Source organism: Panthera pardus, unplaced genomic scaffold (assembly GCF_024362965.1).
Source record: "Panthera pardus isolate Hobbes unplaced genomic scaffold, ASM2436296v1 HiC_scaffold_22, whole genome shotgun sequence".
Lineage (NCBI taxonomy): Eukaryota > Metazoa > Chordata > Mammalia > Carnivora > Felidae > Panthera > Panthera pardus.
In genome coordinates this window covers 2,401,756-2,454,419 of record NW_026526788.1, presented here as the reverse complement: position 1 = coordinate 2,454,419, position 52,664 = coordinate 2,401,756, and the positions used below count along the sequence as shown (strand labels likewise).

At 45.5% G+C, this 52,664-nt stretch overlaps 2 protein-coding genes across 3 annotated transcripts; one reads left to right on the top strand and one right to left on the bottom strand.

Moving 5' to 3' along the window:
• Positions 1-1,761: 1,761 nt before the first annotated feature.
• GNPAT (glyceronephosphate O-acyltransferase) lies at positions 1,762-34,839 on the bottom strand. Of its 2 annotated transcripts, none has more exons than XM_019419026.2 (16): positions 34,609-34,839; positions 26,307-26,489; positions 19,279-19,455; positions 16,525-16,654; positions 15,255-15,382; positions 14,719-14,794; positions 14,307-14,458; positions 14,039-14,169; positions 12,272-12,495; positions 8,549-8,791; positions 7,133-7,212; positions 5,934-6,074; positions 4,744-4,843; positions 4,571-4,664; positions 3,883-3,944; positions 1,762-2,074 (listed from the first exon to the last, which is right to left on the bottom strand). In XM_019419026.2, exons 1-16 carry the CDS (start codon positions 34,684-34,686, stop codon positions 2,031-2,033), a joined length of 2,043 nt encoding a protein of 680 aa, XP_019274571.1. In that variant the 5' UTR covers positions 34,687-34,839; the 3' UTR covers positions 1,762-2,030. The 2 variants fall into 2 exon arrangements, with proteins under 2 accessions (XP_019274571.1, XP_019274573.1); XM_019419028.2 differs by lacking the exon at positions 34,609-34,839 and adding an exon at positions 33,769-33,789.
• A 12-nt stretch (positions 34,840-34,851) lies between these two features.
• CUNH1orf131 (chromosome unknown C1orf131 homolog) lies at positions 34,852-51,081 on the top strand. Its single transcript, XM_019419029.2, has 7 exons — positions 34,852-35,048; positions 36,570-36,916; positions 47,444-47,500; positions 48,176-48,271; positions 48,419-48,505; positions 49,065-49,117; positions 50,230-51,081. The coding sequence occupies exons 1-7, from the start codon at positions 34,961-34,963 to the stop codon at positions 50,366-50,368; spliced, it is 867 nt and encodes a 288-aa protein (XP_019274574.1). The 5' UTR covers positions 34,852-34,960; the 3' UTR covers positions 50,369-51,081.
• Positions 51,082-52,664: the final 1,583 nt, after the last annotated feature.

Here is a 52,664-nt window from a genome sequence, read left to right as displayed (position 1 = left end):
CAGCTTCAGAATTTATAGATGGGATGGAGTGGAAGGGCGTAGGCACAGCAGTGTGGTCTGAAACCACGTGTGTGTAAAGGAGCATGCGTGGGGTAGGATAGCATGCTTTGAAAGTACGTTAGCATAGGGAGCACGCTATTCCCCAAAACTTTAGGTTTGCCTGGGTGACCCGAGGGGGTTTTAGGGGAGCAGAGCCTCTGCTGCAAAGCCTCATTTGGTTTTGGCCACCCCCGCCCCTCTTCCTGCCCCTCTCTTTATCTGCTTACTTGCTGGCTCGGATGTCAGAGCTGGCCAGGAGACAAGTCCGTAGCCACCTGTGCCCAGAACCCCAGGCTTTGCCCCCAGACCTGAAACGTGTTCAATGTAAATAAGTCGTCTTACTCAGTCTTCAACATTTATATGCATAGCACGACTGTCATGGAGAAAACCAAACCACCAAAATCGGCTGTATGGGGACTCTTTCGAAGGCACATCTACTCGGGAGGAATTGGCCAGGGTCCCAGGTTGCCAGCTGCTTTGAACTCACTTTCTCTCCCTGGATGGTCAGCTTTGTGTCCCCGTCTAGCTGGCATGCCATGAAATCCTTTGCCAGGAACACTGTTTAATTGACTTCTTGTTGTCAACACACATAAATCTCTGGCTTTCCATACAAGCAGAGCCACACAGAGGGCCCCTCTGCCACCAACGTGTGGACCAGCACAGCAGCTCTCCACAATCTGCACGTGCAGCAGAAACCGCCTGGCCTCTGCAAAACAAATGCACATTCCAGGAATCTGGATACAGCAAGTCCTGGCACCACATGCCGAAACCTTCCAACATTTTCCATGGCACTTACGTTCCAGTTCAAATGTCTTACGAGAGTCCCTCAGTCCCCATGTGTTAACCCTGCTGCTGTGGACTGAATCGTGAGCCCTGAATTCTGATGCTGAAGCCCAAACTCTCCCAAACGTGACTGTGGAGAGGGAGCCTTTGGGAAGTCATTGGGGCTACACAGAATAATGAGGGCAGGACCACCGTGTGCGCTCATAGCAACATGGTGGCCTCCGACAAGCCCAGAAGAGAGGCCTTGGAATGAAACCTACCTTGTTGGCACCTTGATCTTGGGACTTTCAGCCTCCAGAACTGTCAGAAAACGAATTTCTGCTGTTTAAACCACCCAATCTGGTATTTCGTTATGGCAGCCTAAGCAGACTAATACACCTGCCTTTCTTTTTAATTCCGCTGCCCTTGACTGTGGTTTCAGCCATGTCAGCCTTTCAGGTTCTCCAGAACTAACCCCAGAACACTGTGATCACCCTTCTCTCAGCACACTCTGCTCCTCTGTCCCCGCTCTGTCCCCCCATTCCCACACTTGGAGGGCTGGCACTCATCTTAATTCTTAGCTTAAATGCCACTCCCAGTGGTGGCTGGCTGTCAGTTTTTGGTGTCACCCATCTTATTTCGAACTCTTCTTCTCCTGGATTCTTAAGCCTATTTTTATGATCAATCACATAACGTCTCTTTGTTGCACGTACTTTCTCCAATGCAGCTTTATTGCTTAAGGCCCCCGGGCGGCAAGCTTTCATGTAAGCTGGCTGATTTATCACACACCTCCATCAAACTGGTACTTGTTTGACGCCATGTGAGGTGAAGGAAGCCACAGGAAATATAGGTGTGCCACTTCCGACAGCCACCGCCTTTTGCGCTGATGTCACACTGTAATTCAACAAGTCGGTGTAAATGTTTAATACATGTAACAAGTTAGTGAAATAGGAGCTGGGCTTTGTTTTTCCAAACATGTTTCCAAAAGACTGTTTTATTTTAAAACACACACAGAGTCGGACACAGATGCCTTTTTAACCGTCACGGTGGAGAGAGTTACACTGATTGCTTACGGCGGCTACCTCTTCCTCTCTGCTGAGCCCATGGCTCTCACGTCTCGTGAAGCACGAGCAGATGACTCTCTTCCTTCACACCACTGCTTGCTGGAATAAGAGTCCTCAGATGACAGCAATTATGTGACCACATTTCGCATAACTGTTTGGCAATTATTAAAGTTTTGCAGTTGCCGGCTTTCCTAGGGGTATCTTACAACCTAAGGAAAAAAAACCAGCTCATGAAATGACCTTGAGTTTGCCCATCCCCATACAGCTGTTTAAGCCTGACACCTGTGTGGTTTCACAGGCTGACAAAGCCCCGATGGAGACACCTGACTGTCCGCAGGGGAAGCAGCAGCCCCTCCCCCGCTCTACTCCCACCCCCGCCCCACTGGCCAGGCCCAGAGCCAGGATTAGAACCCAGTCTGCTTTCTGAACTTCCAGCCTCCTATGTTCTAGTACATCCACACCCACGTTACATTTGCCATCCATGATTAAGAAACCCATTCTGTCATCCTCACTGAATGAGGGTTTTATTTAGGGTTTGTTTTGGTTATACGCACCTCTTACCAAACTCAAAGGTTGCATGTTCTGAGACTGCAGACAGAATATGACAGAAGACTGGGATTTCATCGTTCATATTTTCTTCAGCAAGAAACTAGCATTTCCACCTTCGCTATTTATGTCAACCATTCCTTTGTCCGTCTACCCTTTCTCTTCAACCCTTCTCTGTCAGCCACACGCCCCGTCCTGGTTTTCCCTTCATCCTGGCAGACATCTGCCTAAAGCTCTTTCATGTAGGTTTGACAAATGTACTGAATTTCATGTAGGGGTACAAAACTGCTACTTGTAAGAATATCCACTCAACGATGTAGTGCTTATTCAATATAATCGGCAGACAAGTATTTTTTTTCAGATGCTAACACTCTCCCCTTCTAAAACTATCCCATCATTCCTATGAGAAAATGTTTGCTATCTCCTCTGACCTTTAGATCTCTTTGCTTATATCCATACTCTCAACTCTCTTTGCATACCATAAACAAATGACCCTGCCTTTCTGGACTGGATTATTTGTTGATAAGCCAATGGCATCTGGAGAAGAGTAAGGCTGGATTATTCTCCCAAGGAGGTGCTATCGGCCCCAATTCTGAGTTCAGAAAGTCTATATGCTGTGAACACTGACCCCAACCCTTTACTGGGGAAAGAAGGGATCCAAGAGTAGACAGGGAGAAAATGAATCCAAGGACTCAGATGAGAGGTATTTTCTCCATGTCCGATAAGATTGGATGTGAAGGGTCCAGATCTCAGACCCTGATTAATTATGCTAGAAGCTGATAATTTTTTTTTTTTAATGTGTATTTATTTTAGAGAGAGAGAGCATGAGCAGGGGAGGGACATAGAGAGGGAGACAGAAGATCCAAAGTAGGCTCTATGTTCACAGCAGCGAGCCCAATGTGGGGCTTGAACTCACGAACCAGGAGATAATGACCTGAGCTGAAGTTGGACGCTCAACCGAGTCACCCAGGTGTCCCTGAGGCCGATAATTTTTTAATTTAATGAAAAAAATTTTAAGTAGGCTCCATGTGGGGCTTGAACTCATGAGCCCTGAGATTAAGATCTGAGCTGAGATCAAGAGTCGGACAATTAACCGAGCCACTCAGCTGCCCCATATAATTTCTTTTTAAGGTTTTGTTTTCAAGTAATCTCTACACCTAGTGTGGGGCTCAAACTCAAACTCTGAGATCAAGAATTGCACGCTCCACCTACTGAGCGAGCCAGGCGTCCCTAGAAGCTGATAGTTGTTATGTTGTGAGGAGACTGCCCATTTTATGCTTGCTGTGTGTTCTCTGCACTTTGTCCTCACTTCCCTTTGGAAAAACCTAGATAATATAAATAGTTCTCTTTATATTAAAACTCTACTGTTGTTCATTTTGATGAAGTCTCTGGTGCCACAGTATACTTTCTTTTTTTACTGTATGGTGATAAATACAATGTGAAACCACATATGTCACTAAACTGTACTTACCAAGCATTTCTTCTAATTTTGTCGCGGCAGGTTCATTCACATTAAATACACTGTGACTATTTCTAGGGGAAGAAAATGCAAAAAACTCTTATCGCATAAACTTGGGTGGGGGGAAGTCAATGTTCATTATTTATACAGTAAGACTACTTTTCTTTTGTTTTCAAGTTTATTTTATTTTTTAGTAGTAATCTGTACACCCAGTTTGGGGCTCGAACTCACGACCCTGAGATCAAAAGTTGAATGTTCCACCGACTGAGCCAGCCAGCCGTCCCTAAGCTTGACCGCTCTTACCTTCATTCACTCAGAAGAGGAAACATCTAATGATCTGCACATACACGTATGTATTTAGGTATTGCACGTGGGCATATACAAGTGTATGCATGCACACACACACTCTACTGTGCTCCCCCAAAATCTTTCTTATAATTAATCTATAAATTTCAATATTCGGTCAAAGCCAAACTGCTGGCCTAAAACACTTTTTTTGCTTCAGTATCATTTTTCTTCATATCCACATAAAATTTGCACAGTAACTCATACTGACGTGACCCATCAGCAGATGGGTGAGGGAGGTACGGTATAATGTTTACAGATCATCTGTTTCTACGACTTTGTCTGGATTCGGGGCTCAATTGTCATTAGCCGTCGCCGCCCCTTCAGCACCCATGCGGTCCCACGCAGTACTTACACTTTCTTCTTCTCTACCACACCTAGCCTCACAAAAGCTGCTAAGGCATTTTTCTGTACATTGGAAGACAATACGTCGTAACACTGCGAGGCACCTGGGACAGAGAAAGAAGTGAGTGGACCACTTCTTGTTTTCAACCACAGGAAATCACCACCCACAGGGGTGTGACTGACCTTGATCAAGAAGCTCACTGGTGAATTTTCTAACTGCATCCAAGTACTGTTTCTCAGTGAAGTCTTCTTCTTCTTCGTGCAAGAGGTATTTGCAAATTATCTGGTTTTAACAGAAAGAGAAAAAGGCAGCCAAATACAATAGGACAGCCAGTAACGTGATAGTGCCCCTCGTCACAGAAAGATACTTTATGTAAGAGCAGAATAAATGCCCTCCAAGGTTTGGGCACAGAAAAGCCACAGAATTCTTGGGTCCCTCTTGAGCTCGTATCACTGCTTATAGTTAGAAAAAAGAGTTTGAAATAGTAGTGACATTTATTAAAATACAATTTCTCACTTTGATGGGTTGCAAATTAAGTGAATCACCATCAGCTTAACAGATCTTACACTGCTTAGGAAGAGAGGACCGAAAGTTTTGCAACTGTTTTTTCTCTAAAAACACCTAATAGGCCCCAAATGCTTGATGGCTTCTAGCACAGAAAGGTGCTTTGAGATAGAAGGAGCATTTATCATTTATCTACTAAGTGCCAGACTTTGTACAAGAACTATCTCATAGGCCACAGCGCCACTCTGCCAGGAGGTCAGTCCCGGGCGCCTCTAACCGGTGCACAGAGCTCAGAAACAGAGCCCTCTTCTTGCAAATATGTACAGTCCCTTGAGAGCTTCCACTGCAAACTCCCCTTCTCCCTTTGAATCCTGGCACAGTTCTTGCTGGGCATATAGACCCTCCCCCCTCTCGAAGCACTCCTAGAGCTCTGACACACTCTTTCTGATACTTGCACCCCAACCTTTCCTTTCCCTTCCAGCATCAGCCTTTAGTGATAGAAATAATTTCTGTATAGAAATTCTGATAGAAATGACTTTCTGCATCATTCAAATCTTGCATTTACTGCGCGCCTACGATGTATCAAACACCTTGCTACGTGCTACGAAAACAGCTGTTAAGATACAGCATGACAGTGCTTGGGTGTAAGTGTAGTTATGTGGCGTCATAAAGCTGCTACCCTCTGGGGTCTGAGAGGGTGAATCACCTGAGAGGTGAATCTTTCACCCTATTGATCAATCTCCCTACTGTTCCACCATTCACCTGGGGGAGACCCTTGCCCTTGGGACCAGAAGGAAGTACAGGCTGGGGGGATCTTAGTTGTACCGGATACGGGAGGATGAAGCAGAACTTCCCAAGAGTTACATACCTGATAAGATTCCACAAAAGGTTTAAAGAGGCCTATTAAAAATTCTAAGACAGGATTTCCTTTCGGGGTGACTAGGATGTCCCTTGTTGTCACTTGTATTGTCTCACTTTTACAGAGCAGGTAACAGCCTTCTTCAAAGTCCTGGTAAGGAAGAGGAGAAGACAGAGTGCGTCCACTAATTTAGGTCAACGGGGACACTGAGAGAACACCAGTTAATTCCACAACCCTTCCGGAAGGTTCCGGTCGTTAGCAGCCAGAGAAGCGTGTGTGCTAACACACAAAATGCGGAACCTCAAACAGCAAACACACAGAAGATTTATAACCCTTAGAAATCACGACCCGGGGGATGGATTTTCTCACTCTGCATGGCCACACTCCTTACATTCCAACAGGAAGGACATCCAGCAGGTCCTCAAAATATGTGGGGTTATGCTTATGCTCAAAATCTGCTGCCCTCATTTTCAACTGAGGAAAACCTGTGCTCCCTGGCACAGCATACAGAAACCTAACTACTTGCCATCCTGGTACACCGCCCGCCGCGGCAAACCAGCGGGCCAGCAAACTACCGGGAATCCGGGAGCCCGATTCCTCATGAGCTGTCTATACCACTGGGTAACACTACTGCTCGCCTATCTCAAAGCAAGAGGCCCGACACATTCCAACAAGTTGTTAACGGGAAAATGTGTGGCAGTCGGTAAATTTTAAGTTTATTTATTTTGAGAGAGAGAGCGAGCCAGAGAGCCAGACAGAGCGAGTGGGGGAGGGGCAGAGAGAAAGGAGACCTAGAATTCCAAGCAGGCTCCATGCTTGCCAGCACGGAGCCCAACATGGGGTTCAAACTCACGAAACCGCAAGATCATCACCTGAACCTAAACCAAGAGTTGGACGCTTAATGAACCAAACCACCCAGGTGCCCCTGCTGGTTGGTAAATTTTTAACAAAACGGTGTTGATTTATTTACAGTGGCTGCACTGAAGGTTGAAAGAAAGACTCTCTTCTCACCGAATAAGCCCTACATTACTGATTAAACTTGACCAAGAACCAAAACAGAGCTTGCTGAGCTGTGAGTGTCCAAGTGTCTCTTTAATTCTGCCAAATGAAGCCTTGGAGAAAGGGAGGTCACACTCGTGGATGCAAGCCTACCATTTCCAGAACTCACACTGCGAACACACTTGGGCTCTTCGGCTGTAAGGATTTACCTTGACTGTGTTTCCTGGAAGGAAGATGAACTCATCTGAAAAAACACTGACCAGGAAGCGAAAGCAACCGTAGACATCCTCTGGAAATAAATTAATTACATCAAATTACAACATTGCTTTTGAAGGGAGTACCAAGAGGTCCTTGACTTTCCAAAATGCACTGCTTCAAAGGCATGTTATTCAAAGCCAGGGACAAGAATTAGGGCCCCCAAAGGAAGCTATAACCAATCCAAATTTTACGTACAGAACAAACTATAGTTTAGCAGTTTCAATATTGAATCTTAATCACAACTAGGCCTCAAACCAGTCAGTTTGGTGACGAACAAGATGCCACATTTCTTGGACGCAAGGGTCCTTCACTTTCTCCTGCCCATGGTTCCTTAGTAGAGACGGAAAGCAATGACTTACTTCAGTCCCTTCTCTATTCATATTTCCTGCTGTCTTTACTGTATCTTTAGCACTAGAAGACACTAGCACACAGTAGAAAATGCGGATTCTCCAGACACGTAGGTCTACCTCGCCCATCAACCACAGAGCCTTCTTCATTTTTCTGACATATGCTATGAACTTCTCATTAGAAGAATATACAGACGCATGGACAGGAAATGTTGCCTCCAATTTCAGGGTGTCCCCAACACTCTAGAAGACCATGCATGTGATCCTTAGTTGTGAATGAATTTCAATGTAAGAAACCTCAGATCAAGATTTGAGTTTCCTGGGTCTTGAACTAAACTGTCTGACTTCTCTCCAGGGCCATTTCCCCATCCACAAAATGAGGGCATGGACACAGGACCTGTGAGGTTCATTCCAATGCAGGTCTATGGTTGGCACTGATAATTCTTTCTTTGGAGCTTTGAAAAACAAAAACAAGCACAGCAATGTGTGGGCCACAGTCCAGACCCACTGAATCAGAATGGGGCTCGCCCTTAGTAATTCCAGCATAGCCTGGGTAGAAAACCCCTGACCTCGACTACAGGTTCCGGTGGACAAAAACGGTTTTATTCATTGTTTACACTCCTCATCGCCACTGGGACGCTACTGGGTGTCTAGTAAGCACTCCTGCACTGCTGGATTGTTGTGCCCATGCTGACCGGGACAAGGACAGCCGTGCTCTAGTCCCAGAACCTTCCTTAGGTGATTAGGTACCTTTCCAGGCCTCACTTCCCTTACTTATAAATGGAGAGGTTTAGGTTAGATGATTTCTTAGGTCCCTTTCAACTCCCAAATGTTAAGTGGATGGCCATGTATTTAGGGAACAAGCCTAGCTTCTTCTGAGTACACAGGGCCCCTTCTTTGATGGTGTCTGGGACGCACACGTGTGGCTGAGCGTGATAAGGCTTCAAATGCTGCTCCCTGTATACGGAGCTGAACGGCCAGGTCTCTTCTAAAGTTCAAGACCACATTCCCGAAAGTTACCTTTCCGCAACCCGGGGGTCATGTGCAGTGCCATGGCTACTAAGGAAGGGCGGACAAAAATGTTGAGCAACTGGTTCCTGTAAGCTGAGCACATGAGGAGAGTGATATGCTGGAAGAGAAGCCCATGGACCACTTCTGAGTCTCCGGAGTCCACATTCAGAACCACCTGGTCTTTGACAAGGCTGGCGATGTTGGAATGCAGAAGAAGGTTGGACTGGATAACTTCTTCAGCAGCTTCATTATCTACACACAAAGACAATGCGTTCAGGCAGCAAAGAAATGGGATGGGTTCCCTGATGGGAGTCTTAGGCCAGTGTATGCATCAACGTTAGGGACCTGACAGATTTACTTTCAAGCGCCAGGTTCTGGTTTTAGGCTCTACCAACTGAAGTAGTGATACCCTACGTAAAAGATACCTATTTCTTTCTCTCTTTCTTTTTTAAGTAATCTCTATGCCCAACGTGGGGCTCAAACTCACAATCCTGAGATCAAGTGTCACATGCTGTTCCCACTGAGCCAGCCAGGTGCCCCTGTGAAGGGTATTTTCTAAAAGCAGTATAAACTCTGAGGACAGTTAATGCACTTTCTTATCTACCCCTAAATTGTCAGCCACTCTGAAATGCATACCAATTCCCAGTCTAAAAACCAACACTTCCTCAGGAACCAAGGGTATCCAGAGTTTTGTAATAGCAAGTTACAGGATAAGAAAATCACATGCATGTGAATTCACAAAATACTAAGAAGGCTCATGATGAAAACATACTTCACACACACACACACACACACACCCCTTGCTTAGACCAATTAATTCCAAGATGGCAAGAATATTGCTTTGCAACTTTGCTGGTGAACAAAGGGTAATCCCAGAGGCACTCCCCTAGCACCAGGCTTCCCTGGGCACAGGCAGACGCTGAGGAGGTTTTCTGGTTTTTTCACATCGGAGAAAACTAAAGAACTGAGCCCCTAACAGATGCTGGTAACTTACCACCTGACACTATGCTGGCCTAGAGAAGGCCAAGAAGTTAGTATTACAGAAGCATAAGGAAGAGATGGTGATATTTAACCAACATTCATGGCAAGGGAAATCATTTTACTGTTTCCCTGAGCCAAAGAGCTGGTTGCCGGGTATGTAGCCAGGCACACTGGTCAAGCTGGGCAAAGTCTGCTGATGCTTTGTGGAAGAGACAACTAAGGGGCGTGGGGTTTCCTTCTGGACTCGATCACGTCGCTCTAGATGCACATGTCTTGTCTCCGCTTGCTCAAAGTAATGACATATGGTAATGTTACATACATGATATGACATGGCATAATGATACATGTATCATGAAGACCTCTTGATAGGAGAATGCTTAGGAATACGTGGTAAGTGGAGTAAGGAAGAAAAAAGGAACTGAACGGATATACCACATTCTGAATCGGAAATCATATTTAATCACTCTGTTACTGTTACCTAGATACCAACAGACTCTCACTCTATAGTAACAAGTTATTTTAGTTGCTGAATAGATACTCTTAGCTACAGACTGGCCTACTTCTTCCATCTTGAGAAAACAAAAACGCTTGGAAAGACAGGTGCCTAGGTTTTCACATGCTCCTGGGCCAAGTAGGAGTCAGCACTTTACCTACGCTTTTCTCATGATTTTCTACCTGAAGCACACTCAGCGTGTCCTTTGCCGCCCACGGGAACATGTGTCTGACTCATCTTTGTTTCCCTGCTGGTGACCACTTCTGCTGGCAGTTCTGCCTAAACGCCTCATAGCCCCACCTCAGCTCTGCCATTGTCTCGTTCAGGCTCCTTCCCTTCCCATTCATGTGGCCCAGCTTGAAAACGGACACTGGTTGTTTTCTACAGTTGTTTGCAGTCATGTTCCCCTGCTTAAAATCCTCGACTGTGGGGTGCCTGGGTGGCTCAGTTGGTGAAGTGTCCAGCTCTTGATTTCAGCTCAGGTCGTGATCTCACTGTTCGTGGGTTCAAGCCCTACGTCGGGCTCTGTGCTGACAGCATGGAGTCTGCTTGGGATTCTCTCTCTCTCTCTCTCTCTCTCTCTCTCTCTCTCTCAAAAATAAATTAAGGGGCAACCAGGTAGCTTAGTCAGTTAAGTGTCCGATCTTGGCTCAGGTGATATCTCACGGTTCGTGAGCTTGAGCCCCGCATTCGGCTCTCTGCTGTCAGCACAGAGCTTGCTTCCGATCCTCTGTCTCCCTCTCTCTCTGCCCCTTTCCCACGCTCTCTCTCTCCAAAATAAATAAACATAAAAAAATAAATAAACTTAAAAAACAAATCTGCGATTGAGTCCCGTAAACTACAGCTTCCAGTCCAGATCCCCCAGGCAGCAGGCCCAGCTAATCCAGCCTGTGTCCACATCTTTACCTTCCATCATCCCTCTCCCAGAGCCAACACTGTAAGCTCACCCACCCACCTGCAGGCCAGCATTACCATGATGCGGTGCTGTTGCACCATTTCACATTTCCCAATCCCTACGTTAGCAATCCCTTGCCCGCTCGTCTTTCAGAATGGCTCCTGCTTTTCCATCAAGATAGGTTCAAAAGTCATTTCTATGAAACCTTCCCCGAGCGTGGCCCTTCCCTACACAGGGGTCTCAGCAACGCTCTGCGGTCCATTCAAAGTTCTTTGTGTGTGTTTCGCTGGCCCCGCTTCACTAGATGCCCCGCCCCTGCCTTCCACACGCCAGGAGGACGTCCCACACAGGGGTTGCGCCTTGTTCTCTCCGGCCTCTGGGTAGTTCCCACCACCCACCAGGCACTCAAGAGGTTTAATGAGTGACCAGTGGGGAGCTATGAACGGATTACATTTCCAACTGTGGTCTCTGCAATTTTGACTCAAAGAGATTGGAAACAGCTAAAGCTAACACTTGGCACACACGTCCCAAACTCCCGGCGAAGTATTTATAACGCCAATGAGGGCTTTATAAAGTTGTCATTTTCCGAGAATCGTATAAAGGTCCACGAGACTGGCCCTTTGGTCCTTTTGATGGGGTGAAGCGAATGGGCTGCAAATCTAATGTGGTTTAAAACGAGGTGGGTGTATTACACCGACGACGGTGAGCAGTGAGTAATGCGTAGAACTGTCCAATCAAGGCTGCACACCTGAAACAAAACACGTGACGCTAACTGTATTTTAGTAAAAAAAAACAAAAAAAACTTTGAAAAAATAAAAATAACAAGAAGTGGGTACGGAGGGAGGAATATGCGGAGGAAATAAGATTCATCCACTCTCCACCCTGCTAGGTGCCAAGGAGGCAGCATTTTAATTGACATACCCAGAGTCTCATAGGAAGAAGTGACACATAAGCAATTGTTCTCAAATAATCAACATACTGTATTCAGTGTCCCCCAGTGATAAAAACAAATGACGTTTTCTTTCTGTCTGGGGTGCCTGGGTGGCTCAGTCAGTTAAGCATCGACTCTTGATTCGGCTCAGGTCATGATCTCACAGTTTGTGAGTTCAAGTCCCTCATAGGGCTCTGTGCTGAGCCTGTGGAGCCGGCTTGAGATTCTCTCTCTCTCCCCCTCTCTGCCCCTCCCCTGCTTGCTCTCTCTCGCTCTCAAAATAAATAAATAAACTTAAAAAAAAAGTTTTCTTTCTCTCTGAGCAAAGCTTTGCTCGGTGTCCTGTGTAGGTGTTTCATGTCTAGGTGACAGCTTTTCCAAATTAAGAAACAAAAAGCAAGCACGCTCCTCACATACATCTCACATACGTACCGGGCCAGGTGAGAAACCCCCCGAAGGCCTGCGTTAAGCTTTTCAGCCATAAAGTCTTCTCCACCAGAGCATCAAAGTCCATGGAAGGCTGGTTCTGAAGCAGAACAGCAGCCATGAGGGCCCACGGGCTGAGAACCAGGTTTTGAATTTGCAGAAGCTGCATTTTATAGGCAACTTCAGTGACAAAGGCATGCATGTCCTCTGACTGTTTCTGAGGGATATACCTGTAAGGAAGAACAGGGAATAACAAATTACAGTTTTGCTACCCACACTGATGTGAATGGTGGGGGAGGGGAACGGGAGAAGGCAGACCCTTTAGAAGGGTTCTCATTCTTTCTGCCAACCGAATTCTCTCAGGTCACAGTGCAAGAATATACTTTCACTGTGGTGTAATCTGTCCCTCTGTCTCTACGGTATGCTCTTGAGAGGTGATAAAATACACTCAGGGGGACACAGTCCTATTCTTCCTGGTTCCAGGCAAAACAACTTCTGTTGTTTTACAACTAGGATGTATCACTTCCTCTGAAACCTGATGCTTCCCCCAGTGGACTGAACTACTCTGCCCTCTCAGAATTCGCTCGCTGCCCTTTGAACACCTCTCTCACAGAACACACCAGCTTACATGGTAACTGCTCATGCCTGCCCTGGATGGGCTACACAGCTTGCCTGACTGCTACGCTGCTCTGCTGAGAAGCTCACGATCCTCGCCTGACAGATTCTTCAGGCACGGATCACCAAACTTGGCATCAAATATCAGGAACCTATACAGGACAGGCTAAAGCAGGGACAGGCACAGGACCTGAGAGTGTCCACACCGTAAGGCGGCTTAATGGGAAAGCTAGAGCCAGTGAGGGCACCGCGTCCTACGTATCCGAGATCTACGGCGTGAAGCCTGTGGCAGCATAAGGCTACCATCTGCTTGATCGCCAGCGAGGCCGCTAGTGAGGCACTCCAGCTGCCGTGGAACCACTGGCGCTACGGATGAATTACGAATGATGATGTGGTCATGTGAAGCCTGTCTGAGCAGGTGGTTTCTGTCTCCCTTACTTCCCCATGTGTATTTCTCTAAATTAAGAAAATCCAAAGGTGTATCTGCACCTGCATCCTGAAAGAACCTAATACATTTCTGTGCCCATAAAACAATAACCTGTTTTTAAAAAATTACTTGAGAGAGAGAGAGAGAGAGAGAGAGAGAGAGGGAGGGAGAGCATGCGAGAGTGGGGGAGAGGGGCAGAGGGGAAGGGGGAAGGACAGAGAGAGAATGCCAAGCAGGCTCCACGCTCAGCGCAGAGCCCGACGGTGGGGCCTGATCCCACGGCCCAGGGACCACGATTTGGGCCAAAATCCAGAGTAGCGTGCTCTACCAACTGAGCCACATGGGCGCCCCAAAACTATAACCTTCTTGAGGACTGGGACTCACCGCCATTCATTCTGGCCACATAATCCTTTCTAGGATTAACCACACTTTGGCCGACCTACCAATAGTGCTCAACGATTCCCACACATGCAGTACGGGCAGCGCACTGCACACTGTGGTGTAGCGTAGGCGGTAGGGCACTGGCTCCCCTGAGAAAGAGCACTGACCTTGCCTATTTGACACACGTATCCTGCAAATGTAATTCTTTAATTGAAGCTTTCTGCTCCTCTGATACGTCATCTCGGATAACTAAGTTGCAGTCCTAGAAGGGGTCAACTCAAGAATCACAACTACCCTTCCAGATTTTCATCCTAATATCTATGTCGGTTATGAAAACACAGGTCTTGCACCTTGGAATCAAGTTATACGGGCTCCGACTCATCCTTCCAGCTGCCAGAGATCGAAGTGACACAGGGTCTCCGAAGTACACGTGGATATTTCCAAAATTTTCAGAGAGAATCTTCCTGGCTTTCAACAATCCCTAGTGGCGTCACGACAGGGGAAATGGGGATAAACAGGAGTAAGTTCAGAAAGGAGTTGGTGTATAAATGAGCATTTTCTCTGAATTCAAGTAAAATCAAATTCAAATAAAAGTTTGGTTGTCCTAAATTTACGCACAGTTGTGGACTCCTTTGGCTTAGGCACCCCCAGAAGCTCATACGCATAAAGAGTTTCTTCCAGTATCTTGTCGTAACTGATGCTAACTGGAACAAGGTACGTATCAAAAACTTCTCTTTTAAAAAATGGTTCCATCACAATATTCAGAAGACCTGTAAACAGGGAGAAAGGGTTTTCCAGATGTATTGAAAAGTGGAGTAAACAAGGGGACACAAACAGGAAGACCCTGAAGTGCACAATAGATACTAAGCCCATAAATAGAAACAGTTACAACTTAAACAGTTAGGCTTAAAAAAGAAAGAATATCTTGCCCAAAAGAAAAAAAAAAAAAAGTGCCAAGCTCTATCCAGTAGCTGTGACCACACCACATCTTCTGGATTTGTATTCTTCCTTCAATCTCTAAAGGACCTACCAAATTTTGGAGTCAGTGTCTTGGCAGAGCGACTTCTTGTCCCTTCGAGGAAAAATTCAACAGGAGCATAACCACTCTTTAAAGAGAAAACAGAAACAAAACAAAACACAAAACCCATTGCCTAGTCTCAGAGTGAGAAATGCTTTTTCCCCATACCCAAACCATTTATTTATATATTATATATATATGTAATATATATTTATTAAATATAATTTTAAAATATAATTATTAAACATAATTATTAAATGTAATTTATCATCAGATTGCCTCCATACAACCACCCAATGCTCATCCCAACAGGTGCCCTTCTTTTGATTCCTTCCCCCAGGCTCCCGACCCCCCACATCCAGCCTTTGGAACCAACACTGTGCACGTGCAGGGCGCAGGGGCAAAGCACGGGCGAGAGGGCCACAGGTCACACAGGCTGCGGAGGTCATGTGCGTTCCTGCAGCGGGACGAGTGGCTGAGTGTTCGGGAAGGAGGAATTTAAGCTCCTCCAGCAAGCTCGAAAGTACTCGGGAATTATCTGCATTTACCCGTAGCATGGTTTTCACGTATTCAGAGAACACGGCCCAGTAAAGTTTATTGCCACCAAAGGTGCGTCGCATGAAAAAGGCACCCGACATCCGCAGCAGCTCACTGACCATTTTCATTCCGAGGAAGTCTAGGAAATAAATACAGAAGGGGATCATCTTTTTTTGCAGGTCTTGGAACTTTCCATAAATACCTCAACTCACATTCTATGAAGAAAGATTTTGTGTGTGGAAAACACCACTATGATATTAATAATTACACTTCCCAGGGCGCCTGGGTGGCTCAGTCGGTTAAGCAACTGACTTCGGCTCAGGTCATGATCTCGCGGTTCATGAGTTCAAGCCCCGCATCGGGCTCTGTGCTGACAGCTCAGAGCCTGGAGCCTGCTTCAGATTCTGTGTCTCCCTCTTTCTCTGGCCCTTCCCCTCTTGAGCTCTGTCTCTCTCTTTCTCTCTCTCTCTCTCAAAAAATAAACATTAAAAAAACAATTAAAAAAAAAATAATTACACTTCCCTACATGAACATCCGTTAAGGACCTCTAACAGTCTGATGGGAGAGGAGGGGCCGTGTGGGCAGGCCAGCTGGGAGGCTACCTCAAGGGCCACCGGGCGCCTTGGCGTTTATGGCCAGACCCACCAGAGACCGTGGCCTCAGTGGGCAAGTGGCTAGCTCAATGATGTCATCATGCCGAGGTCTTCAGTTAGCACTGCTGCCGACCTGGACGACAGACCAGCACATGTGGTCCATGCTGGACAGCTGTCCAGAGCGACCTTCTTTTTCTTTTTGTTATCCACCTTTCTTTTTTTACCCGGCCTTCTCTGAGTGGCACAGAATAAATCCACCAAGTCCCGGATGAGAGGAAGAGTTCTATCATCAGTTTAAAAACCCTCCTTCTTTCCATTTTCCTTACTTTTCAAATAACTCCCTCACATGTCTGTACAGATGAAAATGCTTTTAAAGTACTTAAGTCCCTGGCTGTTTTTACCTTACTCTTTACTGCATTTATTAACCAAGGTGTATTCTTGAATCCCAACTTTCCTGGCTACCTCAAAAGGGAGGTGATAAACAATTATTTGCTTTAGCAATCCCACTTTTGGGAATCAGTCCTACAGAAGTAAAAACACTCATATAAAAATACGTAAAATTGAAATGGAAGAAGGGACAGGGTATTTTCACCATCATCTTCAAACACCTCAGTAACTATTAAAATCGCTTTGGTGAGAATTTTTTATTTTTGTAATTAAAATAAAAACCGGGGGAAACAATACGTACCCATTCCTGCCGCTATGACTGGTACAGGTAAATCATAGTTGTATAAGAGAAAAGACAACATCAGAAAGTCAATGTAACTTCGATGACTGGGCAGCAGAACAACCGGGTGCTCCTGGATAGCTCGCTGTAGCTTTAAAACAAATGTTCCCTTTTGAATCATTTCAGTTTTCATATTATTAAAAACACATGCCACATCAGAACAGGAAGAATGTGTATATTTCCAGAGGGAACACTAAGGATAACAAGGTCTTTCTGCCTCCCCTGCTACATACAGAATCCCCTACTACATTTCAGAGTTTTACAGAAATAAGCACACATGATGCAAGAACATTAAAAATGTAAATTGCATAGAAAATAATAATAGTGATAAACACTAACATATCAGCGGGGCACCACATTAAGCATTTCACATATGAAGCATTTTACACGCATTGTTTAATTCCACATATTTGTAAAGAAGGCCTAAGCATTAGGTTCCTCATTTGCGACGTGGTGATGCATCTGATTGATGGCCGGGCTGGGGATACAACTGAAATCAGTCTGAATTAAAAAGTCAGCTAGCTGTCAGGGCACCTGGGAGGCTCAGCTGGTTAAGTGTCTTGATTTTCAAGCTGAGCTTGATTTCAGCTCAGGTCATGAGCTCTCCTTTGGGGAGAATGAGCCCTGCCTTGGGCTCCGTGCTGACAGCGTAGAGCCTGCTTGGGATTCTCCCTCTGCCCCCCTCTCTGCTCCTACCCCACTCACACGGGTGCGCTCTCTCTCAAAAAATAAACTTAAAAAAAAAAAGGTCAGCTGTTACCCACTGTGCTAGACTGATTGTGTGTATAAGAGGGAACAAAGCTTCTCTCGGGTAGATTAATGAAAACAAATCTGAATTAGCAGGATAAATGAGAGGCACGGTATTTCTCTATACACTGGACTGGCTGCAGGAAGAATGGGAGCCCTGCAGTTAGAAGGAATTTGAGCCTCCAGATATATTTTGTAGGCTGTCAAGATACCTCAAATACATTCACCGTATCAGTGTGTTATCTGTTTTTTTCTTTTCTTTTTTAATCTAACTATAATTCGCCAAGGCAAGGTAATGTGTGATCAGTTAAGAAGACATGGCCAGGGGCGCCTGGGTGGCTCAGTCGGTTAAGCATCTGACTTTGGCTCAGGTCATGATCTCACGGTTTGTGAGTTCGAGCCCCACATCGGGCTCTGTGCTGACAGCTCAGCCTCGAGGCTGCTTCGGATTCTGTGTGTCTCCCTCTCTCTCTGCCCCTCTCCTGCTCACGTTCTGTCTCTCTCTGTCTCTCAAAAATAAATACATGTTAAAAAAATAAAAAAAAATAAAAAAATAAAAAAAAAAGAAGACATGGCCAGTCAACACCAGTCAAGATTCTCTGGATGGCTTTTTTTTTTTTTTTTTAAGGTTTATTTATTTTTGAGAGACAGAGAGAGACAGATCACGAGCAGGGGAGGGGCAAAAACTGAGGGAGACACAGAATCCAAAGCAGGCTCCAGGCTCCGAGCTGTCAGCACAGAGACTGCCTGACGCAGGGCTCGAACCCACAAACTGTGAGATCATGACCTGAACCGAAGTGGGTACTCAACCAACTGAGCCACCCAGGTGCCCCTCTCTGGATGGCTTTATCAAGCATTCTTTGACAGAGATCCAGAGAGTAAGTCAGCAATCTAGAAAATAGTCAGAGGAGGGAAAAAAGAAGAAATACTTGAAAGTAAATGACTGAATAAAACAAAACCTTAAAAGACATGTACAGGCAGGTCAATGAAGGTTAGAGCTTCTTGGTAAGAGGAAGAACGATATTAAAAAACATAAATGAATAAAAATAGGAAAAGCTCTTCCTTTCAGAGGAAAGCAGGCTGTTAACAGTGATGGAATTAGAAAAATCACCATTTGGCAATCATTAGAGTAATAACTGGTTCAGGCAAAAATCATCAGTCAATGTAAAAACTAAGGGAGGAAGTAAGGCGGACCCCTCTTGAAGCATCTCTCCACAAGACACTTACTCATTACAAAGGGAAATACCACCTTAACCAAATGCTCAAAGTGCACATCACTGTGTTCCTGACCTGCTGCACTGAGAAGGACACAATGTTTTCCCACTGAGAAAACATCACTGGAATCCAAATCAAGGCAAGCTATAAAACAACTGGTCTGGTTTTGTTTTTTGGGTTTTGTTTCCAAAACTAATATGAAACACAAACAAAGGCCGAGTTATTGTTCTAACTTAAAAGGGTCTACAGAGATAAGGAAGCTGAATGTGATGCGTGATAGAGGATTTTCTTTTGCTGTACAAGACATAACCGGGACGATTGGTGGACTACGAATGAGGGAGGTCTGTATTCTAGCGTTAAATGTCAGTTTGCTTATTTTGATAATTGCGCCAGATGGGAGTATCCTAACCCCTTATGGGAAAAACACACCGGAGAACTGAGGAAAAGGATGAAGGAAATGTTGGAGGGGAATCCAGGTGAACCGTGTACAGAAATTCTCGGCATTACTTCTGTAACTTTGTGGACATCTGACATTAGGTTAGCCTGTAAGTATTACCTGACTAAGTAACTTAATCTCAAGTCTGAAGATCTGAAAGTGACAAACATCACCCTCCAGAGAGGCAGAGCCTCTTCCGGCCAGCCTGGATGCCTGATGCCAAGGGCCCGCTCATTTGGTGCAGAGTGAGATGTCTCTGCGTTGATTGTATCATGAGGGGTAGAAGAAGAGGTTGTTTTTTAACCAGCAATACTCACTTTCTGAATACCTTCTTCATTTACACACACTTTTGAGAAAATTTGTTTAAATATTTTGCTCAGCGCAAAGGCAAAAAAACGGATGGCTCCCAGACGCAGTTTGTGGCTCATTTCATCCAAGATCTCACAAACTTCCTCTCGGAGGACATCAACGGATTGAAGGGATTCCTTGGAAAGCTAGAAGGAAAAGGAAAAGCAGGGAGACGTTTCTGAAGGAAAGAAGCCAGAACTGTATTCCCTCAAGCCAATATGACTAGTTCCAAATGGACCAATACTATATAGCTCAAAAATGCTACGCTCTCTTCTTCATTTAAATTGACATAATTTATTTTCCAATATAACCACAGTAGATAAATGATCCTATTTAGATAACCTCACAGACTAGAAATTCAAAGAGAATCGTCTTTCAAGGATAGTATTTTAGACTAAAGAAAACCTCTCACCTTTCATTTGATTTGTTAATAAGCTTACAACCAAATTCTCTAAAATAAGTTGTTGCCCATGTATTAGTGTCCTAGAATACATATTTAGCAATTTCTTTCCCTAGAATGTTGCAGCACTCCATCTGCTTGCTCAATGCTATTACAGGGTAATATACAAGGTAAAAATACCAGATTATATCACAATAACCGTTTAAACTATTCAGATATAGAGGTCACTGGGACAAAACTCTCCCAAGTATCAAAGGGTAACTAGTGAAATCAATGACCTCACAATGGAACTCTCTTTATTCATATGGCACACCACATCTTCTTGTAAAGAGAACAAATATGGGCGTGTGCTAGGCCTGGAGATGAACAAGTCCGTTTCTGTCCTTAAGGAATCCTAATCTGACTCTTTTTACTTCCCCCTAAACAAGCATGTTGGAAACAAGTGTGGAGTCTATGTGATAAATAATAATTATCCTTTGCAGAGGAGAATGTTCTGCTTTAGGATGAGGTCCAGAAGATCAGAGGGTAGAATGCTGGAGTCCCAGCTTCCTAAATTACATGTTTTTTTAAAAAACAATGAGGTGAAATTAATATAGCATAAAATGAGCCATTTCAAAATAAACAGTTCAGTGGCATTTGGTACCTTCACAAATGGATAATTATCCTCTACCTAGCTCCATATTTTATCTTTTTCAGGGAAACGGAGGAATCAGTGGATTAGTGGTAAGGATGGATTTCAGGAAACAAGCCTAGGAAAGGGAGTACATTTGAAGAACTATCAAAATAGTTGAGGCCAGAGACAGAAAAGGCCCAAACAAAGGTAATAAAAGGTGCTGAAGAGAAGGCGAAGGGCAGACAGACGCTCAGTTCTTTTGGGCAACAGAATGGATGGTGGGGCGGTCCTGAGATGGGGGAGACAGACCAAGGGTAGAAGGCAGTGTGGTGCAGGGGTTGAGAAGGCAGGGATACTGATTCTGAGGGGTTTGTGAGACATACAAATTAGATGACCTTCAGGGAACAGGACAGTCAGAGATAAAAGTGTGAACCCTGATAATCTAGGCAAGGCTAGAGATCCTGTCTGGACATCACCAGACTACAGGTGAAAATGGAAATGAAGACAATGGACAAAATGGATCAGGGAGGCTGCAGGGATAAAGGAGGCTGAGGGTTTGACCTTGAGAAACACTTGCCTGGTGGATGGAAGAACCTGTAAAGAGATTAACAAGGGAGATATTCAGAGAACTACACCGGGTTGCACCATAAACATCAAGAGAGGTCCTGCAGGAGACTGCCCAACAAAAACTGACACAGTTTAGATACAGCGAAGACTAAAACGGCCCCTGGGATCGGGTCCCTTGGAGATCCACAATGACCTTTACTGGATGAGGTGCATGGCCTGCTAAAAGTGGGGCGTGAATGGGGAAGGACAGACTATACCTTTGAGGAGCTGAGCCGAGAAGGGAAAGAGAGACAGCGCATCAGAAAGAATACGTGGCCGAGAGGGCCCTCCCCCAGCCAGGAAGCGCTTATGCCAGCCGGACCGGTAGAGAAGGCTGAAAAGTAGGAAGGACATGACCCCCGGGGTTCTGAAAGAATTACACACATGAGGCATTCAGGGGAGCAGACTGGTCGATTCAGAAGGAATGCCTTCTCCAAAACTGGACGAAAGCACGGAAGCAGAGAATGACCTGATCCCTTATTCTGTGCACCTGGGCTTCTCATTTGCTCAACAGGTATGTCTGTCCTTCCAGCACCCTCTTCCTGGAAACCTCAGATGAGATTAAAAGATGAGCAATAGCTCTGTAAGTCCTTGTCCGGGTGCTGTCCCTCTTCAGTCTGCTCTCCGCACCACAAACCTGAGTGGTCCCTTAGATGCAGCAGTAATCTCATCTTTCCTCGGCTAAAAGCCCTTTGATGGCAGCTCTTGCATTCCTGTGAGCCAAAGACAGCCTGAGTTGGAGAAGCGGCAGCAGAGACGGAAAGAAACAGACAGGAGCTATCAAGGGGAGCACAGCAGCCGCTCCTAGTGACTGACTAGGATGAAGGCAAAGCAGGAAGCTGAAGACGGCATCCAGATTTGCGGTTTGAGCAGCAGGCACATGGCAGGGTTGTTCTTGGAGTACAGAAAACAGGGGAAGGCGGGTGTGCGTGGTACAGCGGTAGGGGTGGGAGGGTAAGAGAGTTTGATTCAGAGATCCTGAATTTGAGAGGTTTTTGGATTTTCCAAGTAGGTATTCCAATAGACATCAAAATACGTGTCTCAAAAGAGATCTGGACTGAAGCAACAGATAGTAATTATTATTTATTACATACTGTTGTTTATAACATATTACTAACATAACAACGTAAGTATAAGGAAGACACTTATGATTCTGGCAATAAATAAAACTGCTCAGAGAGTGAGTTAGAAGAAGAAGTTGAAGAACAGCAGCATTTAAAGACACAAGCGAGGGGCGCCTGGGTGGCGCAGTCGGTTAAGCGTCCGGCTTCAGCCAGGTCACGATCTCGCGGTCCGTGAGTTCGAGCCCCGCGTCAGGCTCTGGGCTGATGGCTCGGAGCCTGGAGCCTGTTTCCGATTCTGTGTCTCCCTCTCTCTCTGCCCCTCCCCCGTTCATGCTCTGTCTCTCTCTGTCCCAAAAATAAATAAAAAACGTTAAAGACACAAGCGAAGGAAAAGAAGCACATCAACGGAGGAAATCAAGAAGATTTGGTGGGAGGGGGGATGCCTGGCTGACTCAGTTAGTGGTGCACGTGTTTTGTTTTGTTTTGTTTTAGTTTATTTATTTTTGAGAGAGTGAGTGAGCCAGGGTAAGTGGAGCAGCGAGAGAGGGGGAAAAGAATCCCAAGCAGGTTCTGCACCGTCAGCGCAGAGCCTGATGTGGGGCTCCATCTCACGAACCATGAGATCATGACCTGAGCCGAAATCAAGAGTTGAACGCCTAACTGACTGAGCCTCCCAGGCGCCCCGGATCACGGGATTCTTGATCTCGGGGCTGTGAGTTTGGGTCCCATGCTGGGTGTAGAGAGAACCTAAAAACTTCTAAAAAAAAAAAAAAAAGAGGGAGAGTGTGCCAAAGGCTACGAAGGATTTCAACAAGGTTGATTTTAGCCATAAGGAAGGAAGTCATTATTTGCAATCCTGGAGAGATGAATTACAGCGGGTTGGAAACCAGATTCCAGTGAGCTGGAGCTGCGTATACACAAAGGGTGAGAAAGTACAGAAAACAGCCAGCTGCTTCTAAGAGTAGAACACAACAGGGAAAGGAAGTGCTGAGTCATAAGGGGGAACAAATGTGCTCAAAGGCTGATTTAAGCTGGAAGACAATTAAGCATGTTCAGTGAGGATGTAAAGCAGTAAAGAACAGTAAGAAGTTAAAGACATTTGGGAGGACGATCGAGCAAACAAAGTCCCGGAGGAGGAGGGAGCAAGTGAAGTTCAGAGCAAAGGAGTAGGGGAGGGACTGAACTCCCAACAGGAGAAAGGGTTCCCTGTCCCCTCTGAACAGGAAGGAAGAGGAGAGTTATGGGTATCAGATGCAGGTCAATTAGTAGCTTGATCACAGGAAGTTGAGAGTGGTCATATAATGGTTTACACTTTTTTGTGAAGCAAGAAGAAAAATCTCATGTTGAGGGTAAGGGGGGGAGACGGGAGGCTCAGAAAGAATGGGACGGACACTGACGCCGTCATTTTGGAGAATGGAAGAGACTTCACTGGGGAAACAAAGAATTCCTGGGTAACAAGAATTACAGAGGGCCCAGTTGGGTTACATAATCTTGAGTTATAACAATTCCAATCTACTTACATTATGGGATTTTTTTTTCTCAGTAGCACAGCCAAGTTTGAGAAACACTGGCTTGGGTCAGTCACGCTTGATCTGGCTATGCACTAGAATTATTTGGGGAGCTTTTATTAACTTTTTTAATGTTTGTTTATTGACAAAGAGACCGACCATGAGCAGGAGAGGGGCAGAGAGATGTAGACACAGAATCTAAAGCAAGCTCCAGGCTCTGAGCTGTCAGCACAGAGCCTGACACGGGGCTGGAACTCATAAGCCGTGAGATTATGACCCGAGCTGAAGTTGGATGCTTAACCAATTGAGCCACCTAGGCACTCCTACTTGGGAAGCTTTTAAAAAGAAGATGAAAAAGAAGAGGAAGAAGAAGAAAGAGATGCCTGGGTCCTATTCCAGAGTCATTAAATCAGAATCTCTGTGGACAGTACCAAAGCATATTTTTTTTATTCATTCATTCAAGAAATATTTATTGAATGTGTACTATGTGCTAGGCACTAGGAATACAGCAAAAAAAAAAAAAAGTCATTAAGGGAGATAAAATTTTTGCCTTCATGGAGTGTATATACTGGTGGATAATAGCAGTTAACTTTCTGTAAAAGTTCTATCAAAGAGCCAGTATTGAGAACCACTGTCTTTGGCTTCTAATTGACGAGGAAACTTCATGCCGCTGATGGAATAGGACCAATCAGAGAAGACTAATTGTTTCTTCAAGACAGATCATGACAGAGAGATGAAAACAAAAGGATTAGGAGCACAGGTCATACGTCCAAATCAGAAGAAAACAGCAGAGATAAAGAGCTTTTCTGAGGCCATACATCTGACTAAATTCCGCTTAAAAGTCAAAGAAGCAAAGATCTCTCCAGGTTCACCTCAAGGCACAAGAGCACTTGGGCAACAGAACAGGGAGGGCCGGCCGCCAGGAAGCTGTAGTCCTGCCCACTGAATGCCTCTATCCTGCTGCCTTCAAATCACACGTCCAAGACAGAACTTAGTGTTTCTCCCCAGTCCATTCCTTCTCCTGGGCTCCCTATCGCAATGAATGGTGCTCTCATTTCTAAGTCTTTCTTGCCCTTCCCTTCATTCAATAAGGTCTACTCCACCTCTTAAATTTCTTAAATCTGTCCAACTCGTTTCTACGACCACTTACCGGTCTAGGCAAGTGTGATCCCACAAAGGGAGTATTGCAAAAGCATCATAACCAGACTTCCCCTCTCCGTCTGGAGCAGAACGGTGCTTCTAAAACATAAACCGATCAGGCCACAGTCCAACCTGAAACCTTTCAATGACTTTGCACTGTATGTAGGGTAAAATCGAATTCCTCTGGATGGTTTATAAAACCCTTCACCATGTGGCCGCTGCTTCCCTCTCCAGTCCCAATTCTTACCACTACTCCTTCTGTGCCCTCTTCGGTCTGGTCGGACCTGCTTCTAGTACTGTGAGTACACATGCTCTCTAGTCTTTAAAATAAGCCGGTGGTTCCCAAACTTTGCTATACTTTGGAGTTGACTGGGCTTCTCTAAAAACTACTACTAGAATGTCTGGTTCCCTCCCTCTGACGTTCTGATTTAATTCATATGGGGGTGAGATCTATGCACAGGGATTCCTGAAAGCTTCTCCAGCAATTTTAATGTGCAGTGAAATTTGAAAACCACGGGGAAAATGTTATCTGCTCTGCTAGGAACATTTCTTCACCCACTTCACCTGGACAACCCCTAATCGACTTTTAGGTAGGCATCATTAAAAAAAAAAAAAATCAATTTTTTTTTTTTTTTTTAATTTAAATTCAAGTGAGTTAACATACAGTGTAGTCTTGCCTTCAGGAGTAGAACCCAGTGATTCATCTCTTACATAGGACACCCAGTGCTCATCCTGAAAAGTACCCTCCTTAATGCCCATCACCCATTTAACCCATCCCCCCACCCACCTCCCCTCCAGCAACACTCAGTTTGTTCTCTGTATTTATGAGTCTCATATGGTTTGCCTCCCTGTTTTTATCTTACTTTTCCTTCCCTTCCCCTATGCTCATCTGTTGAGTTTCTCAAATTCCACAGATATGTGAAATCATGAGATATTTGTCTTTCTCTAAGTGACTTACTTCACTTAGCACAATACCCTCTAGTTCCATCCACGTTGTTGCAAATGGCAAGATTTCATTTTTTTTCATCACCGAGTAGTATTCCATTGTGTGTGTGTGTGTGTGTGTGTGTGTGTGTGTGTGTACACACACACACACACACACACACACATACACCACATCTTCTTTATCCATTCATCAGTCTATGGACAAAAAAAAAAAAATCGCTTTCCCAACTCCCTACACAAATTATTTGCCTTATAAGTAATTAGTGCCCCTGTATACTGGGCTCCCGTCAGCATGTCTTATATCAGATTTCATTGTCAATTCAATGGATTATACAACTGTTGTCATTCCCTATCAGACTACAGTTGACCCTTGGACAACGTGGGGGCTGGGTGCCAACCCCCCATGCGGTTGAAAATCCATGCATAACTTTTGACTCCCCAAAATCTTAACTAATAGCCTACTATTGACTGGAAGCTTTACCGATAACATGAACAGTTGATTTACATGTATTTTCCATGTTATATGTATTATATACTATATTCTCACAATAAGCTAGAGAATATATTTTTAAGAAAATCATAAGAAAAAAATCATAAGGAAAATACATTTACAGTACTGTACTGTATTTATTAAAAAAAAAAAAATCCACTCTAAGTAGACCCGTACAGTTCAAACCTATGTTGTTCCTTGTTGGCTGTGGTTGAAGAGGGAATCACTTACCTGTTTAATGACATAATGAACCTCTTCAGAATTGAGAACACTGTATTTAATATCACTTGGCTTGCAAGGAGTAATCCCCTTATAGACAAGAGGTGTGTAGCATTTCATTGCAAACTTCAAGTCACTGACATGCCTCCTCTCCTCTAAAATATCTTCAAATTCATCCCATTTTTTGAGCTCCTTCTGTGGGTAAGGAAAATGAAAGAAAGTAACGCACATACTGTAAAATAAATTAGGGCAGATTAGGGACTACGCTGGTAAGGTTTCATCTTTGCCAACATTTTTATTCAAGGACACATGAACAAGAGCAGAGTGCACTGATAAAAGGTTCTCCTATACTAAAAAAAAAGGAAATATAATGACAGTTAGGGGTCAATAAATTGATATTGAATTATCACAATATTTTATTATGTCTGTTTGCTATCTTTGTAAAGCCAGTACCCTTTTGGAAAAGTCAACAAAGATAGTAAAGATGAGAGATTAAGCTCTAGAATAATCTGACCAATTTTATAATCAATTTTATCTGGTCAATTTTATCAATCACATTGATAAATATGTCTTGCCTGCCTCTTCTCCTTAGGATTCACAATTAAATCAAAGCATACAATAGAAATTCAAAATTATGTCAAATCAAACTATATGGGTGCCAATCCACTTAAGGCACCCCATATGTCCTCCAACTTCTTCAAATACTTTTTTCCTCTGGTGACTGAAGGGCGGAAGTTTGAACTTTACCCTCTTGGAGAAGTGCTGTTGGGGCGGCAGGGATGCCCAGGTCATGGCTCCTGCCACTTCCATCTACAGGCTGTGATGAGACGCAAAGAGCCACCTGCCTTCTCCCTGGCTACCATGCGTGTTGCTGACACAAAGGGTGTCCTCTATCTGGGGTTGGGCAGATCCTAGGAACTTCTATTTATCTTTCCTGCATTAACCTGTGTGAGCAGCGGTCAACTTACTGGGGAGAAAAAAATGCTTAGAAATTCTGGGGCACTTAAATAGCAATTCAGATTCTAGTAAAATGTATTATTATTATTTTTTAAGAATTGTTTTGACCAGGGAATTAAAAAATTTTTAAATTAGTTTTGAGAGAGCATGTGTACGTGAGCACACGTGTACAAGCGGGGGAGGGGCAGAAGGGGGAGAGGGGGAGGGGGAGGAGGAGGGGGAGATGGAGAGAGAGAGAGAGCGAGCACGAGCGAGAGAGTGAGCGAGCATGTATCCCAAGCAGGCTCCATGCTCGGCAAAGAGCCTGATGTAGTGCTTGATCCCATGACTCTGGGATTATGACCTGAGCCAAAATCAAGAGACACTCAACTGAATGAGCCACGCAGGTGCCCTTAATAAAATGTTTTAAAGCCAAAAATAAATAAATAAATAAATCTGGAAGTTACAGTAAAGCTCAAAGAAGAAAATTTAAATCACCTGTTGTCCAATGACCCAGGGACCATTCTAGTGAATGCTTTTTTTCTGGGCATGTACACACATTCCCACCTGACACACATACATTTTGATTTGTCACTTGAGTTTTTCACTTCCTGTATAAACTTCCTTGTCCTTTCAGTTTCTTCCACCATATTATTTTTACTAATGGAACTTTTAATTATTTTCCATTCGTTGCTATTAAAAAATACAACACACATTATTATTTCTTTCTAATTTAATCATTAAACCCTGACCTCCTTCTAGTCTTCATCTTCCCAGACCTCCTTATGGCCTGACACCATTCTTAAGGGCTCCCTCCTTTCCCCACTTCCAACCATCCTGAAATTTTCCTATTTTTTTTTTTTTTAACATTTATTCATTTTCGAGAGGGAGAGAGAGAGAGAGACAGAGCATGAGTGGGGGAGGGGCAGAGAGAGAGGGACACACAGGATCTGAGGCAGGCTCCAGGCTCCGAGCTGTCAGCACAGAGCCCGACGCGGGGCTTGAGCTCACAAACCTTGAGATCATGACCTGAGCCAAAGTCGGTCGCTCAACCAACTGAGCCACCCAGGCGCCCCTTTACTTTGGTTTTTAATTCATGACTCTTGTCACAGCAGAAGATCCACCTCATTTCTCTAATCCAGTGATTTCTCAACCTTGGGGGAAAATTTCAACCAAAATGAAAATGTTTCTTCTTTCCTCCCATTTCCCTTAATGTTAACAAATCCAACTGTCCTGTCTCAACCCACTGTACTGCTCATCTGGCTTTAGATACTAATTGTACATGTGGTCGAACCTCCTGCTTGGTTCTCTTCTCCCATGGGAGCTCCTGATATACACATTTAGTTGCAAACACTTCACATTTGGCCCTCCTAAGGTTTATTTATTTTTTAGAGACAGAGAGAGACAGATCATGAGCAGGGGAGGGGCAGAGAGAGAGGGAGACTTAGAATCCAAAGCAGGCTCCAGGCTCTGAGCCGTCAGCACAGAGTCTGACACGGGGTTCGAACCCCTGAACTGTAAGATCATGACCTGAGCCCCAGTCGGATGCTTAACTGATTGAGCCACCCAGGCGCCCCGGCATTTGGCCTTTCTAAAACTGAACTCATTTCTCCTCTGCACAATCCTACAACCTGCTTATTTTCTGGAGTTTTACACCAGAAATCTCAACAACCACCATGCCATCTACATCCCTTTGCATTATTCTAGACCCTCCTCCCTCACCCTTGTGTGCATCCATCTGATCCTGTTAAGGTGGCCTTTAAGAACATAGCACATCTACTCCTCAACCACAGGTCCAGCCTGTGCGCTTTATCACAGCAGCCTCCTCACTGGTCTCCTTGACCCTTTGACTCTACCCTCCATGCTGCCATGTGCTCTTTTCAAAACACAATTCTGACCCAGTTGTTCCCTGCTTAAAAGACTTAAGTGACTCGCCACCTCCTTTAGAGTAAGACCTAAACCATTTCTGATGTCATACAAGCACCCCTATGAGCTGGTCTGTCCCTCCCTCTCCAGACTCATTGGCCACCATGCTAAGGTCTACTCAATAGCAAATGATTTGCATTTCCCCAACACAGTTCATTGTTGACATGCTTCTGGGTCTTTGCACATGCTCATCTCTGTGTCTGGAAGGCCTTTTTGTTCCTCTGTCATCCTTGCTCAGGCATCACTCTTGTGAGAAAACTCTCCTTGAGTTGCTCAGAGGGACTTAGTCTGCCTTCCCCATCAGAATGTCTTTACCCAGTACCTCCACCTATGATGGAATGTACCCATAATACTGGAATCGTTTGCATGTCATCACCCCAAAATGCAAGTATCCTCAAGACAAAACACATGTCCTCTTTGTATTTCCCAACATCCAGCTGTGTTTGGAATAGAGCACAACTGAATGACTACATGTTGAAGTAACAGAAAAAAACATAGAATATTAAACTGAGAACATGACTAGGCATAATGAGAATACAAACAAAAGGGCACTTAAGAGGAGTTTCAACATCAAAAGGGTAGCATGTAAAACATGTGAAATATGCAAACACGAACATTGTTATGCCCACATATATAAAGAATAGATGAGGGAAAAATCTTCTAATGCTGGGATTCTACCGTAAAACTCTGTCCTTGTAACATATCATACTCTTGCTTGTAAGGTTCAAGAACCTTCTCAAATCTCCCATTTCTCATCAGTAAAAGAATATACAGTTTATGTATAGACTCAGACTGGGTACAATGTAACAAACTGTCATTATAGATTATATAATTTTAGGGATGAAAGGGGATTTAGAGACTTCCCACTTAGTGGTCCTGGGAGTGGGAAGAGAAAAGGATTGGAATCAGCTAGGGAGACAAAGATCTTCTCTCTCTCTCTCTGCACACACACACACACACACACACACACACACGTAAGGCATTTATGTCTATAAACATTTTTATATTACATATGAATATATAAAATAATTATAAATAAGTATACATATATAGACAGGGAGAGAGATGGAGGAGGGAGGGAGACCCTTCTGCGCTGTTCACCTGAAAACACTTAGCCATCGACCTCAGCCTCTGTTTACCTCTGTGTACCATTTCCTGACTCTCCCCCCTCAACCTAGACTGAACTGACCATCTTCTCCTTTGACTCTTAACTGAGCCTTTCCTGACAGCATCTAAAATACTACATTAAACCCAGATTGGTATCTCCCCTGCAAGACTGTAAACTTCTTGTCTGCATAGGTAGTGTGTCTTATATGTTTTTGTATTTCCAGTTCCTAGTAGGAATTCATTGTAGAATGAAAAAATAAATTACTGAATGAAGACACTTCCTGAGCCCTGCTGCTGCTGGCTCCCCAATATTCATAGGCTAAAGCTCAAAGTGCTCCCAATCTGGTCCTGACCCAATGGCTAATCCAGTGATTTAACCCAGGCTGCACGTGAAAATAACTTGGGCACTTAAAAAATATACTGATGCCCAGGACCCCCTAGAGATTCTTGATTAATTTAGTCTGTGAATGGTACCTGGGCATCAGAATTATTTTTAAAAGTACTCCAAGTGATTCCTACATGCAGCTAGGGTTGAGTGTTAACTACTCATTTGTTGGCCTTCCCTATACATGATGGAGAAGTATTTACTACCATAAGATAAATGTATTTGCACAGCTCCTCATCTAGGGGCACAATACAAAGAGGAGCCCAAGTAAGATTCCAGTTATTTCCCCCCATTGTTTTTCTATCTTAATTTTTACAGCAGCCCCTTCTTATTTGTAGCTAAGCAAGCTTCTCCTTGTACCTCCCTTTCAACTGCTCTGGAGGATCCATTCATTCAACAGATAGTTAGGGAGAGCCCACAACATACCAGGCACTGTTCTACAGGCTGAGAATAAAATATGAACAAGGCAGACAAAGAACATGTAGGAAAAGAGCTTACGCTGCCTTACGGAAAGACAGGCAACAAATAAGTTCACTTAGGCATACTCCCAGTGGCACGCTGGTGAATGTTTAACCATGGGAGAGCCCTGGCAGATTTCGAGCTACCAACACGACTTCCGTGGGCGGAGAGCTGGGGAGGGATGTGCAGTAGCCACTATTACATAGCATCTCTACCTTACAGTCTGATGGACATAAATAACCTCAAAAGTGTGGGTAACAGTAAAATTTAGTAAAATAATTAGGAAGTGCTGAGCTTGGGGTATTTATTACTTTCGTTTTTAACAGAATTTATTTAACTGTAAATTTACGAAAGTCAATCTTTAATTTTTCATAACGGTTGTATGTCAACAACGGGCTCTACAAACGTCATGAGAAATTAACACACAGCTTTGAGAGTCAGTACAAGACTAATGTTAACACGGCATTGGAAAAGGGAATATAAAGAAAATAAAATATAGTAACTAACAAGGAAGGACTGGAGAGCTACTTTAGATTGAATGCTTGGGTTGAGGCCTCTCTGGGAGGTGATAGTTGAACTGGGACCTCAAATGGGACAGGGGAAGCGATGCCAATTTCTGGGAAAACAGCATGCCACACAGAGGGAACTGTAAGCACGCTTGAGGGGAGAGCCTGCTTACTGTCAGAGAAACAAAGGCCAGTGTAGCTAAAGCCCAGTGAGCAACATTAGTAGAATCAGAGAGGTAGCAATGGTGTAGTCTTGTAGGACATTGTAAGGAGTCCAGATTTTTCCTTCAGACTTTAGCAGGAAGCCATAGTTTGGGTTCTGGGTACACCAGGAAGTATCTATCCCCAGTCTTCTTTTCATCCCGTGCTCTCATGAAAAGGTTTCGAGCAGACCTACGGCTTCAGCTACAATTTGCTTGCTGATGTCTGACAAATCCGTATCTTTAGGCTAGACCTGCCTCTTTTCCTCTGGTACCATGTTTCTAACTCTGTCTGGAGTCTCCCAAACACCTGTGAGGTATGGGGTCCATAACGTAGTAATCCACGACTTAAAAATCATTCATTCTACCACTCGCATCTGGAATTGAACACACCTGAAACTGACACAACCTGTTCCTCTCCCCAGATTTCCTATCGGCAGCGTCCGCCCAGTTGCCAAATCACAGAAACCTCCTTTTCTTCAGCCACCGCATTCAACTATCCTAACCAACTCAAACTAACCAATTTACCCTTCTCCCTAGGCTCACTGCCATTGCCTCAGGCTTTTATGACTTCTCTGGATGACAGCGATCGTGTTCGGTTGCTCCCCAGGCTTAGGGCGTCAGATTCCTTCTCCTATCAGATTCTCCTTCTACGTCTCTACTTAAGTGAAGGTTATCCACACAAATAACCACTCCAGAAACCCAGTCTCCTTAGACTTCCAAAAATATAAATCCGATCATCCTTAAAGGTTCCCTTAGAAAGCTTTTATTCTTAAGGGTGCGTAAATATGATATATAAAATCCCTCTAGGAACTATCTTCTGCCCACTTCCTCAGTTTTGTTTCCCACGTCTCCTTTATTCTACCCTTACCTAACTACTAGGTTCTCCCAAACATGCAAGGGAGTGGCTTTCTTACATGGGTGCCTACCATGGGTGTCTTCCTCTCCTTCATCTCCCATTCACACCTCAAAAACTCAGCTCACATGTCGCCTTCTCTTAAAAGTCTCCTCTGAGTCCCCAGACAGGTCAGGTGCTCCTTCTCATTCCTGCCACAACGTGCTGTGGATGACTTGACCTTTGCCCTTACCTCACTTAATTGTAACTGCAATTGTTTATTTTCATAACTTCAAGTCCATGGAAGCAAAGGCTGGGTCTTTAACTTCCATATCCAGGGTGTTGAAAATAATGACTAGGACGCTGTAAGTAACCAGTGCTGTAATGTTTGTTGCAATCAGGAGTATCTTACATATCTCTAAGTACTACTCTCACATTAGAGTACTGCACAAGAACAGTGTGGCTGAGGAAATAAGGACAGCCTGAAACAGTAAGAAAAAGTTCAGGTTATCCTAAGAGTAAAGCCTATGCAGTTACAAGAATAGTGAGGGCTTCTGTCCAGCTTCAGAGGCAGAAAAAGCTCACGTACAATCGCCTTAATTTTTCATGTGAAAAAGCCGACCAAAGTGTTATCATTAAAGAACCAGCAGTAAATGGGGAAGTAAAAAAAAAAAAACCCAACTCTTTCCTTTATATGCATGTGCAAAATTGCAGTCAATTCACAAGCCAGTTTAGGGCTGAAAAAGCTACCTATGGTGAGTCAGGATCTACACAGCAACCCGGTTCCCTGTATGCCTGGTCTGGAACAGCAGAGTCAGAAAATGAGGTCAAAATAGTTCCCCCACAGAGCTGTGGGGTGAGGTCAACAACTAGAGAGGTTAAAGTAATAACTCTCACAGAAGTGGGCAGGTGACAGCAATTATAAGCCCAGAGCTCTCCACATGGAGGGAGAAGTTTCCCCATGTTCCAAAGAATGCTGGTGTCCCAATTTGAAGGTAGCCCTGTATCTACCTTCTCTTTTGAAACTGAGTTTCTGGTTTATCTCATTGTCTTGTCTTTTCCCTGTTACGACCTTCCTACACACATTAACATTATATTTAAGACAGAAATTGGCACTAACCTCCATGACATAGTAACATGCTTTTTAAAATGCATTCTTTCATTGCCTTGTAAAGTACGTAAAAATTAATTTCGTAATTATTAATAAATTAAATAATTTCGTAATTATTAATAAATTAAATAATAAACTACAAAACGTTCACCTCATAATTTCTTCATATAAATGGTGAGCGACCGACATTCTGTTGGCAAAAAAGATCAGTTAAAATCGGGAGAGGGAGAGAGGGTTGGGGGTTAGAAGGCAAGTTGGGAGAGGCCGGGCGGCATTAGCTTCCTTCCGCAAAAGGTACGGATGGAAGACAAAAAACGCAGTAAAATTTTCCAGAAGTTCCCAATCTTTCTATTTGAAAAACTTTTAAGTCTTATCACAAACTCTGTGTCCCCATACGAGCCAAATACTTTTCTCCCAGGAACATCACGGCAGCAAAAGGGCGGGGTGGGGAGCCACACGCTGACATATTAGGCCAGGTCGGAATCGCAGGTTTCTCCGGTTCCACCTACAGGCAGCCCCTCGCTGGAGGCAAAGAGATCCCTTTCTCACGCCTCATTCCTGCGTCAGGGCTCTCTGAAGGCCCCCCGCCTGGTGGAGGCAAAGAGAAGGAACGAGTGGAGAGGAACCAGAGGAACCGTCGCCCATAGAAACTTCTAAAAGCTTACACACATTCACACACACAGCGATACACCGTTGCCTTGGAAACCAAGTCAACCACCTCACCCCTCCTCGGCGGCCCTGGCACCCACTCTTTTGGGCCAGGGGTCCTGGCCCGCAGGAGGCCGGGACCGGCAGGGTGGGGTCCTCTCTTGCGGCCCCGCCCCGGGCCTCGTTCCCCGGGGCGCCTACCGAGTAGAGGAGCACGACAGCGCCGGGACTGGCGGAGCTGACGGAGAAGCTAGAGTTAGATGAGCTGGAAGAATCCATGATGCGGCTGCCGTCCGGGCGGGGCCTGAAATTCTTTGCTAAGCGGTCGTAGTGATGCTGCTGGGGGCGGTTCTTCCGCGCAGAGCGGCCCGACCTCGCCTAGGGCGGCGGCACCCTCTGCGGCCGCTCTGCAGGACCCCGGGCGCCGCCATCTTAACCAGGACGGAAGCCGCGCCGGGACCCGCGACGCACGCGCGCGCGCTCAGCGCGTCAGAACTCGGAAGTGTGGGCGTCCGGGCGGGCTCTGGGCCGCACCGCGGTGGCAGACCCCGCGATGGCCCAGGATCGGGGATCGGAGGCCCCAGCGCCTCCGGGTTCTCAGACACTTCTGGACGCCCTGCTCCGGAACCTCTACGACTTCGGTGAGTGAGGGGCCTCGGAGCCCACGTGGAGAGTGGACTTGCAGCCGAGGTGTCTGCTGTGCCTTCCGAACTGGGTCGCCTTCGGCGTTCAAGGCCAAAGGTTCTTGCACGTGGAGCACCCCTCCCTTGGCCGACCTGGTTCCCAGGATGGGTTCAGCACACACCTGCGTCCGAGTTCCCCCTTTCTTCCCCCCCCCCCGCCCCCCCCCTCAGCGTCTGTTGTTACTCTTTACGAATACAGCCTCCCACGTCGCCCCTGAGTGTGGGCACCACTTAGTTACTCGTCATGAGCACCAAGGCTGTCAGGCTTAAAGGGTTCTCGGAATAGCCCACCCTTTCACGTTTCTCGGCCCTCTGGGAAGCCCACTGCCCACCCCACATTCTCCCCCAAACTCGGTGATCCTGGTGCCCTGGTACCACCTTGTGACGTTGGTGCCCCATCCTTCAGTGTGTTCCTCCCCTACGGACTTCAGAGACCAGGCACTTTAGTAGGAAGACACTTCCACACACTGAAGAACTTTCCTCAGGGAAGGCGACATCCCTTGTTCATGCAACAGAGATGATTGTTAGGCGTTAACGCCCTTAAGGAGCAAGCATTTCTTAAATTTGTAAGGTGATGTTTCAAAAGCTATTTTAGTTTGGAGCCATTGCTCAAAATGATCAGTTTATTTAAACAGTAAACACAATAGCTAAAAGTATAGAGAATTTCCCACGCACTCCATATTTTTCATGTATTTACTCATTTGATTTTCACAACCCAGTGAACTTGATCCTGTCCTTAGTCCCATTATTACAAATGGAGAAACCAGCACTAGAGGTTAAAATGCTTCCCAAAGCTCACCTAGCTAGTAATTTGCAGAGCCTGGGTTACAATCCTCAGACTCTCTTGTATGTACAGTCCCTGTATTTGTATGGACTTGTACTCTGGACGATGGGAAAACTGTGATACTTACCTATACCCCTAGAAAGTGTTAAAAAACCAAATTAAACAAAACACCAGCTGCAGTGGCAGACATTTTCAGCATAAAACGTGAGCCAATTGGGATTACCAGTTCCTGGGATTATTGCCTTGATGTCACTTTTATTACGGAACAAGGTGAGAACTTATTATGCTGCAAGGGTCAAAGGCATGGATACAGTCAGTTACCTAGGAAAAGATGTTGCATTTTGGATTCTTTTCTTTTCTTTTTTAATGTTTATTTATTTTTGAGACAGAGAGAGAGAGAGAGGCAGGGGATCTGAAGCAGGCTCTGGATGTGGGGCCCACACTCACCACGAACTGCGAGATCATGACCTGCACCAAAGGCAGACGCCTAACCAACTGAACCACCCAGGCGCCCCACGCATTTTGGAATTCTATGAATTGTGCAAATACATCCCTATCTGAAGGAAAAGAAATCGTTTTGTTTTTTTTTCTTTGTATTTCTGGGTGTTGATAGCTGTGGCGTATGTACAAGTGCCTTCATCTCATTCGATAGAACCAAAAATATTTATCTTTCCACTCTGTGTTTGAACAAACAGGGGAGACAGAAGATGAGGCAGAAGAGAAAAGGATCAGAAAGAAGGGAGAAAACAAGAGGAGAGATGTAGGGACTCCAGTGACCTTGGCAGCAGACCCAGCTCCTGTACCTGGTTCTCCCGTGAGAGGCCAAAGGAAGAGAGCCTCCAGCTTCTTCAAGGAACTCAGGGAAGAGCTGCAGGGTGTTCCTGCTGTGACCCCCACCAGCTCTCCTTCAGGACCAGACGCCCCTAGTGCTACGGCATCTCCCTCAACACTGAGGAACAGCAGGGAGCGAGTACAAGTGATAGAATTTCACAGCAGAAATAAAAAAAGGAAAGGGAAGCCGGATCAAGATGAGAACACACAGGTAATGAGTTGGTTAGTTTCTTTTTTTTTTTTTATTTTTATTTATTTAAAAAAAAAATTTTGGGGCGCCTGGATGGCGCAGTCGGTTGAGCGTCTGACTTCAGCCAGGTCACGATCTCGCGGTCCGTGAGTTCGAGCCCCGCGTCAGGCTCTGGGCTGATGGCTCGGAGCCTGGAGCCTGTTTCCGATTCTGTGTCTCCCTCTCTCTCTGCCCCTACCCCGTTCATGCTCTGTCTCTCTGTGTCCCAAAAATAAATAAAAAACGTTGAAAAAAAAATTTAAAAAAAAAAAAAAAATTTTTTTTTTTTTAACGTTTATTTATTTTTGAGACAGAGAGAGACAAAGCATGAACGGGGGAGGGTCACAGAGAGGGAGACACAGAATCTGAAACAGGCTCCAGGCTCCGAGCTGTCAGCACAGAGCCCGACGCGGGGCTCGAACTCACGGACCGCGAGATCATGACCCGAGCCGAAGTCGGCCGCTTAACCGACTGAGCCACCCAGGCGCCCCTGAGTTGGTTAGTTTCAATGTATGTGTTGGAAACCCTGATATTGCAGTTGTAGAGAAGTATCTTTTTGTTTCTTTGTTAAAATTTTTTATTTATTTAAGTAATCTCTACCTTCCCCTCCCCTCCATGGAGCTCAAACTCCTGACCTCGAGATCAAGAGTCGCATGCTTTTCCGACTGAGCCAGCCAGGCGCACCTAGATGAGTACTTTTACAGACCGTGTCAGAGGTCCCCAGAACAACCCTCAGGCTTGCGGATTGGCTAAAAACATTCACAGGACTCAGGACTTGGCTATAGTCATTGTCACGGTCACAAATTATTACAGCAAAAGGATACAGAGGAAAACTAGCGAGGGGAAAAGGTGCATGTGGCCAAGTCTGAAGGAAACCAGGTGCAGGTGTCCAGAGGTCCCTACCCAGTGGAGTTGCGTGGGATGCGTTTAATTTCCACCCGCAGTGATTCGTGACAGCAGGTCGGAAGTGTTGCCGACCAGGGAAGTTCACTCCAGCCTGGGTGTCCAGGGTTTTTATTGGGGGTCGGTTGTGTAGACATCCAGACTGACCTTAGTTATTGAAGCTCTTAGACCCCTAGGAAAAAGGACGTGTTCACCATAAATCCCACGGCTAGTGTAAACTATCCGGGCAGCCTTGATGTGCCTTGACTCAGGGGCTCGGGGATGTAAAAACACTCTTATCAGACAATATTCCAACGCAAGCCTGCCGAGTTGACTCTTTCATGCGCCTGGGGCTTCTGCTTAACGGTGCTTTGAGAAAACGGAGTCATTCAGCCACTATTTCTGGCTGCTGTTGTAGGCACTGGGTTCCAGCATTGAACAAAATAGACGAAACTGCTCCCTCTCAAGGAACTCCCCTTCTCACGGAAAGCAGTTTGATTTCACTGAGCGGTAATCTCAGACTGAGTTTGGAAGTCTCACTCAAAATTCAGTCCAGGAGAGAGGTATGGTTGCTTATCCAGCTTTGCCCACAAGGATATCATTATGGTTTGGTCAAATTCATTGCAAAACTCCAGGGACTCTATTTCTGTTGCATTCTTCATGTCCTATAAACTGTGTGTCGTAAACGGAAAAGGGGATTGTATTAGTTTCTAGGGCTGCTGTGCAGAAATTCATTCTCTCACAGTTCTGGAGACCAGAAGGCCAGAATCAAGGTGTTGGCTGGCTAGGCACCTTCCGCTCTGAAAGAGAATCCTTCCTTGCTTCTTTCAGCTTCTGGTGGCTCTAAGTGTTCGTTGGCCTGTGGCTGCGTCACCCTAACCTCTGCCTGTGTCTACACATGGCCTTCTTCTCTATATGTCTGAGTCTTAAATCTCCCTCTGCCTGTCTCTTCAAAGGACAGCTGCCATTGGATTTAGGGCCCACCCGAAATCTAGAATGGGTCTTGTCATGAGATCCTTAATTACACTACAAAGACCCTTTTCCCCCAATAAGATCCATTCATTGATTCTGGGGGTTTAGAACATGTCTCTTTGGAGACCACAACTCAACCCACTGCAAAGACAGTCAGGCTTGCATGGTTCTCAGTGAATATGTGTGTGCATGTGCTGGTCGGTGTCCAGTGCTTACCACATCTTTTTTACGATTTAAAAACCATCTGTATAATCTTTCCTAGAATTCAGGTAGCACTTCATGTCAAGTGAAGTGATCCTCATCAGGATCTCTTCCTCAAAGATTAATAGTGCTTCTTGTAATAATCTACCTTTATTTTAGGATTCCCGGTCAGTTCCCAACTCATACTCCAAATGCTGGGGCACTGGGCACTGTTAGAGGTGGACTAGGAAACGGATTCCCTTGGTCCTTCAGCCAGCAGGAACTCCCAAGCTGATCAGCCAGGGAAACTCACAAGAGATCAATATTATCATAGTGTCCCCTAGTGTGCCATACAAATGTTAGTATTTTCTGTGTGTGCCGTGCAGTGAGAAAGGTTGGGAAACAGTGCTTTGCATTATATATAATTCTGCATTTGGGGAGTTTAGCAAAGCATCTGAGTACCCTCCCTCATTTCCTCAGGTCCTCGGTCTTTTGTTTCCTCCTACACCTGCTTGTGTTCTCTCTAGAATGGAAAGTTTTCTAGTGGAAAGGACAAAAAGGTTAGCATTGAGTGAATGCATTTCTCTGTCTCTTAATAATAGATCATCTGCAGCAGGCTGTTAGATTCTTTTTCTTCCAATTCTGATTGATCCCTTTTTCATTGTAGTTGGCTTTTCTCAGGAACCTCAGCTCATTGGACATTTTGGACTTCCTGACCCTAATGAAACTTCTCAGTTGCCCTTGGCCGTTCTGCCCTTTCCTCCTTTTTAAAATTGATCCTTAGAATTTTTTTTATGTTTAATTTTGAGAGAGAGAGAGAGCGTGTGAGCGTGCAAGTGGGGGAGGGGCAGAGAGAGAGAGGGAGACACAAAATCTGAACAAGCTCCTGGCTCTGAGCGATGCGGGGCTCAAACTCAAGAACCGCGAGATCATGACCTGAGCTGAAGTCAGACGCTTAACCAACCGAGCCACCCAAGGGCCCTTAAAATTGATTCTTTTGAAAATGTGAATGTGTCTGGCTAAGGAGACGGGATATGAACACAAGAAAAACACATATGCCTGTAAAAAGACTTCAGCCTGTTGGCATTGCAACATGTAAATAAATACAAACGAATACAACACTGCTTATTAATGGCATATCCTGGATCTAGGGAATGCCAGGTAAGGAATAGTCAGTCAGCTGGGAGTAATTGGGATATGTGATGCGACGCTAAGAGTTTGTACAACATAGTAAAAGATAGTTGTGGCCCCTGCTCTCTGAAAGCTTACAGGTCATTGTAGGACAGTTCAAACAGACATGGAATCAGCAAAGAAGTATAATAATGATAGCCTGCATGGAGTCAGCTGGTCGTCTTTGGAGAATATTTGAGAGGTACTAACCAGTTAGATAACCCTGCTGGCCCTGCCTGAACCCAGGAAGTGACCGTCTTTCCCTAGAACTTAGGCTTGTGCCATTAATACTGTGATTAAACTGCATTGTGTATTGAAACAGTTTTTCATGGTGTGGTATGGTGATTTATAATAAGAAAAAATATATATACATATACTTGGTGTGTGTGTGTGTGTATGTATATATCTATATCTATATCTATATCTGTATCTGTATCTGTATCTGTATCTATATATATCTATTTATGTTTTCTTTGTCCCCTGTTTCAGGCACAAAACCCTTATAACCCTTGGACTTTCCTAGTTGATAAGAGCAGTAAAGGTATCTTTTGTAATGAGTGAGTTGGAAAGGCTGTAAAGATGGGACAGACTGCCAGGTGAACCCACCCCGTGACAAGAGGTTTGGAACTTTCAATCCTGTCTCTCTGACCTCTGAGGAGAGGTAAAGGGCTGGAGGTTGAAGTTATTGCCAATGGCCAGCGATTTAGTCCATCATACTTAGGTAGTGAAGCCTCTATAAACGCAAAAGGGTTTGGAAAGCTTGTGGGTTGGTGAACACTTGTAGGTGCTTAGCGAGTGACACACTCAGAGAGGACATGGGAGTGCCTTGTCCTGTCCCACCTGCTGTACCCTGTGCGTCTCCCCCATCTGGCTGTTCCTGACTTGTATCCTTCTGTAATAAATCAGCAATCTAGTCAGTTAGACAGGTTTCCTGAGTTCTGTGAGCTGCTCTAGCAAATTCATCCAACCCAAGGAAGGAGTCGTGGGGACTTGTAACCTGTGGGTAGCCAGTCCTAAGTACAGGTAACAACCTGGGCTTGCAGCATATGAAGCGAGGGACAGTCTTGTAGGACTGAGCCCTTAGTCTGTGCAGTGTGGTGCTGTCTCCAGATAGAGTTGGATTATAGCTGGTGTGGGAGGGTTGCTTGTTGGCTGTGGGGGGAAACCCTCCCCGCTGACATCACCCCTTTTAATGGGTTCATCTGGGAACTTGGCCACCATTTATGTAACATTTTACCCATCCCAGGTGTCTAACCTACAGATGAACTTCCTAATCATATCCTTTTTACAATGGAGTGACTATAGAAGTAGTCTATCAGGAAATAGTAGGTAAAAGATCACCTGTGTACTTACTTATTCCACAAATAATTTGGGTGCCAGCTGTTTGTCAGACCCAGAAGATCCATTGGTGAATGAGAGAGAGTCCTCTGCCCTCATGGAGTATACTCTCTACTGGTGGGGTCAACCAAACTCCAGGTAAATTAATAATATAATTAAAAAGTTATAAACCTTCTGAAGGAAAAGAAATAGGGTCTTGGGAGTAGCAGGCAGAACCTCCTTTCGGTAGAGTCGGTGGAAGTCTCAGGAGAAGGTGACAAAGCTCTGCTGAGGTTTGTCAGAGAAAGGAGCCGGGAGACTAACGCGGGTGGAGAGTACACAGCATTGCCAGCGTCCGGGTGCGTGAGAAGGCCTAATGTGTTCTGGAAGCTGGAAGCCTAGTGGAGGAGGACGGAGAGGAGAATGGTATGAGCTGCGGTGGAGGAACAGGCCAAGGCCAGGCCCTGCCGGGTCTCGTAAGCAATGGTAAGACCTTTGGAGTTCAGTTTAAAGTATGTGGAAAGCCAGCAGAGAGTTTTAAGGGCATGAGGTGCCCCGACTTAACCTTTTAAACATCACTCAGGCCTCTGTGTGGTAACTAGATTACAGGGAAGCGGTAGCAGAGGCCTGCAGGAGCTGAATCAGGAGTTTACCGCAGTGGTGCTGGGTCAGGATGGGTGGCCTGACGGAATATGAGGAATGAGCACCGTGAACGGGTGCAAGGCTGCCTACGAGGAAGGGTCTTGAGAAATGAAAGCATCGGGTGTGGCTGGAAATGATGCAAGTGTTGTTTGGCTCACAGGGATGTCTCACCAGTGTTTTTTCCACCCTTAACGTCGGCCCCTGCCCTGAACCTTAGCCTCCTTTGTGGCCTCCGTAGAAAAGAAGGGGTAAGAAAGACAATAGAAATAATAGGACGGTGGACTCTAGATCAGAAGGGGCTCTTGGCTCCTGGGGCCTGGACCCAGGTGCATGTGGACTGTTCCTGAGCAGGTAGCCAATCACTCCTAATAACCAAGATGGGCTGGTGCGTACTGCGTTCCACGAGTGATGATTTCTGTTCCCTAATTCGTTATCTCGTGGAATCCTCACAATTCATGCGCCCTGTCTTCATGTTACAGAGGAAATTGATGCCTAGAGAGGTGAGGGTGCATGCCTGCGTTTAAACAGTCAGCCGCCCCATACCTGCAATCCCAGAACCCCGGAGCTTTGGAAGTCACAGTTAATGTTTTGTTTCGAAGTTTGATGCAGATAGATTTATTTGGCAGCAAAACCTGAACTGAACTCAGATGAGGCTTAGGAATTATTTCTGTGTGTTGCATTTGGCATGAATATTCATAGATACTGCTGCAGAAATGTGAACGTGCTTAATGGTTTATGGGTTGCTGTCTCGGCCCCCACTGGAAATGACGTATGATATTCAGTATAGTCACGGTATTACCTTTCTAAAATGTGAAAACTCCTTAATTTTGTAAGGATTCCACACAAAGGATTATGGATGTGAAGTAAATACCAGAGCTCAGGTTCGGATCCCGGGGTTTCTGGCTGTGTGAGAGCTGTGTGCCTCACCACTACGCCAGAAAGAGAGAATACAGGTCAGGTTAGGCTCTTTGCCCTTTGAGTAACACAAGTGCACCGCTTCCCTGCATCTTCACTAGATAGAGAGACCTGTCCCCAAGTTATTTCCCCAGGTTCTTACTTTGTTCCACACCCCGGTTCTTTGCGAGGTCCAGTGTCAGATAGGTGTAAGAGTAATGTAGTTGAAGAAACTTCTCCTCAAGAAGATCAGAGTACCTTTCCTGATGCTCTTGGAACTGCTTGCATTTAAATTACATATATGTTATTATATTTTTATAAATACAGTTATGTAGATACATACTTTGTATTTATATTTTTTATTTATATTTTTAAGGAGGCTCCATGCCCAGCACGGAGCCCAGTGCAGGGCTCGAACTCAGGACCATGAGATCAAGACCTGAGCCGAGACGGAGAGTTGGATGCTTAACTGACTAAGCCCTCCAGGTGCCCCAGAACTGCTTGCTTTTTAAAACGAGGCTGTTTATTTCCCCAGCTACTCTCTAATTGGACAAAGGTTGGACAGTGTAGCTGATAGAATAAAAGAATCTAACCAGTGCAGGAGAAAGTACTCGTGGTCAGCAAGTCAACCCATGGATGAGTTCACTGAGCCTAGGGGGCTGCGGGCCTTTATCCATCGTCCCCGTGTGTTTCTCCCAAACGGTTGCTTCTTTCCACAGCTTTCTTTCTTCATAGCCTAACACGCAAGTTCTCAAAATCTGCAGACATTTCTCTTTCCCGTGTGTGGGACAGTAAGGCTTTGCCAGTCAAGTTAGATTAGGCTGTGGTTTAATAACATAGTCTGTCCATCTTAGTGGTTCGAAGGCAAAAATTAATTATTTTTATATCTCCTAAGGACAGACTGCTCTGCCCTACACCGTCCTCAGCTAGGGGCCGGGGATAATAGGGGCTCCACCATCTGGAAGGTTCTTAGTTGCTTTGGGGAAGAAGGGGAGTCAACAGACGACTGGTAGAGAGAGGCTCCATGTGCAAGGGGCACACTTCCTTTCTGCTCACACTTCTTTGGCCACAGAAGGTCACGTGGCCCCGTCTAGCTTCAGGTAGGCAGCAAAGCCTAGAAGCAGGAGAGGACCCGGTATTGTCTGCAGGTGCTGTGCCTCCTACTGCAGTGGGTCCAAGGGGCAAGAAAACAGGGAAGACCACCGATTGTTTCTCTACCGGGCGATACGTTATGAATAATGTACTGAAGTGGCTTTAAAGCTGTGAATAAAAGTTAGGTAATGGGGGGGGGGGGTCATGCCTATGGATTCAGCATCACAAAATAATTAGCTAAGAATTATTTTCCAAATGTTTATTTTTATTGTAAACAAGGATCTAGAGGGGCGCCTGGATGACTCAGTCAATTAAGTGTCCGACTTCTGCTTGGGTCATGATCTCACGGTTCGTGGGTTCAAGCCCCGTATCAGGCTCTGTGCTGTCGATGCGGAGCCCGCTTTGGATTCTTGGTCTCCCTCTCTCTCTGTGCCCGTCCCCAGCTCGTCCTCTTTCTCTCTCAAAAATAAACATTAAAAAAAATTTTTTTTTAATAAAAATGAAAAGATAAATAAACAGGGATCTAGAATCTAGACCTTTTCTCAAATACATCGACGGCTACAAAGCTGAGGAGTTTCTAGTGACATGTTGATACAGGGCTTGGGAACAGCAAGATGATCTGTGTGAGGCCAGGCCTGCCACTCAGGTCTCCACAGCCCCTCGGCCCAGGTGTCCCCAAGGCCAAGATGAACAGACGCCTGCATGCAAGGACTGGGTAATCTGTGGGCTGGCGTTGGGGGAAGCAGGGACATCAGAAGCCATGCCCCTGTCCTTTGGGGACCAATTTCTCCCCCAGACCCAGGGGTTTCAGCCCTGCGGTGACTGTAGCACAGGTGGCTAGGAATTTTATTACAGTGCTTCCTTCCTCTTGCTGACCTTCTAGTAACAGTCAGTCAGGGGCGTCTGTGACCTCTCCAGTATTGCTGGAAATCTGATATTCCTGAAAGAAATTTTCAACTTGAAAGAGTTCAGCCATTACTTGATTGGATTGTTGGGACAGAAGAAGAAAGAGAAAAGAACTACTTCAATACTTAGAAATGGAGGTAAATGTTTCATGGGATTTTGGAGATCTGTGACCAGCATACAGGTTTCCTTTTTTCTTTCTAAATTTTATCTTCGAGCACACGTGGGTTAGAGGGGCAGCGCGACGGAGGTGGGGTGCGGGGAGGGACAGAGGAAGGCAGAATCCCAAGCCGGCTCCATGATCAGCGCAGAGCCCGACGTGGGGCTTGATCCCACAACCCTGGGATCATGACCCGAGACAGGAGTCGGACACTCAACTGACCGAGCCACCAGGGCACCCCTACGGTTTCTTTTTAACATATAATTTGTATTTGAGGATCTGGATGATCCTGAAGTCGTTAAGACTTAAGCCATTTGTTTTCCAAAAGTGGTATTAGTGTTCATCATATTGAGTAGATTAGACGCACGTACCAGTGGAGAAGAGTTTTTACCTTCAAGGTAGACGTAGACTTTTTCCAGTCATGGAACAGGAAGTAAGACTTTCTGGGATAAATGAATGGAGGTGCCTGGCGTCCTCCACGTGCCCATGGCCTTAATTAAGGCATTTGAGTCTGTGCAATACACGATCGAAGAAAATCGTAAGTGTAGTAAAAGTCAGGAATCTTGATACACTAACGCGGAAGGTGCATTTATTGGGACTGAGAGCACAGAACGAGGCTGCGTGCTTAGAGCATCCTTGGTGGTGCCCTGTTCTGTCTGTCACCGTCAGCACGTGGGCCCGCAAGAGTCCGTGTGCGGCGTGACAGCGGGCGAGCAGTGTTGTGGTGCCCCCCAGGAGGCTTGTGACTTCGCAGCATTGGCCACGTCTTCCTGTTCACTGGACCTCGCTAACGTCTACCATTGCACGCTTCATCCACTTTCATCGTAAGAACCTCTCTGTGAGGTCAGTACATGGCCTCGTGGAGACAGAGGCTGTCCCCTGTGGAAACAGTCACTGACTGACCCACACAGCCCAAACAGCAGGGGTGGGGGGGACAGGCTGAGCTGAAATACAGCTCCCCTTTGCAGAAGGAGAGTCCAGGAGACCTGTAGATTGCAGTGTTTCTGGCACTTCCCAGCATGGTATGGGGTAGGGCACTGAGCCAACCCAGCACCGACCCTTCCCCCACCCCCACCTGCTGAGCAGGAGCAGCGGGAGGTCCCATCCTGGGAGCAGAGCAGCCGGCCATCCATCCCTCTTCACCACTGTCCTGTGAGGGAGAAGGGTGCCTTTTCTTTTTTAGAGCCTGCTTCCCGTTGGTCCAGATCTGGTGGCTGGAGTTGAGTAGCGACCGCTCTTGTTAACCAGATGTGACAGTGTATTTCCTTCAAATCTCAAGCTTCTGGTCAATTCTGTGGGTCAGTAACCGTAGCTAGTAGATACATCGATGTAAAGAGTCACATGCTTTGCAGGCTTTTGCAGTATCATCATTTTCTGTTGGGAAGTATAAGCCATTCCAGAAATCTGATGTTCCTGAAAGAAATACTCAAGTCAAGAGAGTTTTGTTAGCCATCATTCTAATGGCTGGATGGGAAGAAGAAAGAAGAGAAAGAATTATTCAAATATAATATTACCCTCCAGAATCCCTCAAACACCCAGCCTTTTTTAAACCCCGCACCAAACAGAATCTTGTACATGTGGTTTATGAGAGACAGACATTAGTCTCTCATCATTTTGTTTTTATTTTTGTATTTAAAAAAAATTTCTCATCCTGGGGTACCTGGTTGGCTCAGTTGGTTAAGCATCTGACCTCGGGTCAGGTCATGGCCTCATGATTTGTGAGTTCGAGCCCTACATCGGGCTGTGTTGACAGCTCAGAGCCTTGAGCCTGCTTTGGATTCTGTGTCTCCCTCTCTCTCTGCTTCTCCCTCTCTCGTGCTCTGTCTCACTCACTCTCAAGAATAAATGTTAAAAAAAATTTAAAAGAAATTTCTCATCCTTTCTTAAGCTTTGAGACCTCAAAAGGTTTTTTTTCTTCCATTAACTGGTAATTAGGCTTTTGTGCAACATGCTTGTGTTATTGTTCGGTATGTAGACATCTGGGCCAGTTTCTGGGCTTTTTAAAACATGGCTACCCTGGGGGTGCCTGGGTGGCTCAGTAGGTTCAGCTTCTGGCTGTTGATCTCTGCTCACATCATGATCTACTGGTTCGAGGGTTCAGGCCCTGCATCGGAGCCTGCTTGGGATTCTCTCTCTCCCTCTCTCTCTGCCTTTCCCCCGCTCATGCACACGCATATGTGCACTCTCTCTCAAAATAAATAAGCTGAAAAACAAAAAAACATGACTACTCTGTTGGTGACAAATACTCTAATGGTACAGTAACAGATGATCTTAATAAGAATTCTCTTTCTTTTCAGACCAAAACTAATATCCTTCGGAACGATGTGGATAGACAAGAATTTAACTTAGAGAAGGTATGTGTTTTGAAATTGTTAATCTGTTCAGCTTTATAACACACACACACACACACACACACACACACACAAAAGAATATACTTACATGTCCATTGGTTGAGTAAATGGCTAAGCAAATCACACTACCTTCTCTTGGTGATTATCAGGCTGTCAGTTAAAACCCGAGGGCTTGTGACCACAATGCCAATAATGCAGTGGTAAGTATGAAAAGCCAGGCATGTGTATTTTGTAGTCAAAACTCGGTTTTTAAAAATGCATGAAAAAGAAGAGAGGAGGAAGGGATTGAGCTGCTAAGCGTGGGCACTGGTGACTTTTTCCTCTTCCTCTGCGGTGTCTTTAAACAAGTGAGCAAACCCAGATCTGCATTTGAAACCTCCATGAGGAATGGTTTCTCCTCGTGAGTGTGTTTGGAGGGGTACCTTCAAGTGGAAACTCAGAGAGCATCTCTGCGTTTAATCCGAATTCTGTTGCCAATTGGTGTGGAGAGAAGTCTTTGCTTCACCTGTCCAAAATTAAACGTGGGAGAACGGAGACCTCCACCAGGCTGTGCAAACCACCCTTCGCAGAGTTCTTGCGACAGCACGTTGTGTCTGACGTGTGTTACTCCCCGGGATGCGTCTCCTGTCTGGAGGCTTTGGAACGCACCTGGGTCTGATTCTGCTTTGTGCCCACAGGCTCGCTTGGAAGTGCACCGGTTCGGGATCACGGGTTACGGAAAAGGAAAGGAAAGAGTCCTGGAACGGGAACGTGCCATAATGCTGGGTGCTCAGGTGGGGGGCTGCTTCCGTCTTCCAGCATCAGACAGGATACAAAAGCGGGGGGAAGAGCCCGGGGCAGGTCAGGGCATGGGTCACTGGGAGGTCTTTGCAAAATAAAAAAAATGATATCTTTTTTTTTTTTTTTTCCTTTCATTTCAGCCTCCCAAAAATAGTTATGTGAATTACAAGGTCTTGCAGGAGCAAATCAAAGAAAAAAAGGCAGCAAAAGAAGAAGAAAAGAGAATGGTAGGAGTAATAGCCTTTTCGTTCCTAAGCTAGAACAGAAAGGTGGCTGCATTTGGCCACAGTGGAATGCTGGACCGGCTGCTTGGAAAGCAGTGTAGACAACAGTAACATCTGGAGTTAGAGGATCATTTTCTCCACTTGTTCAGGTCCGCCTTACTCCGTAATACCAGCCAGGTAACCTGGCATATTTACATGAGAGGTTTGCTCTGAAATAGCAAACTCCCACTCGGATAACATAAGCTGCCTTGCTCTTTCTCCTGTATTGCATTTTACATTGTGTAGAACACAAGGACCCATGAAAAACCTCAGAGGAACAGAGGTTACACTCGCTCCCTTTCATCTAAAACGGAAGATTCGATGTTTCTACTGTCAGTCTTTTCTGGAATGACCTTTCACACTCTGAAAGAGTTTTAGGAAGAAACTAAGTTTGTGTTCATACACCTACTTGAAAAAAAATATTAAAGGATAGCTTACTGGCTTTTGACCACAAACCTCATCCTTTTTTTGAATCTCCATTATCCGTTATTGACACATATATTATCTTAAATTCTGAAATCAGGCCCAGGACACAGATATTTTCAAGAAAAAGAAGAGGAAAGGGCAGGAAGACAGGTGAGTGACACATCATCAGCTACTGGGGTGGAATGATCTGGATAAGCATACTGGATCAGTTGTGAAAATAGCACCTGGAGTTTACACGGTGTTTCTAGCCCGTTAGAGTGCTTCACAGTCCCTCGTGGATTCTCAGTAAGTCCCGTGAGGGGAAGACCGGGTGTAGGACATTGCCCAAGATCGAATAGCTACCTCAGAACCAAACTGGGAATTTTCTCCGGTCTCCCATTTCCAAAGACCAGACACCTCAAGTGACTGGTGGAGAAGCTGAGATTGACGTTTCCAACAAAAGACTTGTGTCCCCCCCCCCCCCCCCCCAAGAGCCTGCTGATAAGACAGCACGGCCTGGGTCTGTACTGCCAGTTCCTTGACCTACCACGTAGGTAGGGCGCCACGGTCTGAGTAACGGGACATTGATTTTGTTGCTCTACTTTCGTTTCTTAGCTTTTGTTCAAAAATGCCTTTTCTCCCTCCTTGAATTACTGGTTCAAAATCGACTTCTTTTGTCTTGGCCTTTTCCTTGGACTCCTAGTGAGCTTGCACATACCGTCAAGTGGTCATTGGTTCTGACCATACATGTCTGTCCGTTGAGGGTCCCCTGCGTGCCAGGCACATGGGTGTCTTGGGTGTCGGGAATATAGGCATCGTCACACTGGCAGTTTCTCTGTCTTTGAGGAGCTTACACTGTAGTGAGGGAAACACACCAAAACATACGAACAGGTTAGCGAGGGGATGTCAGGCCCCGGCAGGTTCTATGAAGAGGTGGCACTAAAGCATCGGAGGAGAAAATCACCGGGGATGGGCCGGGATGTCATTCTAGCGGGGTGACATCCTGAGTTGAGAACTGAGTGAAGAGGAGGGGGCAGCCTGGAAAGATCTGTAGAGAACATTCCACATAGAAGAAACCAATGCAAAGGCCCTGAGGCAGGAAGGAGGCAGCATGTTTCTGGGGCCACGTGAAGGCCCGCAGTTGTTGGGGCGGGGCAGTGGGGGGGACGCACAGGGGGACACCCGGAGTTTGTAGGGGCGGGGCCCCGGCCACCTGGCTGGCGGTGTGATAGCCCTTCCTCGTAAGCTTAACTTTAGTACCCTTCTCTAATTTTTAACTGCAGGAGAGCCAAAAAGAAGAAATCAGCTCCCAGTATTTTGTCAAGTGGACGGATTGGACAGGTTGGAAAATTCAAAAATGGGACACTGATTCTGAGCCAGGTTGACATCAAGAAAATAAATTCCTCCCGAGTGGCTAAGTGAAGTACTTCGTGACATAGAGGAACTCTGTACTGGAACTGGACCCCTATGAGACTTCTAGATTATTCTTAATTTCATATTTTAGAGACTGCTTTTCTATTTTAGGGGAAAACGTCAAGTAGAAATAATAAAATTTGTACCGGTGAGGTGTGTATATCTTATGGTGATAAGCGTACGGTGGGAAGGGCCAATCGCACTGTGAGTATAATTATAGCCAGCCTGTTGAAAAGGACGTTTAATCCTGGCCAGCGAGATTTATGCTAGATTGGCTCTGACTGGTGTTTTGTACCTCTGCATGTAATGATTTTTTATAAACTTCATGATTTACTGATTTGTAAATGCTGGTAATTAGCTTTAAGTTGCCTTTTTTAATTTTCTAAAAATGGTGTCCTGTTACTTTGTCATGAAAGAACCACGTGTGATAATTTGTCAGTTGTTTTTGTGGGAAAAGCAGTTTTGATTTCTAGCCTACCCCGTGCGTGAAATCTCTGTAAGAAGTTATGTAAATAGAACACAGCTTTTGTGGTATATGTGACTGTGACAGGTAACACAGCAGAGGATTTTAGCCACACCTACATGTAAGCTAATGTCCTCTCCAGAATAATCACCGTGGATGGCTAAACATATGTTTTAAATTATATTGCACTTACTGAAAGCGTCTGGAACTTCTCAAAGCTTGTGACCCATTAAACACAAAAAGTCTTCAATGACAGTAATCACTTTTGGCATTGTTTCTCTTTATGACAAAAAATCTTATCACACGGTAACGTTTTGGTCAAAACAAAGGGGTAAAAATGGCTGACGTTTTTATGTGGCTCCAAGGTGGACTCCAAAGCCATTGCCAAGTGAGGAGCTCCACAAAAGCCCTGAGTTGAAGCAAGAGTAGAATCAGCATTCTGTTTTCCAAGTTTATTTTGAAAGGCAGTACTTGGCAGAATACCTACTCTGGCAGTTTTTAAGAGTGAGGTTTTTAAAAAAAATTTTTTTAATGTTTGTTTTTGGGAGAGCTGTCAGCACAAAGCCTGATGTGGGGCTCGAATTCGTGAACCGTGAACCTGAGCCAAAGTCAGACGCCCAACCAGCTGGGCCACCCAGGCCCCCAGAGAGTGATTTTTTTTTTAAGGTGTAGAGGATCCCAAGCCTGACAAAGCACCAGAAAATATCTGAAGACCTAGAGGTGACCTATCAGAGCAGCGACCGGGACAGTTTGGTTCCCCTTCTCTACAGGCAGCCCAGGGTCCGAGGCCGCCCCACCCCACCCCCGCCTCCACCGGCCTCGAAGCTCAGACAGCTGAACGCTTAGCCAGACTCTGGACCAGAACTGCAGACTAGTCCACTCGGGAGAAGCATGCAAGTTCTGAGTTTAAATTACTCACCTTGCTTTGCTTTCACCTTTTAATTTACTGAATAAATACTTAAAGAGTGGTCTTGTTACCACTGGGCGCTCCAGGAATCCTCAGATATTTAGGGACTAAGAAAAACCTGTACTTTAAGGGCTAGAGAGCAGGCTTAAGATCACACTTTTTATTTCCCTATCGATGGAAGTTTCCTCTAGCAAGATAGCAGCCGAGAGAAGCCACCGTGAAAACCAGTCATCCAAAGAAAGACGATTGTGACTAAGATTGTGCCAACAGCCACAGAGGGAACAGACGGCTTCCGTGCGGTGGGTACGTGTTTCCTTACTGTCATCACACCGCCATTTCCCCTTTGCAGGGGTGTCTTTCAGTCCCCGACACGTCTGGTGGCTCAGCCGTTGTTCCACACGACACCCTGCCTACCGTTATTCCCAGTGACCCACTTAGGGACCTGGAGGTTCCCGTCCCTACAACTCTCGGCCCCGGACACCTGGAGACCCTGCTTCCCAAAGGAAGAAACAACAAGCACATGTCCCGCTGAACCAAAGTTGTCCAGGCAAGAAGAGCCACCACCTCGCAGGGGTGACCTACCCTTGACCATCGAGAGGAGACGAGGCCGCCGTCACCCGGTGGGGCAGGGAAAATTCTGCACCCAGGTGGGACTCAGGCATCTCTTCATAGTCCTTTGGCCTGATTTTGATGGTAAGTAGACAAATGCAGCAACCCTGGGTGCGAAGGGCCTGGTGACCTGTGGCTCAGACCCCCAGGGATGAGGGTCCCAACCACGATTAGCAGAGGCACTAGGTGAGAGTGAGGGTAGTCTAGAATGAATAGGAGAGGAGGCTGACCACGAGTGTCCCTTGCAGCTCCAAGACCAGCTCCAGCGTCCCTGGCCTTCCTTGGCTAAGCTTCCCTCACTGGAATTCTGAAGGAGCGGTATAGAC

Bases quoted from the DNA above. Each gene is read 5' to 3' on its own strand.
- GNPAT (XM_019419026.2), bottom strand. From the start codon at position 34,686: ATGGATTCTTCCAGCTCATCTAACTCTAGCTTCTCCGTCAGCTCCGCC. The intron at 16,655-19,278 runs GTGAGTATTGCT...TTTGTTTTAAAG, and splicing joins ATGAAGAAGGTATTCAGAAA to CTACAGCGAGCTATCCAGGA. The intron at 14,170-14,306 runs GTGCGTAAATTT...TGACGCCACTAG, and splicing joins AGCCAAAGGAGTCCACAACT to GGATTGTTGAAAGCCAGGAA.
- CUNH1orf131 (XM_019419029.2), top strand. From the start codon at position 34,961: ATGGCCCAGGATCGGGGATCGGAGGCCCCAGCGCCTCCGGGTTCTCAG. The intron at 36,917-47,443 runs GTAATGAGTTGG...CTTTCTTTTCAG, and splicing joins ATCAAGATGAGAACACACAG to ACCAAAACTAATATCCTTCG. The intron at 49,118-50,229 runs GTGAGTGACACA...TTTTAACTGCAG, and splicing joins AGGAAAGGGCAGGAAGACAG to GAGAGCCAAAAAGAAGAAAT.